General features: G+C 45.2%; 1 protein-coding gene across 1 annotated transcript; it reads right to left on the reverse strand.

Moving 5' to 3' along the window:
• Positions 1 to 250: 250 nt before the first annotated feature.
• LOC144495502 (voltage-gated potassium channel regulatory subunit KCNG2-like) lies at positions 251 to 29,762 on the reverse strand. The gene is made up of 3 exons (XM_078215517.1): positions 29,025 to 29,762; positions 9,328 to 10,052; positions 251 to 344 (listed from the first exon to the last, which is right to left on the reverse strand). Exons 1-3 carry the CDS (start codon positions 29,760 to 29,762, stop codon positions 251 to 253), a joined length of 1,557 nt encoding a protein of 518 aa, XP_078071643.1.
• Positions 29,763 to 72,089: the final 42,327 nt, after the last annotated feature.

The raw sequence follows: 72,089 nt of genomic DNA on the forward strand, positions 1-72,089 counted from the left end.
CTAATACATGTGACAATAATAAATCAAATCAAGTGTGTCCATGCACAGATAACAGGAATGAGCGTTTCTTAAATTGGCACTACAGGGATGTTTATATCACTTCCCACATGACAAATTTTCTGAAATTGGCTGTGCTGCAGCCCAAGTCCTGTTGAATCTATGGCACAGTGACTCAGAAGTAAGAGTGCAGTGATTTAGCCAAGCTGAAAGTCAACAGTGGAGCTGTTTGCTGGCGATCCTATAGTTTTGTTTAATTCACAACCCTTTCAATAATAAGGCAGTCATTCACAGTCTTCATCAAGGACTGGAGAACATCCAAACCTGGACAAATGCCATGATATGAAGCATGCCAATCAATAGTCATCTTCAACATGAAAAGGCCCAGCCTATTCCACCTGTCAACAACACTTCACTCATCGAGAAGACAATATCATGTCTTCCTCTCAAAGCTACCCTCCCTAATATAGTGAGGCATTAATTAGTAAGGACCAGGAGAGCAACTTAAAATTGGGGATCTAAGACATCGGAACAGTTTCAAGGAGGCCCATCACCACTACAGGGAAACTAGAGGTGGGTAATAAAAGTAGCCTTCTCCGCATTGCCCACACCCCAAGACCGACATTCTGAAAATAATTGAGGATCAAAATTGGGACCAAGGTACAAAAGGAATTAAATTCTCCATCCTCTTTTCATAGAATCATCGAATCTACAATGCAGAAGGAGGCCATTTGCCCCATCGAGTCTGCACCGACAACAATTTCACCCAGGCTCTACACCTGGAACCCCACATATTTACCCTGCTAATCACCTTGACACTAAGGGGCAATTTATCATAGCCACTCAACCTAACCCACACATCTTTGGAGTGTGGGAGGAAACCCACACAGGCAATGGGGAGAACATGCAAACTCCATGCAGATCAGCCAGAATCGCACCCTGGCGCTGTGAGGGAGCAGTGCTAACCACTTTACCACCATTTTTGGATTTTCCTTTCACTTGACAGTATGGTCTTGACAAAAGCAGCAATCTTCAGAGGAGCTACAGTTAAAAGCCAGGCTTTTGCAGCTGCAGAAATTACTTTGCAATTACTTTTAGTGGCTTTTTAAAAGAATGTTTCAACAATAAAGAAAACTTTTGTTTTATTCATTTGTGGTACATGGCCAGTATTTATTGCCCATCCTTCGTTGCCCTTGAGAGTCAACCACATTGCTGTGGCTTGGGAGTCACATGTAGGCCAGACCAGGTAAGGACGGCAGATTTCCTTCCCTAAAGGACATTAGTGAACCAGATGGGTTTTTCCTGACAATGGTTTCATGGTCACCAGTAGATTCTTAATTCCAGATTTTTTTTATTGAATTCAAATTCCACCATCTGCCGTGGCGGGATTCAAACCCGGGTCCCCAGAACATTAGCTGAGTTTCTGGATTAATAGCCTAGCGTTAATACCATTAGGCCATCACCTCCCCACACAAAGAAAACCGAAATCACCATAAGTTTCTGCAACAAAAAAAGTTTATTTGGACTAAAATTTCTTACATTTAATAACAGTACAATAAATATTTGGCCACGATTGTTACGTTATGCCAGGTTGTGGGCTTGGGAAACTGATTCAAATTGACACAAATTTATTCTGCTGGATGAGAGAAAAAGAAGTCTTCCATCCCATCAGTCTGGGCTGAATTCTAACTGAAGTCTCAGGGGTAAAGGGACAACAGGGTAAGTTTTCAGAGACACGCTCCTGGCACAGGCACTCATTACACTGGCACCTTTATTTTTCACTGTACCTTGCATGGTAAAATAGTTCTATAATCCAGGTTTGCTGCTGATGTAAAGTTAGGAGGCACATTGAATTTTGTGAATGGAAGGAAAAAGGCCAGTGATCGAGGACAGGGGTGGGCAGGTGGAATAGGAACAGAAAATGCTGGAAACGCTCAGCAGATCTGACAACATTTATGGAGAGAAAAATTGAGTTAATGGATAGGTTTTACACATCCCCGCTGGCGTGTTGGGAGGCAGGAGAGCTTGTAAAATCCAACATGTGGCCTTGCTGCCCCCAACCCCAACCTGTGTGAAGTTTTACAGGGGGTGGTGGTGGAGTTAGGCTGCCTGTGCCAATTAACCCGCCCCCTTTCTTACCCACAGCATGGAGGCGCACACCAAGTGGGTAACCCAACAGCTTCAGCTGTACAGGTTGGGGAGGTTTAAGGAGTGGGGGGGGGGGGGGGGGGGGGCATCTTTTGTGGATCCCCTATGCCCATTGGAGGTACAGCCTCCCAACACAACCTCCACCACGATGATACTGCCCGTTTAAGAACAAACAATAGTACAGCACAGGAGCAGGCCCTTTTGTTCACTAAGCCATTCCCTGTAGCCTCTCAAACTTGCCCCCTCACCACCCCTCCCCCCCCAGCCACCATCAGCGGGGGTTGCCATTCTGACCCCTGCAAACCAACCCCCACCGGTCACATCTCCTTACATTGGTGTCAGGCTCCAGTGACAGTCTCCATTGAGGACCACCTGTAGTCCCAGCAGTGGCCACTGCTCCTGCCTGGTGCTGTTCGCAGCTCTCGGAAGCAGGACATCCTGTCCCCGAGCGACCAGATCCTGTCATCAGCTTATTAATAGCTAATTGATTGTTAAATGGTAGCAGGGAACTGGGAGCCATGGTTCCCCACCAACCTTTTAGCCAGGATGGGGGAAGAGGGCAAATACCACAGTGCTCTGCGAAACTTAGTCCAACATTTCTGGTTGTGATCTTACCTCAGAACTCAGAGGCACAATCATTGTTGGGAACCAAGAGGACAGAATATTTTCTCAGATATGAGAGATTCAGAGCTGCAGTGGGGGGAGCAAAGATACTCAGATGCCTGTTCACACAGACCACTAAACTCTTGAAGACTGATTCAAGGAGTGATCAAAAAGGCTAGTCATCTCAAACAACAATACAGCATAGGAACAGACCCTTCGGCCCTCCAAGCCTGCACCGATCATGTGTTCCTAACTAGACCATCCGTTTGTATCCCTCTATTCCCAGTCTGTTCATGTGGCTATCTAGATAAGTCTTAAATGATCCTAGCGTGTCTGCCTCAACCACCTTGCTTGGTAGTGCATTCCAGGCCCCCACCACCCTCTGTGTAAAATACGTCCCCCGCATATCTGTATTGAACCTTGCCCCCCTTACCTTGAATTTGTGACCCCTTGTGTTTGTCATTTCTGACCTGGGAAAAAGCTTCCAACTGTTCACCCTATCTATGCCCTTCATAATTTTATAAACTTCTATTAGGTCGCCCCTCAACTTCCGTCTTTCCAGGGAGAACAACCCTAGTTTCCTCAATCTCACCTCATAGCTAATACCCTCCATACCAGGCAACATCCTGGTAAACCTTTTCTGCACTCTCTCCAAAGCCTCCACGTCCTTCTGGTAGTGTGGCGACCAGAACTGGACGCAGTATTCCAAATGTGGCCTAACCAACGTTCTATATAACTGCAACATCATATGCCAACTTTTATACTCTATGCCCCATCCAATAAAGGCAAGCATGCCATATGCCTTCTTCACCACCTTTTCCACCTGTGCTGCCACCTTTAAGGATCTGGGGACTTGCACACCCAGATCCCTCTGTGTATCTATACTCCTGATGGTTCTGCCATTTATTGTATAGCTTCCCCCTGCATTAGATCTACCAAAATGCATCACTTCGCATTTATCTGGATTAAATTCCATCTGCCATTTCTCCGCCCAATTTTCTAGCCTATCTATATCCTGCTGTATTCTCTGACAATGTTCATCACTATCCGCAACTCCCACAATCTTTGTGTCGTCCGTAAACTTACTAATCAGACCAGCTACATCTTCTTCCACATCATTTATATATATCACAAACAGCAGAGGTCCCAGTACAGAGCCCTGCGGAACACCACTAGTCACAGACCTCCAATCAGAAAAAGACCTCTCCACTGCTACCCTCTGTCTTCTATGGCCAAGCCAGTTCTGTACCCATCTAGCTAGTTCACCTTTGATCGCATGAGATTTAACCTTTTGCATCAGCCTGCCATGAGGGACCTTGTCAAATGCTTTACTAAAATCCATGTAGACGACATCCACGGCCCTTCCCTCGTCAATCATTTTTGTCACCTCCTCAAAAAACTCAACCAAATTTGAGAGACCATGTTGTCTATCGCTAATGAGACTATTCAGTTCTAAATGTGTATAGATCCTATCTTGAAGAATCTTCTCCAACAATTTCCCTACCACGGACGTCAAGCTCACTGGCCTATAGTTATCCGGGTTATCCTTGCTGCCCTTCTTAAATAACGGGACCACATTTGCTATCCTCCAATCCTCTGGGACCTCACCTGTGTCCAATGAAGAAACAAAGATTTCTGTTAGAGGCCCAGCAATTTCATCTCTTGTCTCTCTCAGTAATCTAGGACAGATGCCATCTGGCCGTGGGGATTTGTCTACCTTAATGCTTCCTAAAACACCTAACACTTCCTCCCTTGTAATTGCGATTTGTTCTAACGGGTCTACACATCCTTCAGACACTACCAATCAACGTGTCCCTCTCATTTGTGAATACTGATGCAAAGTATTCATTTAGGATCTCACCTACTTCCTTGGGTTCTAAGCATAATTCCCCTCCTTTGTTCTTGAGAGGTCCGACTCTTTCTCTGACAACCCTCTTGTTCCTAACGTATGTATAAAATGCCTTGGGTTTCTCCTTAATCCTGTCTGCCAAGGACATTTCGTGACCCCTTTTTGCCCTTTTAACTCCCCGTTTGAGTTCTTCTCTACTTTCTCTGTATTCCTCCAGTGCTTCATCTGTTTTTAGCTGCTGGACCTTATGTATCCCTCTTTTTTTCTTTTTGATTAGACCCACAATTTCTCTGGTTATCCACGGCTCTCGAATCCTACCTTTCCTGTCCTTCCTTTTTACAGACACATGCCTGTCCTGCACTCCTATCAACTGCTCCTTAAAAGACTCCCACATGCCAGATGTGGATTTACCCTCGAACAACCTCTTCTAATCAACAGCCACCAAATCCTGCCTAATCCGGCTGTAGTTAGCCTTCCCCCAATTCAGCACCTTACCCATAGGACAACACTCATCCTTTTCCATGACTACCCGAAAGTTTACAGAATTGTGGTCACTGTTCGTCACATGTTCCCCCACTGAAACTTTGATGACCTGACCGGGCTCATTCCCCAGTACTAGGTCCAGTACAGCCTCCTCTCTAGTTGGACTATCAACACATTGTTCCAAAGAACCTTCCTGGACACATTTTACAAATTCATCCCCGTCTGGACCCCCAACCCTAAGGGATTTCCAGTCTATATGAGGGAAATTAAAGTCTCCCACTACAACAACCCAATTTTTTCTACACCTGTCCAGAATCTCCTCACATATCCGTTCCTCAATTTCCCGTGGGCTGTTGGGAGGCCTGTTAGTATATCCCCAGCATAGTGACTGCGCCCTTCCTGTTTCTGAGCTCTACCCACAGTGTCTCGTTACATGATCCTTCCAAATTGTCCACCCTCTGTACCGCTGTAATATGCTCCCTAACCAGTATTGCTACTCCCCCACATCTTCTAGCCCCTCCTCTGTCTCGCCTCAAACACTTGTACCCCAGAATATTCAGCAGCCAGTCCTGTCCTTTTAACCAAGTCTCTGTCACTGCAACCACATCCAAGTTCCGCACATGCATTAATGCTCTAAATTCATCTGTCTTGCCCGTTACGCTCCTTGCATTGAAGCAGATGCACTCCAGACCCACTGAGTTCATCCTCCCCCAGATTGCTCTTCCTCTTAGGTAGCCTTGTCTTGGCCCCATGTTCGTCCCCAGTCTCTACGCTTGCTGACCTATTGTTCTGATCCCCACCCCCCTGCCACATTAGTTTAAACCCACCCGAACCGCAGTAGCAAAACTCCCAGCCAGGATATTGGTGCCCCTCCAGTTCAGGTGTAATCTGTCCTTCTTGTACAGGTTCCATCCTCCCTGGAAGACTTCCCAGTGATCCACCAATCTGAAACCCTCCCTCCTGCACCAGTTCTTTAGCCACGTGTTCAGCTGCACAATCTCCCTGTTCCTAGCCTCACTAGCACGTGGCACGGGGAGTAATCCAGAGATTGCTACCCTAGAGGTCCTGCTTTTTAGCCTTCTACCCAACTCCCTAAATTGCTCTTGCAGGACCTCCCTGCTCTTTCTGCCTACATCATTTGTACCAATGTGGACAATGACATCTGTCTGATTACCCTCCCTTTTTAGGATGCTTTCTACCTGCTCAGAGACATTCAGGACCCTGGCACCAGGGAGGCAGACTACCATCCTGGAGTCTCGTTCACGACCACAGAGCCACCTGTCTGTGCCTCTAACTATTGAGTTCCCCACTACTATTACTCTCCTATTCTCCCCCTTTCCCTTCTGAGCTACAGAGCCCGACTCTGTGCCAGAGACCTGGTCACCATGGCTCACCCCTGGAAGGCCATTCCCCCCCCCGCCGCCGACAGTATCCAAAACTGTATACTTATTTTGGAGGGGAACAACCACAGGGGATCCCTGCACTGACTGCTTCCTCCCCTCCCCTCTCCTACTGTCACCCAGCTAGCTTCGTTTTTAGGTGTTACCACTTCCCGATAACTGCTATCTATCACCCCCTCTGCTTCCCAAATGATCCGAAGTTCATCCAGTTCCAATTCCCTCAGGTGGTCTGTGAGGAGCTGGAGCTGGAGCTGGGTGCACCTCCCATAGGTGAAGTCAGCAGGGTCACTAATGGTGACCCTTACCTCCCACATCCTGCAAGAGGAGCATTGAACTGCCCTAACTGCCATCCTCTCCACCCAAACTCCCAACACGATAAGGAGAGTTAGAAAAAGAAAAACAAAAGCTTACCTGTTCTCACACCGAGTCTTTTTTTTAGGTTAGAGGAGGAGGGAGGGTGGGAGACACTACATGTGTAGTGTCTCGGGTTTCCTCACCGTTCAAATTTATTGGGTGAAACAAAATTACCCAGGTCTCCCCACGGCCGACTTCCGGTTTCCTGCTGCTCTGAAAAAAAAAATGCTCCGAAAAAGTAAGTTAAAATCAAAAACTCAGTTTACCTTCCAGCTCTTCTCTCCAAAATCGCTCCCCTCTCTGCCTGCTCCGCTGGAAGAATGAGAGGCAATGACAACTCATTAGTGAGGAAGTGATGCTTCGCTTGTACGGGCTTTGGTCTGACTCCATTGCGAGTACTGCGTAAGCTTTAGGCACCAACCCTCAGAAAATACAGAGAATAGGGGCAGCACGGTGGCATAGAGGTTAGCACTGCTGCCTAACAGAGCCAAGGATCCAGGTTCGATTCCTGGCTTGGGTCACTGTCTGTGCGGAGACTGCACATTCTCCACTTGTCTGTGCGGGTTTCCTCCGGGTGCTCCAGCTTCCTCCCACAGTCCACAAGACATGCTGGTTTGGTGCATTAGCTATGCTAAATTCTCCCTCAGTGTACCCGAACAGGCGCTGGAGTGTGGCAACCAGGAAATTTTCACAGTAACTTCATTGCATTGTTAATGTAAGCCTACTTGTTGACAAATAAATAAATACTTGATCTGAAAGGTTATGCAGCAGATTCACCAGAATACCATCAGGGCTGAAAAGGGTTAAATTATAAAAGAAAATAATACAAAAAACTTTATTCCCTTTTAGTTGATAAAGTTGAATGCTAATCTAATCAAGGTGTTGGAAATGGGGTCGACTGGTGGAGGAATCCAGAATAACAGGAATTAGTCTTACAATTAGAGCCTGGTGGATGAGGAGTGAAATTGGGAAGCTTTCTTGTGCAAGGCACGATGGAAATATGGAACGCATTCCTGCAAAAGGCCATGGACGCTGGTTTATTTGAGGGGCGGCAGATAACTATGCACTGTGGTTGGCAACTTGAGGGACCTGGAAGAAAGGGGAGTAAGTGGAATTGAGCTGCAGGTCAGCCAAAGAATAGAATCATAGAATCCATACAGTGCAAAAGGAGGCTATTCGGCCCATTGAGTCTGCTCCAACTCTCTGACAGTACCTTACCTAGGCCCTCTCCCCCACATATTTCCCATGGCTCATGGGACACAAAGGGACAATTTAACATGGCCAATCCACCTAACCTGCACATCTTTGGACTGTGGGAGGAAACCAGAGCACCCGGAGGAAACTCGTGCAAACTCCACACAGACAATCACCCAAGGCCAGAATTGAACCCAGGCCCCTGGAGTTGTGAGACAGCGGTGCTAGCCACTGTGCCACCATGATCTGACTAAACAGTGGAGCAGGCTCAAAAACCTACACCTGCCCCTATCTTCTGAGTACAGATTGGAGAACTGGATCGACAGGTCAATGTGCCTGACTCCTGGTGTTCCTGGTTACTGTAAAGATCAAATAAAATCTGGAATGCCACAAAGTCACCATATGGGTACTTGTACTTCCGACTCTCCCAATTGTGTTGGGAGTGAATCCTTTGGAAAAACTTATTCACAAGTGCTAATTTATTCCATCACTTCGAAGCCAGCTGCTCGCATTTATTAAAAGGTTGCCAAATACCCACCCCTCCCAAGCATAACTCTTACTTCTAATTGGTCTCAGTGAAGCTTTGCGCTATCTTGTTATCAAAGCTTTGAATTTCCAATTTTAACATATGTTCCTAAAATCATCAACTCAACAGCCGATTTGATCACTGTTAATTCTCAACACGTCTGTTAGATCTTTCACGTGAGGGGGCTTGGGTAGGCATTTTTGGACAACGAGTAAGGCGGCTTCAATCTGTTATTTTTTTAAATATATAAAATGGGAATTTTAATATACCATGATTTCAAAATTCATTCTCCCTTCAAATATAATGTTGGGGAGCGTCGATCCTGATGAATATAATGAGTTGCAGCATAAACAAAAGTAGAACATCAGAACATGCACTGTGCCAGCGATACAGCAGTCTATCGAGGATCATTAACTGCCAAGCACTTGAACATAATTTGATTTTCCATTTGAAACCCTATAAAAAGGAACATATAAAAATGGGTTTCTCAGTAGGGTTATTCCAAATGCAACATTACAAACGCTTAACCCTGTTCCCTTTCTCCTTATGTTTTCAATTAGATGTTAGCCCAGCCAGATTAACACATCAGTCACCAATCATAATATGGTCAGATAAATATCTGTTTCAGCGACTTTTTTGTTTGGAGCTGGTGGCCTCCCCTCCTCTTTGAAAAGAACTGGAGATCCCTTGATTAATGCTCTTCAACCCTCCTTGTGATTGGCTTCCTCTTTGTCTGAAGCGAAGGGTCTCCAAGGTCCGTTGGAAATGAGATGTCCGTTTCCTGAGAGCTGTCGCTGTTTTGCGATTTGGCGTTTCCTTTGAGCTGGGCTTTGTTGCTTGACATGCGCTGCTGCTGGTCTTTCAGTTCCATGTACGAGCGCGAGAAGGTGTGAAAGATGGACGTAACCGGGAAGGCCATGAGGAGAATGCCGCTCAGGATGCTGCTCAGAGCTACCACCTGCCCTGGGATACTGCGTGGGACCATGTCTCCGTAACCCACAGTCGTCATCGAGATCACCGCCCACCAGTAGCTGCTGGGGATGCTGGTGAAGTCGTGTTTGGCGCCCAATTCACTCTCTGCCAAAAAGACCAGGGGGGAGAAGAGTGCCATGGCCACGCAGAGGAAGAGGAGAAGGAGGCCAAATTCCCTCGTGCATCGTTGGACGGTGAGTCCCAGAGTCTGAAGCCCAAGGGAATGACGAACCAATCTCATCACATACAGAATTCTCAAAGCACGGAGCACCCGGAGGACGAGTCCTATCTTTTCCAAGTCCAGGTTTCCAGGGCCAGTTGGTTTCCCATCGATTGACAGGGCATCTATAATCAGACTGATGTAATAAGGCAAAAGGGCCATTATGTCGATGACATTCAGAGGAGTCCTCAGGAACATGCATTTGTTCTGTGCCTGGATAAATCTCAGCAGGAACTCTAATGAAAACCAAGCCACACAGACTGTTTCCAGGACAAAGATGTTGTAGCACTTCTGGGAGCATTCACCCTAGAAAAAAAAAGAAAGAAAATCAAAATAGTAATGTACGTGGCGAAAGGTGTTAAACCTTTTACTACTTAATACATATGAACAAGGAGCAGGAGTAGGCCATTCAGTCCCTCGAGCCTTCTCTGCCATTTAATAAGATCATGATGCAGAGATGCCGGTGTTGGACTGGGGTGGGCACAGTAAGAAGTCTCACAGCACCAGGTTAAAGTCCAACAGGTTTATTTGGAATCACGAGCTTTCAGAGCACTGCTTCTTCACCAGGTGAAGGAGGTAGGTTCACAAACACGGCATATATAGGCAAAGACATAACTGCAAGATAATTACAGATTGGAATGTGAAGAATGTTTGGAATGCGAGTCTTCACAGGTAATCAAGTCTTTACAGGTACAAAACAGTGTGCGTGGAGAGAGGGATAATCACAGGTTAAAGAGGTGAGTATGAAGGAAGGCATGGGGAGGGAATGCAGAAGTGTAAAAGTTCACAGCTCTTCAACCTGTGATTATCCCTCTCTACATGCACACTGTTTTGTACCTGTAAAGACTTGATTACCTGCAAAGACTTGCATTCCAACCATTCCAATCTGTAATTATCTTGCAGTTGTGTCTTTGCCGATATGTGCCGTGTTTGTGAACCTACCTCTACTCACCTGATGAAGGAGCAACACTCCGAAAGCTCATGATTCCAAATATACCTGTACTTTAACCTGGGGTTGAGAGACTTCTTAGTAAGATCACGGTTGATTAGATAGTAACCTCCAATCTGCACCCCGATAACCTTTCACCCCCTTGCTGACCAAGAATCGATCCACCTCTGCCTTAAAAATATTCAAAGACTCTGCTTTCACTGCTTTCTCAGGAAGAGAGTTCCAAAGACTCACGGCCCATTGGGTGAAAACATTTTGCCTCATCTCCATTTTAAATGTTTTCAACGGTTTTTGGTTGATGGGCTGGTAACTATACCCCTGCCCCAGTGAATGCGCCTCGTGGTATGTGGTACCAAGCCATACAGAACAAGGAAGGTCCCAAGCTTGATCAGCAATGAAGTTTGTTGATCTTGACGGAGTCAGCCATTCAATGGGGCACGATAATTTGGGGAGGGACGGGGAAGGGGAGAAATTGGCCAATCCAGTAAGCAGTGCTGGGAAGAGTCCACAATATTTGCATGGATGTCTGATGAACATAGAGTCATCCTCCGCTGTCATGCCCTTTACGACAGAGCAGAACACCCCCTGCCCAACACGGTGGCAAAGAATGCCTTCCTATTTAGCTATAATTCACGGAACCATTACAGAAAAGCTCAGTCACTTAAAAGTAAGGGGCAGAAAGAGATAGATCTGTGGGCAGCACAGTGGTTAGCACTGCTGCCTCACAGCACCAGGGACCCGGGTTCAATTCCCGGCTTGGGTCACTGTCTGTGCAGACTCTGCACATTCTCACCGTGTGTGCATGGGTTTCCTTCGGGTGCTCTTGTCTCCTCCCACAGCCCAAAGATGTGCGGGTTAGGTTAATTGGCCATGCTAAATTGACCCTAGTGTCAGGGGATTAGAGGGGTAAATATGTGAGATTAAGGGTGTGGGAACTGGGTAGGATTGTGGTCGGTGCAGACTCGATGGGCCGAGTGGCCTCCTTCTGTACTGTAGGAGTCTATGATCTATGAGATAAGACAATATGGATCCATTACAGGAGACTTGATATAGGAAGGATGTTACTAAACTGGAAAAGTGCAAAAAAGAAAGATTGACAAGCATATTAAGGGACTGAAAGATTTGAATTATAAGGAGAGGCTGGGATTTATTTCCCTGGAGTGTGGAAGGCTGAGGGGTGATCTTATAGAGGTTTATAAAATCATGAGCGTCATCGATAAGGTTTTTCCCCAGGGGAAAGCCAAGGTCTTTTCCCCAGGGTAAGGGAATCCAATACTAGAGGGCAAAGGTTTAAGATGCGAGGGGAAAGATTTAGAAGGGATCTGAAGGGCAACATTTTCACACACAGGGTGGTGCGTGTATGGAATGAGCTGCCAGAGGTGGTGATAGAGGCGGGTACAATTACAACACAAAGTACATTTGGACAGGTACATGGGTGGGAAAGGTTCAGAGGGATATGGGCCAAACACAGGCAAATGGGACTAGTTCAGTTTAGGAAACCTGGTCGGCATGGATGAGTTGGGCTGAAGGGCCTGTTTCAACTCTATGACATCTTCATTATCAATTCTTTTCCTGATTGATAGTTAAACTGGGAACTGTGCTCTCAGGTTGCTGCTCATTTACAGCTGCAGCATTCTGAGCTGCTGTTAAAATCCTTTCAGAGCTTGGAAAGGATTGCAATTGAAGGAAGTCGTGATCTTTCTGCAGATCTTTGAATACAGTGGATGCTGGTCAAATCCCCTTGCGCACATTACAGTCGTGCATCAGGCAACATAGGTTCTGAAGAAAATAATTAGCTATGACCTGATGGTTTTGATATTGGAGTGCTAAAAGGTTCATCAATCAATAGGTCAGTGTGAAATGCATGTGATAGAACGGAGAGAAATTAGGGTGATTATATGAGCATTGGAAATTTGTACGAAGCTAATAAGAAACATGGGGTATCAGAGGACTGGAAAATAGCTAATATGATTCCATACTTCAAAAGGTCAGGTCACAAGCATGTATCCAGTCATTATACATCAGTTAGGCTGACATTTACAGTGGAAATTATCTATTACAAGCACACAAAAATCTTGGCACTAAATCCGGACCAACAATAGTTTATGAAAAGTAAACTAATATTGAGCCAAGTTATTGGAATCCTTGTTTCAGGGATTCGTACAACCCATTTCCTTGGCCTCCTTCATTTCCCCATCGTGTTGACCTCAAGTTGAAGTATCTTTCACATCCATTGAATTCCTCCTCACAAGGTGTGATCCTTCATTGATGAGTCAAGAGAGAGAGAGAGAGCGAGCAAGCTCCCTGATCATATGAAGCATCACTCCCCAACCTTAACCTAACAATGGCCAGAACCATTCTCAGGGGTGCTCCTGCTCCAAAGTTATTACCTTGGCACAACGTGGCCCACACTGCACATCCGGCAGAGTAGCAGCACTGGAATGGGAGCAGGACCGAAGGAATTTCCGACCAATTTCTTTTGCAGCTAAGGCTAGAAGCAGGACCCCACAATGGAATTTCCTCTTTCTTTCACGAGTGTCAAGGCCAGTTACAATGTTGGCTGGTGTCAGCGAAATCAGGACAAACCCAAAACATTCCTAGCTCAGTTCCACATTAGAACAGCTCATTTTCCAATTCATCACAAAAGCTATCTCCAAGGAGAAGAGTCACATAGGTTTACAGCATAAAAGGAGGACATTTGGCACATTGAGCTTGTGCTGGCTGTTTATTAAAGCAATCCAAGACCAGCCACACTGCCCTGACTTCTTCTGATATTGGCACAACCATTGTCTTACTCAAATGTTTGATCCAATTTTTCCCCTTGAAATTTTTCCTTAACCTCTCTGCTTCCACTCAGTCAGGAACCAGATGTAGTTTTAAGTGATCACAAGAATGATCCCTGGAATGAAGAGCTTGTCATATGAGGAAAGGTTGAGGACTCTGGGTCTGTACTCGTTGGGGTTTAGAAGGATGGGAGCGTGGGATCTTATTGAAACTTACAGGATACTGCGAGGCCTGGATAGAGTGGACGTGGAGAGGATGTTTCCGCTAGTAGGAAAAACTAGAACCAGAGGACACAACCTCAGGCTAAAGGGACGATCCTTTAAAACAGAGATGAGGAGGAATTTCTTCAGCCAGGGAATGGTGAACCTGTGGAACTCTTTGCCGCAGAAGGCCGTGGAAGCCAGGTCATTGAGTGTCTTTAAGACAAAGATAGATAGGTTCTTGATTAATAAGGGGATCAGGGGTTATGGGGAAAAGGCAGGAGAATGGGGATGAGAAAAATATCACCCATGATTGAATGGGGGAGCAGACTCGATGGGCCGAGTGGCCTCATTCTGCTCATATGTCTTATAGCCTTATGATCTTAAGCAGCAATTCAAGGCAGAGGAATACTGAAAGGAGAGGTGGAAATCCTGGAAGTGGATCCTTGCTGAAAACAGCTGAGAGAAAGGATTGTTTGGAAGACGATCCTAAGGCAGGTCTTTTTGAGTGGAGTTTGGAAACATTTGTATAATAATCATCTGGGGGAATTTGAGGAGAAATCCACAGAAGTTTGATTGGGAGGCAATTGCCACTTGGTTTCAGAGTGGGGTGTGTCTGACCATAGTGACCTATTGGTTTATATGGACTGTATATTTACTGAGAACATTATGGTGCAAGATATATTTTGTGACTTGTGTTATTCTTAACATCTGTGTACACTTGTGAAGATATAGGTTGGATGAAGGAATATTGTATTGTAGTCAAACTTTTCTTGTTTTCTGTTGTTAAAACCTAATTGGCAGTCCTGTGATTCAATTTATTATTGTCATATATATTGGGATACAGTGAAAAGTATTGTTTCTTGCGTGTTATACAGACAAAGCAGACCATACATAGAGAAGGAAAGGAGAGGGTGCAGAATGTAAGGTTACAGTCATAGCTAGGGTGCAGAGAAAGATCTACCTACATCTCAGCAGTTCAAGGAGGCAGGCCATCACCACCTTCTCAAGAGCAATAAATGTTGGTCTAGCTAGTGCTGCCCACATCCCATAAATGAATAAAAAATATATAGAACCTTTAATCCAGTGAAACGTCCAAATGTGTTTCACAGAAGGAATTATCAAACAAAATTTGATATCAAGCCAAGTATATTAGGACAGGGGATCTAAAGCTTGGTCAAACACATAGGTTTTATTCTACTAGTAATGAAATTCTAGGTGCTGTGGACGTTTTTTGTGGCTTTAATCTACCTGCATTTGCACTTAGAGAGTTATGGTTTGCAACTCTAGAGGTGGGATTTCCTCCCCATCCCCACATCTTCTGCGGTGGCAGAGTTGCATGCCGACAGTGGGATCTTGCGGTTCCACCTATGTCAAAAGCGGTTGCCATCGGGGGACTGGAAGATCCTGCATGTGGGAAGGACTGGAAAATTTTGGTGTAGGTTTTTCTATCAACAACCTTTTCTTAGAGTGCAAACTCCAATTCCTTTGTCTGTCATCCAAGATCTATTATGTACACTCTCCATATTAAACTGCATTTGCCATCTGTCTGCCAATTCCCTTAATTTGCTTCCGCCTCCCTGGCATCTTTTAACGTCTTCCATGAGATTTGCTTTTGTGCCTTCAGCAAATTGGGAGATTGTGCTCTCCAGCCCAAACCATCCGTAGATAGCAAAACAGAAGTGAACCTAGGACTGAACCCTGGCACATGCCACTTCCAATCTGAGCAAGATCCATTAACCTCAATCCTTTGCTTCCTGTCCACCAACTTTCAATCCTTCTGAAGAATAGCGGTACAGACTCGAGACATGAACTGTTTCTCTCTCCGCAGATGTTGCCAGACCTGCTGAGGTTTTCCAGCATTCTCTGTTCTTATTTCAATCCCTGATGCTCTGTTTTACTGCTCCATACACCTACACAGGGGATTTTCACAGTAACTTCATTGAAGTGTTAATGAAAGCCTACTTGTGACACTAATAAATAAACTCAACTAAACTACATTTCGACAACAAGGCTCCTGCGAGTCAGCCAGCTGAATCATTTAGAAATCTACACATATTTAGCGACTGTCAAAGTGAATGGCAAACATTAATAATACTGAAAAAGGAAAGATAATGTAAATCAGTGCCAAGGAAGCAAATCTGACTGAACAATCATTTAAAATATTTGGGTATGCTACTTCTACAGATCCCGTCAATGCTAAATGACAATAGTTAAGGAAATTATCCGTGAAATCACATCCAGATGAGGAGGTTGATTTTTTTTTAAAGAAGGAAAGGTTATAAAATTGTGATGGTTTTGAAGAATAAGCTTGGCACCTGGAGTTATGGGTGGCACAGTGGTTAGCACTGCTGCTTCAGTGCCAGGGACATCAGGTTCTATTCCCAGCCTTGCGTCACTGTCTGTGTGGAGTCTGCACATTTTCCCCGTGTCTGCATGGGTTTCCTCCCACAGTTCGAAAGACCTGTTTGGGGGTTAGGTGGATTGGCCGTGTTAAATTGTCCCTTAGTTTAAGCGGGACTAGCTAGGGTAAATGTGTGGGGTTGCGGGGATAGGGCCTGGTGGGATCGTTGTCAGTGCAGGCTCGATGGGCCGAAAGGCCTCCTCCTGCATTGTCGTGATTCTATCCATTTTAAGGCATCAACTACAACAGGGAGCAACGAACCACCAAAAATGTTAAATGAATTTCAAAAGCAAGTAGAGAAATCTGAGCAAGTGGAAACCAGATTTGTGTGGATTAAATTTTGATCCAAATGAGAGGACAAGGCATTCCAGATTTCCTTCTCTCCATCATTGATGGCCATGTCTATAGCTGCCCAGGCCCTAAATTGTGAGATTTCCTCTTTAAGGCTCTCTGACTCTCAATCTTTTTCCTCCTTTAAGATCTGCCTTAAATCTACCTCTTTCACCATGCTTTTGGTTACCCGTTCTAATTTCTTCTTATGCGCTTGGTATCAAATTGTGGCTGGAATGCCTTACTAAGTTAAAGGCACTACACAAATTCCACCTGTTGTGAATAACTAGAATCATAGGATCCCTACAGTGCAGAAGGAGGCCATTCGGCCCATTGAGCCTGTACCGACAACAATCCCATCCAGGCCCTATACCCATAAACCCACGGATTTACCCTGCAATCCCCCGACACTAAGGGACAATAAAGCATGGCCAATCCACCTGATCCACCAGGACTGTGGGAGGAAACCGCAGCACCCGGAGGAAACCCACAAAGACACGTGGAGAGCATACAAATGCCACACAGCCAGTCAACCGAGGCCGGAATTGAACCCGGGTGTCTGGCGCCCACAAGTCTAACCTACTCAGTTATGAGTCATAGGTGCTGCAAGCTACTAATTTGATTGCAAAGATCCCTAATAATAGAGAGTGGCGCATCATGCAGCTTTGTTGAAGATTCTGCAAGATCTACTCACGGTCCATCCCAGTTTCACAGCAGAACAAATAATACAGGCGTTTACCTTAGTGCTGAAATGTCCATTTCCAAAACTGGGCTTCTCAAGGTTTTTTTTGTGGAGAGGTAGAGGCAGGGCGTGGTCAAGCAGCAAAAACAAATCGGAATATATATATGTGGCTAGTCAAGTATTGGTCAATGATGCAGGATGTCAACTGATGGAGGACTTGACACTGGTAAGACTCTTGATGGTGTTAGAATGAATGCTGATGTTAGACAACTTGAAATTGAAAATGGGAGTCCCCAACTAGCAACTTGATGAGGAAAGCGCAAGACTGCGAGGCATAGAGAACTTGCCCTTAGACAGATCATAGAATCCCTGCAGGAGGCCATTTGTCCATCAATTCTGCATCGACAATAATCCCACCCTATGTCCGATACCCCACATATTTACCCTGCTAATCCCTCTAACATACACATCCCGGGACACTAAAGGGAAATTTGGCATGGCCAATTGACCTAAACTGTACATCTTTGGACTGTGGGAGTGATGCGCGATAAATCACACGGGAGGCTGATGTACCCGGGAAATAAAGGCTTTTATTGCCAACAATAACAGCTACCATATACAATATACAATCCCAGACTAAAGGGTCACCAGGCAGAGCAGTGACCTTTATACCTCTCCCGGAAGGCGGAGCCAACTGGGGTGTACCATAGGACTATATTAACAGGTAGAACAGCCCAACCCTAACCCCAACAGTAACATATCTACAGACTCATAGTGCTGGCCAAACCATGGCTCAGCACTCCTGGTGGTAACCAACAATGGTTCACCACAGGGAGGAAACCTGAGCAGCTGGACAAAACCCACGCAGACACAGGGAGAATGTGCAAACTCCACACAGACAGTGATCCAAGCCGGGGATCGAACCCAGGTCCCTGGAGCTGTGAGGCAACAGTGCTAACCACTGTGCCACCCATAAACACTCATATAGATTACGAACGCAATACTGCAGAACCTCAAGGAAATGTGCCTACTCTCCCTCCTGTTGGATATAATCATTCCTGGGCAATTACAAGGCTCAAACATTATTTGTTACTTGCTAGACCAAGCCACCATGTTTTCTCGGTCATTCTGCATGCAAGCATGCGTTTTCAATTTCCCATTATCTGAGAATTTGCAAATGAAACAGAACATTGTGATCTTCAACAAACATACTCATTTCTGACCTTATGATGGAGGGAAGATCATTGGCGAAGTAGTTGTATATGGTTGGGTCTAGGACCCCACGCAGAATAACAACTGCAGTGATATACTGAAATGGTGGACCTCTAATAGAGTCTTGGGTGTGATTTCATGGCCTCACTCATCCTGAAACCACAAAATCCCGCCTGGAGGAAAACGGACCTTTCCATTGTCTGCCCCTCGCCCACTCCGATTCCTGTGGTGGACAGGGCATTAAAAGTCCGACAATAGAGTCATAAAATTGTACATAACAGAAAATGCCCTTCGCCGATCGAATCTGCACCAACAATAACTCCCACTAAAGTCGTCCTAATCCTATTTTCCTGCACCTTTCCCATATCCTTGAATGTTATGATGTTTCAAGTGCTCATCCAAGTATTTCATAAAGATGGATCTGACCTTGCATAGTCACAGCCAACTTTCTTTGAGCCAAGTATGACTCCACTCACCGGAGAATTTTCCCCTTGGTCTGTATTTGCAGTCAATTTCACTGGGGACCCTTAGTACTACACTCAACCAAATTCTGTTTTATTTCAAAAATTATTCACGCCATGAAAATGGGAGAAATAAGTAAGGCCAGCCACTTAGAAATATGAGAGACTGTCTATTTAATAGTACATTAACTAGCTGTAACATTTGTAAAATGAGATAACCTTATGCAGATCACATAACATTTGTGCAACCTTGTTAAAACAATTTTCAATGCAGGGCCTTTTCTGGGACTTGTACATTCACCGCACAACAGTCTTAATCAATACAACTAAATATTCATATAACTCATGTCACTAACCAGTTTGCAAATCATCAGAATGATGTAATTATTTTTCTACTGAGCAAGATTTTACTTTTATAGTCAGACAAGATTAAACATAGGTAATCATAAATAAAGGAAGTATAGTCTGACAGGTAAGGTCCATTAAGGTTTGAGAATAGAAGTGACAGATTATGCTGTCAGGAGATGATCTGACAATTGAATGATTTAATTTTCAGAGAATTCTAGTTAGCAGTCATTAACCAAGCACCATGAACAGAAACTACCGCTATGCCAGAAGAGACCTGTGTAAATCTTAACTCCTGGCTGCCTTTTATATGGGATTACAACAGAAAGGGTAAAGCCAACAGATTGGCTAAGTATTCCACACCACGTCGAACAGGAGGTAGAAGAATTCTATTGAGCAGTTAGAGGACATTTTATTTTATTCATTTATGGGACATGGGCGTCGCTGGCTGGCCAGCATTTATTGCCCATCCCTAGTTGCCCTTGATCAGAGGGCAGTTGAGAGTCAACCACATTTCTGTGGCTCTGGAGTCACATGTCGGCCAGACCAGGTAAGGATGGCAGATTTCCTTCCCTAAAAGACATTAGTGAACCAGATGGGTTTTTCTGACAATCGACAATGGTTTCATGGTCATCAGTAGATTCTTAATTCCAGGTTTTTTTATTGAATTCAAATTCCACCATCTGCCATGGCGGGATTCGAACCTGGGTCCCCAGAACATTAGCTGAGTTTCTGGATTAATAGTCTATCGATAATACCACTAGGCCATGTCTTTCAAAGACATTTTGCTGTTGTTTATTGAATGGAAATAAAGCAACCCCTTTGCAGAATCATAGATTCATAAACTGTTCAAATCTTACAAGATAAGCAGAGGACATTTGGTTTATCATGCCTTTACTAGCTATAGAACATAGAACAGTACAGCACAGAACAGGCCCTTCGGCCCACGATGTTGTGCCGAGCTTTATCTGAAACCAAGATCAAGCTATCCCACTCCCTATCATCCTGGTGTGCTCCATGTGCCTATCCAATAACCGCTTAAATGTTTCTAAAGTGTCTGACTCCACTATCACTGCAGGCAGTCCATTCCACACCCCAACCACTCTCTGCGTAAAGAACCTACCTCTGATATCCGTCCTGTATCTCCCACCACAAACCCTATAGTTATGCCCCCTTGTAATAGCTCCATCCACCCGAGGAAATAGTCTTTGAACGTTCACTCTATCTATCCCCTTCATCATTTTATACACCTCTATTAAGTCTCCCCTCAGCCTCCTCCGCTCCAGAGAGAACAGCCCTAGCTCCCTCAACCTTTCCTCATATGACCTACCCTCTTAGCAAGAGCTATCCGATTAGTCCCACTTCTCATTATCCTGCTGTTCTTCCTCTCTACAAGTATTTATCCGATTTCCTTTTGTTATTGAGCTGGATTTAATGTAGCCCATCGCACAGGAACCACGGCAACCGGGCCTATGTAGCTATAGGTGAGGCCCTGCATCAGTCTCGCAGTGGAAGCAAGATCTCTCCCAGTTAATTCAGAGGGCAGGAGAGGCTGGCGTGGGGATTCCTAGCTGCTGGTGGCGGGATCTCAATTAGGCTCATTAATGAGCCAATTCACACCATTATCTGTGTGAGGCAGTCTCAATTCAGCAGAGAGTGTTAGGTTCGCTAGCAACCTCCCAGGGTGGCAATGTTAACATGACACTCAGTGCTTGGTCAAGGGACCCAACCCAACATTGGAAAGTGGGGGGAACCCAGGCTTGGGTCACTGTCTGTGCGGAGTCTGCACGTCATCCCCGTGTCTGTGTAGGTTTCCTCTGGGTGCTCCAGTTTCCTCCCACAGTCTGAAAGACGTGCTGCTTTGGTGCATTGGCCATGCTAAATTCTCCCTCAGTGTACCCAAACAGGTGCCGGAGTGTGGCGGCTAGGGGATTTTCACAACAACTTCATTGCAGTGTTAATGTAAGCCTACTTGTGACACCAATAAAATAAACTTTAACTTTAAGATTCCCATCTCGCCTTCACTCACCCTTTGGCCTAGAGTCCCTCGGTGATTCTGGACCTCTGATGGTCGCATGGTTCCTGTTCGCTCTGACCAGCAATGGAGAGTTGCTGGCCTCTGATAGCGGACAGGACTTCTGCCACCGAGGTCCTGAATCCCAGGGGAGGCGGGACACTGGCCAAAGTGCTTGAAGGGAACTGAAATCACTGGGCCTCATGCAATCTTTGAGGGTGCCAACTAAATCCAGCCCACTGAATCTGCCTTCTTTACCATTTCAGGGAATGCATTCCAGAACACTACAACTCGCTGCAGAAAAATATTCTCCTCGTCTCTATAAGCCAAGAGACTGTGCTTTGTCACATTTGCCTTCATGTACTGTCATTGGCAGACTTAAAAATAACATTCAAATAATCAGTATTCTAACACAGATCCTTGCTTGTTAGAACTCATTGACTGAGGATGATTTTCTCTCGCCTAACTGCAAAAGAAGTTCAGATAATTAGCAAGCTTGTTTATCTTATTCTTTACCATGGGGGTGATTTTAATCAAAATGCTTTTTTTGTGAGGGCAAAATATGAGATCAGCACGATTAAACCAATTTCTACTGCTAATGAGACCAGTCAATTATTTAAATTTTAAAGATGTGTGATGAAGGAACAGTTTCAGACGAAAGGAAAGCTGGTTTCCTTTTGTAGACGTCTGAATTTCACCACCGAACAGCTTGATCCTGGAACGATGTTCCAAGACATAATCATTGTGTGTAGTTAGCAATGATCACAGTTCCAGGAATATTTAATAATGGATAACAATTACCTCCTGAAAGTATTTCACAGTCCTCACAAGATTAGTCTCATCTAACATATTTGTGCACCACAGCTACGTTTAAAATGATGAAGAGCTTCAGCAACTGCAACAGCACAGCTGCCTCACAGCGCCAGGGACCTGGGTTCGATTCCCAGCTTGGGTCACTGTCTGTGCAGAGTCTGCATGTTCTCCCCGTGTCTGCATGGGTTTCCTGCGGGTGCTCCGGTTTCCTCCCACATTCTGAAAGATGTGCTGGTTAGGTGCATTGGCCATGCTAAATTCTCCCTCAGTGTACCTGAACAGGCGCCGGAGTGTGGCAACTAGGGGAATTTCACAGTAACTTCACATTGCAGTGTTCATGTAAGCCTTACTTGTGACTAATAAATAAACGTTATTTTACAAGGCACTCCAGTCCCTGCTATGCCCAACAAACATGGAAGGCCTCAATGATATTCATGGACATTGAATGCTCCCTCTCCGGGGACACCTGGCTGTAGGTAGAGGGACAGGTAGTTGGGGTGAATGACCCTCTCAGTCACCTGCTGCCTGTGATGCTGTTGATGGGAAGTTTAGTAAGAAGTTTAACAACACCAGGTTAAAGTCCAACAGGTTTATTGGGTAGCAAAAGCCACACAGGTGTGGCTTTTGCTACCAAATAAACCTGGTGTTGTTAAACTTCTTACTGTGTTTACCCCAGTCCAACGCTGGCATCTCCACATGATGGGAAGTTTAGCTAGGCTCAAGAGGAGGATCACGAGGAGATCCGTCTCTTTTCCCCCTCCGCACTTCAGGAGGATGGGGCTAAATTCTGAGATTTTAGAAGTACAATCTAAGACACTGAACAGTCCATGGACACCACAAGAAGGGCAGCTTTCTTACCTCCATTCAGTATTCCCTTGGCTAAATTTCATGCTCCTCTGCTGGTGGGTTTGAAGGTGAGAGACTTGTTAAACCCAGCAAGGGGGGGGGAGCTGTCTGCTGCCCCCACCGCAATTAGACCCTGGTGGGGGTGACTTTAGGCAGCCCACATGCCAGTGAATCAACTGAGGCACTGATATGCATGATTAATGCCCCCTTAAGGATCTCATCATCCCTCTGCTGCTGGGAATGAACTGGAAATAGGGGAGACCTGCACCAGTTGCCCAACCCAACAGCTTTTCCTGTGCAGGTTGATGGTGGACGGGGGAGGGGTCCCTCCTTAAGAGATCCCATCGAGGACAACCCCCCCCTCCCCGCACCCTGCCCAAAAGATTTTATGCCTCTCTCCCTCTATGGCCTCTCAACCCCAATCCCCTTGCACCACCCCTCCCCCTTCGCTCAGGTCTATCGGTTCTGCATCCAGCAAGATCCCCCATACACCTACTCAAATCACAGTCCAATGCCACATGCCCCATTCCAAAGTATTAGAGAGCGGTTGTCCTCTGGCTGACATCTCTGATTTGGGGACTTCCTGTTCCTCAGAAGCACTTCAGCCAATTACCTGCAGAGCGGCCGGTGTTCCGATTAGCTGGCTCCAGCCCAGTGTTTTAGCCGGCAGAGATGGGGGAATCCAGTGGTTTGTATAATTCAGCCCCGTCTAATATTGCCAATCACCCACCATTACCCGAACTAATCTGCTGCTTAAACTTTCACCCATGTCTTTAGTTACTTCTAGACTTGACTAATGTTCAAGATTCTCATCTTGCCCTCAGTCTTTGTACACTTATCTAGATATTGACCAGTTAAGGGTACACATCTATTTAACAACACTGTGGGCGTACCTTCACTATTTGGACCGCAACAGTTCACAAAGCCTTTATGGAGGGCTGACGTTTCCAGCAATAAAAGTTTATTTTATTTACTTATTAGTCACAAGAAGGCTTACATTAACACTGCAATGAAGTTACTGTGAAAATCCCCTCGTCGCCACACTCCGGAGCCTGTTTGGGTACACGGAGGGAGAATTTAGCATGGCCAATGCCCCTAACCAGCACGTCTTTCGGACTGTAGGAGGAAACCCACGTAGACACGGGGAGAACGTGCAGACTCCACATAGACAGTGACCCAAGCCGGGAATCGAACCTGGGTCCCTGGCCCTGTGAGACAATACTGTGTACTCTGCCACAGTGCTCACATTCCATGAATGAATTTTTAAAAAGCCACCAGTTCGGTCAGCCTCTGTTTGCCTGTTTTTTTTTTCCCAGCACAGAGAATAATTATCCTAATTTTATCCAGAACAGCAACAAAATTATACAGAGATGGAGCCATTGGCTTGCCTTGTTTCAGATCCAGAGAAGATGCGTCCACTCGCTTTTATGGAGACTGGCTGAATAGGGACACAACACATTCCGGAGATGTGTTTTATTCTATGCATATGGTTAAGAAAACCATTTTATTAAACTTTGAAGTTTTAAATAACAAATTAGCACAACAATCTTTGTTTACATTTTCATGTGGAGTGTTGGATATCCCCTGCAGTTGTGTTTGATTGACTTCAGAGATCCATGTTGTACTGATGGGGAACTTTCATTAAATCAGAAAACATTTGGTAATTCCAAGATTTAAATGTATTACGATTTATACTACAGCTGCAGTCAATTTAAGTCAACAAAACGAATCTGAGAAAGAAACTAGTTAATAGCCTCATTATGAACTTTCCTGAAACTAGTTTGGTAAGAAAGTTGTGCAGAATGCTTCAAGAAGAATATTCAGAATCAGTTACCTTAGTCGATCTATTTTTTTCCAAAAATAACCTGAGTTTCCTTAATGCATGCAGCAAAGATACGGCGGGGGGGGCAATTCTCCAAAAAATTGTGTGTTGAATTCGCATGAAAACTTTTTTTTCAGTGGGAATTCAAAGTTAAAGTTTAAAGTTTATTTATTAGACACAAGTAAGGCTTACATTAACACTGCAATGAAGTCGCTATGAAATTCCCCTAGTCGCCACAGTCCAGCACCTGTTCGGGTCAATGCACCTAACCAGTACGTCTTTCAGACAGAGGAAACTGGAGCACCCGGAGGAAACCCATGCAGACATGGGGAGAATGTGCAAACTCCACACAGACAGTGACCCAAGCTAGGAATCGAACCCAGGTCCCTGGTGCTGTGAAGCAGCAGTGCTAACCACTGTGCCACCGTGCCGCCCAGAGAAGAGTCTCCCAAACTCTGTGCACTGCAGAGTGCACCAGCGTGAATCACGCAAAAAAAAAAAAATCAGGGGGCAGGACCTATTCCCGCTGGAGAGGCCGGCAGGATAGCACTGAGCGGGCCACTGTTCTTGTTGCACAGCCACCAGTTAGTTCAGCCTCTGTTTGCCTGTTTTATTTTCTCCACAGAGAATAATTATCCTAATTTTATCCAGAACAGCAACAAAAATATACGGAGTTGAAGCCATTGGCTTGCCTTGTTTCAGATCCAGAGAAGCTGTGTCCACTCGCTTTTATGGAGACTGGCTGAAGAGGGACACAACACATTCTGGAGATGTGTTTTATTCTATGCTTATAGTTAAGTAAAAAAAAGTATTAAATTTTGGGGGGCCTCGATTGTCCCCCTTCACCAGCGGGGTCAGGCCGCCAGCTCCCCATTAGTGGGGAGCTATAGTAATCCCCGCTAGGGTGCACCACTCCTGACAGGGGTGGGGGTGGGGGGGAGGAGATGCTAGTGGGCCAGGAGACTTCAGTCCCGGGCCTGCTAATTATATTTAAAATACCTCAAAATGAAACGTTGCATATATAAATGCGGCTCCACGTCTATTTCTGATGCGGAGCTGACAGCACCCAAAATCCGGCGCTGGGAGACGCGCTCAGAGTCTGGTGCCCAGCGTGAATTACGCTAATCTGGTCCCGCTGCACTAAAAATGGATGGGAGAATTGCCCCCAGGACTCCTTGGCTGGAAAATGGACTTTCTAATGGTTATGTTAAGCAACTCAAAATTATTATTATTTTTTTAATTCATTCGTGGGGCATGGGCATGGGCATCACCAGCTGGGCCAGCACTGATTGCCCATCCCTGAGTTTCACTTGGCCATTTCTGAGGGGCAGTTGAGAGGCAACCACATTGCTGTGGCTCTGGAGTCACATGTCGGCCAGACCAGGTAAAAGGTGGCAGATTTCCTTCCCGAAAGAACATTAGGGAACCAGATGAGTTTTTCCGACAATCGACAATGGTTTCATGGTCATCGGTAGATTCTTAATTCCAGATATTTTTTTATTGAATTCAAATTCTATGATTTCTTTCTATGATTTCTAAATTCCACCATCTGCTGTGACGGGATTCTGGGTCCCCAGAACATTAGCTGAGTTTCTGGATTAATAGCCTAGCGATAATACCACCGGGCCATCCCCTCCCCATAAAAACTAGGAAAGCAGCAGCGCATGTTTCCTGAACATTGTCTGTGTGGAGTTTGCACGTTCTCCCAGTGTCTGCATGGGTTTCCTCCGGGTGCTCTGGTTTCCCCCCCACAGTCTGAAAGACATGCTAGTTAAGTGCATTGACTCAAAAAGGTGCCGGAGTGTGGCGACTAGAGGAATTTCACAGTAACTTCATTGCGGTGTTAATGTAAGCCTTACTTGTGACTAATAAATGAACTTGTCGAAGATTCTTTGAGTTGGATATTTCCATTGGTTCAGTAGATCACTGACCATTCCTATAAATGTGCATTCCTCTAATTCTAGCTTCTTAATTGTTCCATCCATGGTGGCTGCGTTTTCAGCCACCAGGTCCTAAAGCTCTGGAATACCTCCCTAAACCTCGATCAAGACACTCCTTCAAACCTACCTGACCTACCCAAATATCCCATTTTGTGGCTCATCGCTAATTATTATCTGAACTTGCTCCTGTTAAGCTCTTTGGAATATTTTGCCACGTTAATGACGCTATGTAGAGGCAAGCTGTTGTTATCCTTGCACCGAGAATATATTGCTGCTTTGTGTTCCCACTGTGTTTGGTAATTGGAAGAATATAGACTCTTCCAAACCACAGCACAGACTACAACCAACAGACAAATCTATTGAATCTTAAACAGATAAATGCAAAATGCTTAATATAAATTGAGCGTTTACAGTAATTAAAATCATTACTATTCTCAAAATGTCAAAACACTTCTCCTGCGCTAATCCTTGACATTAAATTGACTGTGGAAATATTTTGTTAAGTGGCTCTACAATACCAAGGACCTTTCTGATTAGTTCTAGACCCCTTATTGCTTCAGAATGATTAATGTGCTAAGTCACAGACAACTAAGTAGAACCTTGCAACCTGTATCACTTGGCTATGGATTCACAGGTCTATGAAGAATCATGGCCCTATTCCTCGCTGGATCTGATGCAAGTCATCTATAGAGATACAGCTGACTGCCTGTGTGGAGTTTGCACATTCTCCCCATGTCTGCGTGGGTTTCCTCCCACAATCCAAAGATGTGCCGTTTGGGTTGATAGGAGCAATTTACCATGGCCATAGTGTTAGTGGGATTAGCAGGGTAAATGCGTGGGGTTACGGGGATAGGGCCTGGGTGGGATTGTGGTCAGTGCAGGCCTGATTTACCAAATGGCCTCCTTCTGCACTGTATGGATTCTATGATTCTTGTTATGTATGTTAGGGCGCAGCCCCTTTAATGGAATGTATCCTGTGACCCTGGGGCGTGGAGTGAGCTGGTTGGGAACTGCCCTGTATGGGCAATCAGTAAAGTTTATTTATTAGTCACAAGTAAGGCTTACATTAACACCGCAATGAAGTTACTGTGAAATTCCCCTAGTCGCCACACTCCGGTGCCTATTCGTGCCAATGCACCTAACCTGTATGTCTTTCAGGCTGTGGGAGGAAACCGGAGCACCCGTAGGAAACCCACGCAGACATGGGGAGAAATTCCACAGATAGGTGACCCAAGCTGGGAATCAAACCCAGGTCCCTGGCACTGAGGTAGCAGTACTAACCACAGTGGCAACATGCCACCCCAATCAACATGGATTGTGGGGCAAGTAGACTGTATAAAGATCTCTGTTGTGTGACTTTTGGCTGTGGAGTAGTTCTTCAGGAAACACCTCAGTACTAAGAGAAATAACAAATCTAATTAAATCTATTTCTTAAAAAGACTCCCAGGATGTCAATCACCCAAGGGGATAGTTTGGTGAGATGTTTTGAGCCATTTGATCAGTTGCTAAACGCTTATAAGATATACTGGCACTGGAGGGGGTGCAGAGGAGATTCACTAGGTTGATTCCAGAGTTGAGAGGGTTGGCTTGAGGACAGATTGTGTAGACTGGGGCTATACTCATTGGAATTCAGAAGAATGAGGAGGGATCTTATAGAAACATAAGATTATGAAGGGAATAGACAAGATAGAAGCAGGGAGATTGTTTCCACTGGCAGGTGAAACCAGAACTAGGGGGCATAATCTCAAAATAAGGGAGAGCAGATTTAGGACCGAGTTGAGGAGGAACTTCTTCACACAAAGGGTTGTGAATCTGTGGAATTCCCAGCCCAGTGAAGCAGTTGAGACTACCTCATTGAATGTTTTTAAGGCAAGGATAGATACATTTTTGAACAGTAAAGGAATTAAGGGTTATGGTGAGCGGGTGGGTAAGTGGAGCTGAGTCCACGAAAAGATCAGCCATGATCTTATTGAATGGCGGAGCAGGCTCGAGGGGCCAGATGGCCTACTGCTGTTTCTAGTTCTTGTAGTTCTCCATCCAGGGACAATAGCACCAAACCAACCTACATGTTACGGCAGAAGCAAATTACTGCAAATGTTGAACACTTGAAATAAAAACAGAAAATGCTGGAAATCCTCATTCTCCGTGTCTGTGTGGGTTTCCTCCCACAGTCCGAAAGAAGTGCTGGTTAGGTGCATTGGCCGTGTTATATTCTCCCTCAGTGTACCCGAACAGGCGCCGGAGTGTGGCGACTAGCGGATTTTCACAGTAACTTCATTGCAGTGTTAATGTAAGCCTACTTGTAACACTAATAAATAGACTTTAAATAATTCAGAACAGGTAATCTTGCTTAATTTCGGTTATGAAGGAACTGAATTTTTACATTATGGTCACTTGCAACATTTATAAAACACCAAGGATTCTGGAATGAGCAGTTTACTGCACCGCTAAAGCAATTTGCAACTTAGAGACTCACCCGTTCCTCCTCTTCTCTCAGATCAGGCATAGTGCTGATGCAGAGACTTACTGTGGTGATCGTCACAAAGATAACGGAAAGGCAAGCAAAGAGCTTTCCCGGGATCCCAGAATCGGGATTTTCCACCATGTCCCTGAGCTTCTTCATGCAGTGACCCAGGCGAGTCGTGTCATCAAAGGCACCCTGTGATTCATCAGTAAGTAACACTTCATAATCCCTCTTGAATTCTTCCAGATCCTCCACTTTCTGGTAGAGTTTACGGCGGCAGCACCACTCCAGGTTTTCATCCTCAATGCCCCAGTAAATCAGCTCCTCCTGGAAGGAGAGGGCACACATTTCTCTGAGGAGCCTTAGTTTCCCAGCTGTCAGAAAAGTCATAATAGTTCTGAAGGCACACGGATTGCGGTCAAAGAAAAATTCATTGCGGGTCACGTCATAATCATCGCAGATGTCCATGATTTCATCATAGCTGTGACACGTTTTCAATTTGCCCAGACGTGTTAATGGGATCTGGTCAAGGGTAATCCACGGAATCCTATACTTGATGCCTCCAACGTTGATGATGGCAGACCGAATTCTCTCATTGAGTTGGCTGATGCAACAGACATCCTCGCCTGGTTGAAGCAGTTTGACTTTGTGGTAATAAATTCCCTTCTTGGCGCAGGTCTCCGCACTCCCCACACTGCAAGTGAAGGCCTTGAGCTCCCGTTCGGGTCTGCCCTCGGCCAGCAAAGCCATCGTCATTTCAAAGACTGCTTTGTGGAACTACTCAGTCATTCCACCTCCTCACTGAGAACGATCCACTGAAATATTGTCAGATCTGTAATGAGAAAAGATTGAGTTTAAAGCTAAATATTGTGGACGGAGAAAGAATGGCTGCAACAATAATTTAACAACAACAATGGCAATAGTGGTTTTAACATGGCTATTCTGGCTGAGTGCTAAGCATGCTGGGATTTTTGGGCAACATATAGATTAAAACCAGTCGTAGAGAGGCTCTGGTCTGGGAGCTGTGATCTGAAGCTTTCCAGATAAGGGATGTTGTTTACATTAACCCAAGACACTGCGACTTTGATTTATATGGCTGCTATTTATAGAAACATAGAAAGCTACAGCACAAAACAGGCCCTTCGGCCCTACAAGTTGTGCCGAACATATCCCTACCTTTTAGGCCTACCTATAACCCTCCATCCTATTAAGTCCCATGTACTCATCCAGGAGTCTCTTAAAAGACCCTATTGAGTTTGCCTCCACCACCACTGACGGCAGCCGATTCCACTCGCCCACCACCCTCTGTGAAAAACTTCCCCCTAACATTTCCCCTGTACCTACCCCCCAGCACCTTAAACCTGTGTCCTCTCGTAGCAGCCATTTCCACCCTGGGAAAAAGCCTCTGAGAGTCCACCCGATCTATGCCTCTCAACATCTTATATACCTCTATTAGGTCTCCTCTCATCCAACGTCTCTCCAAAGAGAAAAGACCGAGCTCCCTCAGCCTATCCTCATAAGGCATGCCACTCAATCCAGGCAACATCCTTGTAAATCGCCTCTGCACCTTTTCAATCTTTTCCACATCCTTCCTGTAATGAGGCGAGCAGAACTGAGCACAGTACTCCAAGTGGGGTCTGACGAGGGTCTTATATAGCTATTATGAGACATGTCAAATGAACTAAACATGATGGCATTGTTCAAAAGTAATTTCGTTGGATCTTCGAGCCATGTGCTCGGTTTCTGATTACACTGTTGGCTGGATGACAGGGAATCTTCCAGAAGTGAGTGGAGAATTGTGGATAAAAGACACAGCAGTCCTTTGTTTGGCAGCGAAAACTTGAAGATTTATGTCCTGAAGGATGTTTCAGAGAACAAGAAGAAAGATTCTACATTAAGGATATTTCTTGGCCAAGGTTTTCCTGAACTCGGTGGTATCTATTTTAAGTTAAATAGTTGATGTTCAGTTAAAGTAAAAAGAGTTAATGATCTGCAACTGTTTATGTTCGAGTTGGTACAAGAAGTGTTAAATAAATAAATAAATAATTGAATTACTGTCCTTGTTTGTCTCATTAAACTGGAATGCTTGGAAGGTGTTTAAATTGAAGTTGTATAACAATATCTAATAACTAACTAGTCAGAAACAATTATGGTGGTGCTATGTTACAGATCACTCAAGAAGTCCAAGTTGCTAAAGCAACATGCATATTGTAGTCTGGAGTTATGGATAGTGATAATAAAGACTCCAACATTCTTCCCAATCACACAGCTGACCAGGAATCTCTCCCGCTCTTCCCGCCTCTTGGATGGATTTGCAGGTCGGTACTCAACCTGTGTAGCTGCATTGGCCGTTCTGGGATGGGACTCAAACCCAAAGCTTCAGGCTCAGAGACAGGGACACTGTCCACTGCATCACAAGACTTGCTTGGGGCAGGGGGGAGGGAGAAATACAGACAAGGCAAAAAGTGGGGGACTGTATCTGTTACACGGGAGATGTACTATGAAAACAAAAATACTGCAGATGCTGGAAATCAGAAAGAAAATCACAAAAATACTGGAAAAACTCAGCAGGTCTGGCAGCATCTGTGGAGAAAGAAAGAGTTAATGTTTCAAGTCTGTACAACTCCTCTTAAGATTAATGTATTCTCTTTCATTTGGTTTTTTGACATTTCTTCTGTTCTTTTTGAAACTTGTTTGTTGATTTGAGGAGAAAATCTTTGAGCAGGGATTGGAAACAATAGGTTCTGATGGAGGTAGAACTACCCCTGTTTTCGTAATGAAATTTCTTTGGCTTGAAGTACTTTGTGTTAGGAAAATTGGAAACATCACCTATACCTTACAATGTGGAGAACGAAATGAGGTTGAAGAGCAAAAAGATCAAGGGATATAAAGTTTATTTATTAGTGTCACAAGTAGGCTGACATTAACACTGCGATGAAGTTAATGTGAAAATCCCCTAGTCACCACACTCCGGCGCCTGTTCGGGTACACGGAGGGAGAATTTAGCATGGCCAATGTATCTAACCAGTGCGTCTTTCAGACTGTGGGAGGAAACCGGAGCACCCGGAGGAAACCCATGCAGACATGGGGAGAACGTGCAGACTCCACACAGACAGTGACCCAAGCTGGGAATCGAACCCAGGTCCCTGGCACTGCGAGGCAGCAGTGCTAACCACTGTGCCACCCCAGGTGAAGAAATCACTAAAAACAGCATTCGGAATCAGCAAAGCAATTTAAAATGCTGACAAATCACTGTCATTTATTTCTAGGATTATGGAATTTAAAAGTAGTGGGGTTATGCACAGGACAGTGGTCAGGCCACATACAGTCCACAGTTCTGCTCTCCATACTAGAAAGAGAGCACAAAGCAATGGAGAAAGTTCAAAGCAGATTTACAAAGGATGGTTCCAGAACTGGGAGATTATCACTATGGGGAAATAGTGCAGCTTTATATTTTAGTAAAGAGAACAGTTTGAGGAGATTGGTTAAATTATGAATGGGTTAAACAGGGTAGGTATGGAGGAAAGAATCCAAAACCAGGGGCCATAAATTCAGAGATTTCTTAAGAGAATGGCTAGACTGTGGAACTTGTTACCACAGGAAGTATTTAAGGCAAATAGTTTTAGATGGTTTCAAGAGGGAACTAGATGAGTGTCTGAGAGAAAAGTGAATAGAAAGGTATGTTAGACCATAAGACATAGGAGCAGAATTCGGCCACACGGCCCATCAAGTCTGCTCTGCCATTCAATCGTGGCTGATATTTTTCTCATCCCCATTCTCCTGCCTTTTCCCCATAACCCCCGATCCCCTTATTAATCAAGAACCTAAATCTATGTTAAAGACACTCAATGACCTGGTCTCCACAGCCTTCTGCGGCAAAGGGTTCCACAGATTCACCACTCTCTGGCTGAAGAAATTCCTCCTCATCTCTGTTTTAAAGGATCGTCCCTTTAGTCTGAGGTTGTGCCCTCTGGTTCTTGTTTTTCCTCATAGTGGAAACATCCTCTCCACACCCACTATCCAGGCCTCGCAGTATCTTGTAAGTTTCAATAAGATCCTCGTCATCCTTCTAAGCTCCAATTCAGAGTCCTTAACCGTTCCTCATACAACAAGCTCTTCATTCCAGGGATCATCCTTGTGAACCTGCTCTGGACCCTTTCCAAGGCCAGCACATCCTTCCTCAGATATGGGGCCCAAAACTGCTCACATTACTCCAAATGGGGTCTGACCAGAGCCTTATTCAGCCTCAGAAGTACATCCCTGCTCTTGTATTCTAGCCCTCTCAACATGAATGCTAACATTGCATTTGCCTTCCTAACTGCCGACTGAACCTGCACGTTAACTTTAAGAGAATCTTGAACAATGACTCCCAAGTCCCTTTGTGTTTCTGATTTCCTAAGCATTTCCCCATTTAGAAAATAGTCTATGCCTCCATTCCTCCTTCCAAAGTGCATAACCTCACACTTTTCCACATTGTATTCCATCTGCCACCTCTTTGCCCACTCTCCTAACCTTCTGCAGCCCCCCTGCTTCCTCAATACTACCTGTCCCTCTACATATTTTTGTATTATCTGCAAACTTAGCAACAGTGCCTTCAGTTCCTTCCTCCAAATCATTAATGTATATTGTGAAAAGTTGTGATCCCAGCACCGACCCCTGAAACACATCACTAGTCACCGGCTGCCATCCTGAAAAAGATCCCTTCTCCCTACTCTTGCCTTCTACCAGTCAGCCAATCCTGTATCCATGCCAGGATAACACCATGGGCACTTAAATTATTTAACAGTCTCCTATGCAGCACCTAGTCAAAGGCCTTCTGGAATGACTGAGATGAGGGAGATAGAATGGGGAGTATAGACAACCGCAGAGACTAGGTGAGCCAAATGGCCTGTTTCTGTGCTCTATATTCTAACCAATTAAGTTTCTGATAAACAGACTGAGTCTCCATTCAATCTGTACCCTAATACATGCCATGCAATCTTACTGTGGTCTAGTAAATCTATAGGTTGCAAGATTATAAATCTTACAACCTTTAAAAAAGTATTTGGATGAGCACTTGAAACATCATAACATTCAAGGATATGGGACAAGTGCTAGAAAATGGGATTAGCTCGACTTTTGTGGTAGTTGTCAGTGCAGACTTGATGGGCCGAAGGGCCTGTACTATGATGTATGATTCTATTGTATTTCAGTCTACATTGAAAGGACACAGTTATTAATTAGTATCAGGCATTTATACTAACTCTAAGATTAACAGTTATTTTTATTTAAAAGTAATCACAAAGGCTAAAAAAATGAATTAGTTATACACGATTCGAATACTTAGAAAAGAAATTATTCCACAAAGGCTTGAGATATCTTCTTAAATGAGTATATTTGTTGCACAGTCCAATATTCTGTGAAACGTTTGGAGGAAACAGTCTTTCATAGACATCTCAATGTGTTGTTTATGTGTGGGTGGAGTGATATTCCCAAACTTCAATACAAGCAATAAAGCTGAAACTCAACACTCAATGTGAACAATGAACTAAAGATACCAAAATAAGTATATATCCCTCAACATGTCAATCAGTTAAATTCAAAGATTCCATGATTGAGGTGTATAAGAATATGAGGGTGAATAGGAAGCAGTTGTTCCCCTTGGATGAAGGGTCAATCATCAGGGGCCATAGTTTTAGGGTGAGGGGCAGAAGATTCAGAGGGGATTTGAGAATTTTATTTCCACTCTGAAGGGTGGTGGGAATCTGGAATGCACTGCCTGGGAAGGTAGTGGAGGCTGGAAACCTTACAGCCTTCAAAAAGTATTTGGATGAGCGCTCGAAATATCATAACATTCAAGGATATAGGACAATTGCTGGAAAATGGGATTCGTGTGACTTTAGTGGTAGTTATTGTCGGTGCAGACTCAATGGGCTGAAGAGTCTTTTCTCCATCGCACAATTCTATGGTACAAACTGTGTACAGAATTACGTAAGGATCAGCAGTGCACACCTTGGCTGAGTTCATGTCCTGTTGATGATTTGAACAAATGAAACTCGATTATCATTCTGGATTATCTACAGACCAAAGAATCTACCTGTGTTTTTACAGGCTCTGGACTCCATCTTGGAATAAGGGACATACGTTTATTCTTGTGTTTCTAAGATCATATGAACATACGCATTAGGAGCAGGGGTAGGCCACTCGGTCCCTCGAGCCTGCTCTGCCATTCAATAAGATCATGGCTGATCTGATGTAACCTCAACCCCACATCCCTGCCTACCCCCGAATAACCTTCCACCCCATTGTTAATCAAGAGTTTATCTAGCTATGCCTTAAATATTCAAAGACTCTTCTTCCACTGCCTTCTGAGGACAAGAGTTCGAGACTCTCGACCCTCTGAGAGAAAACATTTCTCCTTATCTCTGTCTTAAATGAGCAAATCCTTTATTTTTAAACAGTGACCCCCCTGGTTCTAGATTATCCAACAAGAGGAAACATGTGCTCCACACCCACCCTGTCAAGATCCCCCAGGATCTTAAGTGTATCGATCAAGTCGCCTCTTATTCTTCTAAACTCTAGTGGATATAAACCTAACCTCTCCAACCTTTCCTCTTAAGACAACTCATCCATTCCTGGTATTAGTCTAGTAAACCTTCACTGGACTGCTTCTAACTTATTTATGTCTTTGATTAAATAAGGAGACCAGCACTGTACACAATACTCCAGATGTGGTCTCGTCAATGCACTGTAAAGCACAACCTCCCTACTTTTGTAATCAATTCCCTCAAAATATTCTATTAGCTTTCCTAATTACTTGCTGTACCTGTAGACTAGCCTTTTGTGATTCATGCACCATGACACCCAGATCCCTCTGCAACCTCTCACCATTTAGATAATGAGCTTCTTTTTTATTCTGGATAAAAACACATTACTGCGGCTGCTGGAATCTGAAACTAAAAGAGAAAATGCTGGACAATCTCAGCAGGTCTGGCAGCATCTGTAAGGAGAGAAAAGAGCTGACATTTTGAGTCCAGGCGACCCTTTGTCAAAGGTCTTTTGGTTATTTTTTATTCTTCCTGCCAAAATGGAGAATTTCACATTTCCACATTATACTTCATTTGCCAGATTTTTGCCCACTCACTTAACCTATGTCCCTTTGTAGCCTCCTTACGTACACTTCACAATTTACTTTGCTACCTATCTTTGTGGCATCAGCAAATTTAGCAACAAGTCCCTTCATCCAAGTCACTTCCATATTTTTTAATTCATTCGTGGGGCATGGGTGTCACTGGCAGGCCAGCAATTATTGCCCATCCGTGGTTGTCCTTGTTCAGAGGGCAGTTGAGAATTAACCACATTGCTGTGGCTCTCGAGGCACAAGTAGGCCAGACTGGGTAAGGATGGCAAATTTCCTTCCCTAAAGGACATAAGTGAACCAGATGGGTTTTTGGGGTGGCACCTCACCAAATGCCTCATGGAAGACTAAGTACAGTACATCCACTGATTTCCCTTTATCCACAGCACATCCACAGATAAAAATGATGGGGCAGGGAGATTGTGTGCGGGTGTGGGCTAGAGAGCCTGTTTTCATTATAACTTGGGTGAAGTCCCACAGCACCAAGGTGGGCTTTGTCAACTACCCAGTTCTGCAGCTGGCAGCCTCTGTTTCTGGCTCGAAACCTTTTCCGGATTCAAACCAGCCCACCGGTACCCTCTCCCCACCCAACTTCCACAGTGAAAATTCCATCCGAGGCAGCACTTCCTCCCAAGGTGGGAATATTCCCAACTCCCACTACTGACTCGGGGATGAAAGTCCAGTTCCAAGTCAGGATGGTGTACGGCTTAGAGGGGAGCTTACAAGTGGTGGTGTTCCCATGCATTTGCTGCCCTTGCATGTGGTAGAGGTTTAGAAATTCCTGTCATAGGCGTTTTGTCGAGTTGCTGCAGTGCATCTGGTAGATCATACACACTGCAGCCAATGTGTGCTCGTTGTGGAGGGAGTGAATGGTTAAGATGGTGGTTGGGTATCAAACAAGCGTGCTGCACTCTCTTACATAATGTTGTACTGGAGTGTCGTTAGAGCCGACTCATCCAGGCAAGTGAGAATATTCTATCACTTTGCACTTGTGCCTTGAAATTGCTGGTCAAGCTTTAGGGAGTCAGGAGCTGAGTTACTCACTGCAGAATTCCTAGCCTCTGACCTGCTCTTGTAGTCACAGTATTTATACTACCTCTCCAGTTCAGTTACTGGTCAATGGTAACCTCCAGAATGGGGTGGGTTTAGTGATGGTAACACTGTTGAATATCACAGAGAAATGGTTCAATCCTCTCTCTTGTTGGAGATGGTCATTGGCGCCATGTATTTACTTGTTAAGAATTGTCAATGTAAGCAAGCTACTATTCACCCAAGAACATAACTACAATCTTCAGATCAAACGACAGGGATAGGTTTTCCACAGTGGGGAAGTCAGTCAGTATGAAACAGACAGATGAAAGAGAGAAGCAATGCAGACTTCGGTGTCCAATAAACCAAGTGCCGTACACTGGATCAAAAAGGAATTGAAGAAAGGCATTTCTGAAATATTGGCACAGGACACTTTTGGAATACTGACAACTGAAAAAGAACACTTCACTGATAATAAAATACTCAGAGCAGAATAACAATGGCGATGAATGTTAATGTCATGGAATGTTACAAACTGCACTCTGTATGAGAATTCCAATGACAAGCTGGTCCCAGAAACAGGAACGGAATTAAGACAAAGTTTTTACCAGAATCATAGAATCCTTCAGTGCAGAAGGAGGCCATTTGGTCCACCGAGTCTGCACTAACTACAATCCCACCCAGGCTCTATCCCCATAACCCCATGCATTTACCCTAGCTAGTCCCCCAGACACTAAGGGGCAACTTAGCATGGCCAATCCACCTAATCCGCACATCTTTGGACTGTGGGAGGAAACCGGAGCACCCAGAGGAAACCCACGCAGACACGGGGAGAATATGCAGACTCTACACAGGCAGTGACCCAAGCCGGGAATCGGGCCCAGGTCCCTGGCGCTGTGAGGCAGCAGTGCTAACCACTGTGCCACCGTGCTGCCCAAAGATGAACAAGGTCATAGTCATACAGCACAAACAGGCCCACCATGTTTATGCCAACCATTGTGATGATATTGTGCTATTAATATATTACCGCTTCTATTTATTATATTCTGCTTTAAGAGGTAGTGTTTTTCTGCAGAGAGTCGGTTTGTCTGGGAAGGAATGCAGCAGATGCTGTAAAAGCAGGTTACTCACTCATTTTGGCCATGCAGTATTTATTTAGCAGAAGGCCTAATGCGATTTTTGTTCATTTTTATTTTTAGCTATTAAAGATAAATTGGGTTAATGGGAGGAGCTAGGCTTATAGCAGTGAACCGGTTTCATTTTCCTGTTAAACAAAGGGCAGTTGCTGCCTGGAGCTGGTAGAAAGGAGAGGCTCTCTTCAGAAGTTTTCTCAAAACTCCAAGACTGTTTACAAAGGTTAAAGCAAGTATGCCTGGATTTTAAGTCGATAAGAGAAATATTGCTTGGTTGGAACTGATATAATGATAAGTTAGAATTTGGAATTGTTTTCTTTCATTTTAAGAAGTTGTTCAACTGTTAAAGGTTAATAAATTAATTAGCTTATAGTTAAACTGTGTTATTAAATAAAGTTTTTATAAAAGCTCCTTAGTTTGTCAGTAGAATCACACCTGGAGTGAAACATCCTATCATCACATTTATACCAAAATAGAGAAAAAATGTTGGGGTCTGGTCTGGCTTCATAATATACCTTGGGGTTCTGATCTGGCACCCCAACACCTTTGAATACCAATCTACACAAATCACCAAGGCATAGTAGGCCATGGTCCAAGTGCTGGTAAATGGGATTAAAGTGTTTCTCCAGATGTTTCTTAAATTGTTGCGAGTGTACCGGCCTCCACCATCCTCGCAGGCAGCACATTCCACATTTCCACCATTCTGGGTGAAAAAACCTTTTGTCAGATCCCCTCTAAACCATTTACTCCTCACCTTAAAACTATGCCCTCTGGTCTTAGACACCTCTGCCATGGAGAAAAGATCCTTACGATCCACCCTATCTATGCCCCCCCTCAATCTCCTCTGGTCCAGGGAAATAAAATCCAGTCTATCCAGTCTCTCTTCATAGCTGAAACATTCAATCCCAGGCAACATCCTGGTGAATCTCCTCTGCAATGCAATCCCGTCCTTCAATACCTGTGGCTGCAAGAACTGCACACAATATTCCATCTGTGGCCTAACCAATGTTTTATAAATTTGTACCAAGACCTCCCTTCTCCTATACTCTATGCCCTGGCTAATGAAGGCATGCATTCCATAGGCCTTCTTCACCACCCTATCTACTTGTGCTGCCACCTTCAGTGATCTACGGACTTGGACATCAAGGTCCCTTTGTTCCTCAATATTCCCTAGGGACCAACCATTCATTAGACCTTTCAAAATGCATCACCTCACACTTAGCAGGGTTAAATTCCATCTGTCATTGCTCTGCTCAACTTACCAGGTGATCAGTATCAGTCTGCAGTCTAAGATTATCCTCCTCACTATCAACACCAATTTTCATGTCATCTGCAAACTTATTAATTATACCTTCTACATTCACAACCAGGTTGTTAATGTACATAACATTCAGCAAGGGTCCCAGCACTGATCCCTGTGGTGCAGAAGTTTGAAATCAGGAAATTTATCCCACATTTATATTTATTCTTTCATGGGATGTCTCTCTGACTAGGCCAGTATTTATTGCCCATCCCTAAATTGCTCCCAAGAAGGTGGTGGTGAGCTGCATTCTTAAATCACTGCAGTCCATGTGGTGTAGGTACACCCATAGTGCTGTCAGGGAAGGAGTTCCAGAATTTTGATCCAGTGACAGTGAAGGAGCATCAATATATTTCAAAGTCAATATGGTGTCTGATTTGGAAGGAAACTTCCAGGTGGTGGTGTTCCCATTTGTCCGCAGCTCTTATCCTTCTGAATGGGAGAGGTCATGGGTTTGGAAGGTGCTGCTTAAGGAGCCTTGGTGAGTTGTTGCAGTGCATCTTATCGATAATACATGGTAACCACTGTGCATCGATAGTGGAGCGAGTGAATGTTTGTGGATGGGGTGCCAATCAAGTAGGATGCTTTGACCTGGATGGTGTTGAGCTTCTGAGTGTCATTGGAACTGCATTTGTCCAGGCATGTGAAGAACGTTTCATCACACCCCCGACTTGTGCCTTGCAGATGGTGGACAGGCTTTGGGGAGTCAGCAAATGAGATACTTACCACAGGATTCCCAGCCTCTGACCTGCTCTCATAGCCACAGTATTTATGTGATTGCTCCAGTTCAGTTTTTGGTCAATGGTAACCCCCAGGATGTTAATAATGGTGGATTCAGTGATGGTAATGCCATTGAATGTCGGGGTGTGACGGTTAGATTCTGTCTTGTTGGTGATGGTCATTGCCTGGCACTTGTGTGGCATGAATGTTACTTGCCACCAATGAGCCCAAGGCTGGATATTGTCCAGGTACTGCTGCATTTTGTCATGGACTGCTTCAGTATCTGAGGAGTCACGAATGGTGCTGAACATTGTGCAGTTAACAACGAACATCCCCACTTCTGACCTTGTGATGGAGGGAAGGTAATTGATGAAGCATCTGAAAATGATTGGACCTAGGATCTGAGGACCTCCTGCAGTGATGCCCTGGAACTGAGATGATTGACCTCCAACAGCCATAACCATCTTCCACTGTGTTCGGTATGACTCCAGAGTTTTCCCTCTTATTCCCATTGACTCCAACTTTGCTCGGGCTCCTTGATGCCACACTCAGTCAAATACTGCCCTGATATCAAGGGCAGTCTCTCCCACCTTACCTGTTCAGATCAATGCTTTCGTCCATGTTTGGATCAAGGCTGAAATGAGGTCAGGAGCGGAGTGATCCTGGCAAAACCCAAATTGACCGTCAGCGAGCAGGTTATTGCTAAGTAAGTGCTGTTTGACAGTACTGCCGACGACATTTTCCATAACTTTGCTTAATGATCAAGAGTAGACTGATGGGTTGGTATTTGGCATAGTTGGATTTGTCCTGCTTGGTGTGGACAGGACACCAGTGTTGTAGCTGTACTGGAAAAGCTTGGCTATGGCATATAGTCTTCAGTAGTGTGAGGTACGATTCTCTGAGCAAGACCGTATCAAGCTGTTGTTTGAGTAGTTCGTTGGACAGCCCTCAAACCCCCTGAACTCTGTATTCCTCCATTCTTCCCTTCAAACCACCATTCATAGTGGTGCCTTCAACTACAGCGGCAGAGTGGCTAGCACTGCTGCCTCATAGCGCCAGAGGCCCAGGTTTGATTCCCAGCTTGTGTCACTGTCCGTGCGGAGTTTGCACGTTCTCTCCGTGTCTGCATGGGTTTCCTCCGGGCGCTCCGGTTTCCTCCCATAGTCCGAAAGACGTACTGGTTAGGTACATTGGCCATGCTAAATTCTCCCTCAGTGTACCTGAACAGGCGCTGGAGAGTGGCGACGAGGGGATTTGCACAGTAACTTCATTGCAGTGTTAATGTCAGCCTACTTGTGACAATAATGAATAAACTTTAACTCCTAAACATCTCCACTTCCTGCTTCTCCTTTAAGCTCCTAATGATGACCCTTCCTAACATTCCCTTCTTTGGCTGAACATTTGTTTTTTTCCCCCATTATTATGCCTCTGGGAAGCTCCTCGAGATGCTGACATCTGTTAAAAGGTACCATGTAGATACAAGTTACTACTATAGACAGTCATTTTTCAAAATATTAAAAAAATGTTATTGGAGCAAAAGAAACCTTTCCACATCAAACATCAGATTAATAATAAAAACTTAATTTTGTTTGGGGTTTTTCTCCAGCCTCTGGAGATACTCGTCAGCCAATATTATAGATGAGAAACATTAAAAAGTCCTCTTGTGTAATGTTACAGTTCTATTATTGTAAGCATCTAAACACAAATGAATATCCAGCAACCAGACAAAGATTATTAAGAATTTTAAATGTAACTACATCTTTGTGAGAATGTGCATTGTGCTTACAATCAAAAAGGGACAGGAGAAGATTAGGAATTACTGAGGATTAAGAAAAATTATTATTTTTGACTCTCTTTTGTATCCTGATCTAATGGGAATTGTCAATGGGTTGCCAGCAGGAAACTAATGATTTTAGTTATATTCAGGTCTACGGAAGAACAAACCATAGATGGTTACCACTATGGGTACTGAACCATAGATGGTTATCACTATGGGTACTTGTACATATGTTACTCTTGTTACTGTTGGGGTTAGGGTTGGAGTGTTCCACCTGTTAGCATTGTTCTGTGGTACACTCCGTTTGGCTCCGCCTTCTTATAGGAGTATAAAAAGGTCACTGCCACTTCCTAGTGACCCTTAGTCTGGGATAGTATTGTTGAGCAGTATGCTCTATTCTTGTTGCGAATAAAAGCCTTTATTTCCCGAGTACGATCTAGCCTCTCGAGTGAATTAATCGCGCATCAATTTTATTCGCAACAAATTTTGTTCAAAACAAAAATGGAGCAGATGCTTAAACCCGATCGGCTAACCTTGGATCCGCGTGCCGCGGGAGCGTCGAACACTTTTGACCATTGGTTGAAGTGTTTCCAGGATTACATCGACGCCTCGACAGCAGTCCAGACCGCGCCGACAGATTGCGGGTCCTCCACGCAAGGGTGAGCGACACTGTGTATGCAACAATCCGTGATTCCCAAGATTACAAAGAGGCCATCGAATTACTCAAGAAGCTGTATCATAAACCGCCAAACGAAATCCATGCTCGTCACCTATTAGCCACTCGACGGCGGCAGCCCGGCGAAACGACGGCACAGTACCTGCGCAAACTTCAGCAGCTAGCCAGAGCCTGCAATTGCAAACCGGTGTCGGCTACTCAATACACCAACGATCTGATCCGAGATGCGTTCGTGGCGGGAATCGGCTCATCCTATATTCGCCTGCGGCTGCTAGAGCAAGGTAACTTGGACCTGGCCAAGACGGTAGAATTGGCCGATGCGATGGAAACGGCCTCCAGACGTCTTGAAACTTACCCCACCGACCACGTGGGAACATCGTGGCAAGTACAGCCACCGACTCAACTGTACCCGGCGGCTCCTCGGAACTGCGCGATCATGCTCTCAACGTCAGACCTGACGGCTGCGGCAGCTCCAGGAGGCCCACGGTGCTTTTTCTGTGGATTGGCGAAGCACCCTCGTCAGAGATGTCCGGCCAGGACGGTATTTTGCTCCGCTTGTGGGAAGAAAGGGCATTATGCAAAAGTGTGCCGAGCAAAGCCCCCTTCCAAGCCAAGTAGTGCTGCGTGTGACTCCCCAGGATCCATCTCCTCGTCTCCGGCCTCGTCGATGTCTTCCACCACGTGCGATTCACGGGCGCTGCCATCTCGGATGACAACGACGCAAGACACGTGCGACCTGCGGGTGCCGCCGTTTTCAACGCCATCGACCACGTGCGATCCGTGGGCGCAGCCATTTTGGTCGACACCGGCCGCAGAAGACCAGCAGGGGTCCTCGTCGTCGACTATCTCAGCTGCCTGCAGTTACACTCGGGATCCAACAGTGGCGTCAATCATCCAGGACCAGGCCAAGCCTCACAGACTCGACAAGTCCATGATGGACATAGAGGTAAACGGGTGCCTGACACATTGTCTGTTTGACAGTGGGAGCAAGGAGAGTTTCATCAATCCGGATACAGTGAAACGGTGCGCTCTCCGCGTGCAAACTGTCAGGCAGACAATCTCTATGGCGTCGAGGTCCCGATCTGTTATTGTTCTTGGGAGCTGTGTGGTAACCTTAACGGTGCGGGGCACAGTTTACGAGAACTTCAGGCTCCTCGTGTTACCGCACCTTTGCGCTCCGGTACTCCTGGGGCTAGACTTTATGGTCCACCTGAAGAGTGTGACCCTGCAGTATGATGGGCCACTCCCTCCACTTTCAGTGGGAGAACAGCAGCCTCCAAATTGTCCAGCGCGCTCCACATGCAGTCTCGTGACACTCAGAATTACCCCGCCTTCCTTATTTGAAAATCTCATGCCAAGCTGCAAGCCCATCGCGACTAAGAGCAGGCGTTACAGCGCTGAGGATCGGATCTTTATTCGATCTGAGGTTCAGCGGCTCCTCAGGGAAGGGGTCATTCAACCTAGCACTAGCCCATGGAGAGCACAAGTCGTGGTGGTCAAGACTGGAGACAAGCCCCGGATGGTCATAGTCTATAGTCAGACCATTAATTAGGTACACGCAGCTGGACGCGTATCCTCTCCCGCGCATATCTGTCATGGTCAACCAGATGGTGGAGAACACCTGGTACTGCACAATCGACTTGAAGTCAGCCTACCACCAGCTCCCCATTCGCCCAGAGGACCGAAAATACACGGCCTTTGAGGCGGATGGACGTCTCTACCACTTAGAGTCCCTTTTGGCATCACTAATGGGGTCTCGGTCTTCCAGCGTGAGATGGACCGAATGGTGGACCAAAACGGGCTACAGGCTACCTGCCCGTACCTGGACAATGCCACTATCTGCGGCCATGACCAGCAGGACCACGACGCCAACCTCCAGATGTTTTTACGCACTGCGTCTCTCCTGAACCTGACCTATAACAGGGAGAAGTGCGTATTCAGCAAGCACCGCCTAGCAATCCTCGGATACGTGGTGGAAAACGGGGTCACCACCCCCAATCCAGACCGTATGCGTCCCCTCCTTGAACTTCCCCTACCCACTAGCATCAAAAGCACTGAGAAGATGCTTAGGCTTCTTCTCGTATTATGCACAGTGGGTTCCCAATTACGCGGACAAAGCCCGTCCGCTCATAAAGTCTACCTCTTTTCCCCTGACAGCAGAGGCTCGCTTAGCCTTTGAAGGGATAAAAGCCGACATCGCGAAAGCCACAATGCACGCTGTCGATGAGTCCATCCCCTTCCAGGTGGAGAGTGATGCATCTGATTTCGCCCTGGCCGCCACACTTAACCAGGTGGGCAGGCCCGTCGCCTTTTTCTCTCGCACCCTCCAAGGCCCTGAAATTCGGTACTCCTCTGTGGAAAAAGAGGCTCAGGCCATTGTGGAGGCCGTACGCCATTGGCGCCATTATTTGGCTGGAAAACGATTTACCCTGCTCATGGACCAGCGGTCCGTGGCCTTTATGTTCAACAACACGTTAAGGAGAAAAATTATGAATGATAAAATCTTGAGGTGGAGAATCGAACTCTCCACCTACAACTATGATATCATGTACCGTCCGGGGAAGCTCAATGAGCCCTCAGATACCCTGTCGCATGGAACATGTGCCAGTGTGCAGGAGGACCGGCTACAGGCCCTCCACAATGATCTCTGCCATCCGGGATCACTTGGCTCTTCCATTTTGTAAAGGCCCGGAATCTGCCCTACTCCGTAGAAGATGTCAGGTCGATAACTCGGAGCTGCCAGGTATGTGCAGAGTGCAAGCCGCACTTCTACCGGCCTGACAGGGCACACCTCATTAAGGCCACTAGCCCTTTTGAACGACTGAGTGTTGATTTCAAGGGCCCCCTTCCTTCGACAGATCGGAATGTGTATTTCCTCAACGTGGTTGACGAGTACTCCCGATTCCCCTTTGCCATTCCCTGTTCAGACATATCCACTGCCACGGTAATCAAAGCCCTGCGGGGTCTCTTTACCCTGTTCGGCTACCCCAGTTATATCCACAGTGATAGGGGTTCGTCGTTTATGAGCGACGACTTGAGGCAATACCTGCTCTCTAAAGGAATTGCCTCAAGTAGGACTACGAGTTACAACCCCAGGGGTAACGGGCAGGTCGAAAGAGAAAACGCTACAGTCTGGAAGGCTGTCTTACTGGCGTTAAGGTCTAGGGATCTTCCAGTCTCCCGTTGGCAAGAGGCACTTTCTGATGCGCTCCATTCAATCCGGTCCCTCCTGGGTACGGCAACCAATGCTACCCCACATGAGCGGATGTTTACCTTCCCTAGGAAGTCTTCCTCTGGGACCTCACTGCCGTCTTGGTTGACGTACTCAGGACCTGTCCTCCTGCGGCGGCATGTTAGGGCCCGCAAGTCCGACCCTTTGGTTGAACAGGTCCATCTCCTTCACGCCAACCCTCAATATGCCTATGTGGCATATCCTGACGGGCAAGAGGACACGGTCTCTATCAGAGATCTGGCGCCTGCAGGGGACCTGGAAACCCCCGTCACTCCCGCACCCCTGGTTAGGATTCCCTTGCCCATTCTCTCCCCTCCTGACACGGCGCGGGCAGCATCGGGGCCTCCACTTAATCCTCTTACTCCCGTGTACAGCTTGCCTGATTCCAGGAGATTGTCGCCACCTTGAGGTCCACAGGTGCGTGAGGAACTGGAGCAGTCACTGGACACCACCTTGGAGAGAGGGACACCACGGTCACCAGAACCGGCACTGGCGCCAGTGCTGCGGAGGTCGCAGAGACGGTGCGGACCTCCGATACGACTGAACTTGTGAACATATGGACAGTTCGTATTGTTTTTTTTACCCCACCGGCCTTTGTTTTTAAAGGAGGGGTGAATGTGATGAACCATAGATGGTTACCACTATGGGTACTGAACCATAGATGGTTATCACTATGGGTACTTGTACATGTTACTCTTGTTACTGTTGGGGTTAGGGTCGGGGTGTTCCACCTCTTAGCATTGTTCTGTGGTACACTCCGTTTGACTCCGCCTTCTTATAGGAGTATAAAGGTCACTGCCACTTCCTAGTGACCCTCAGTCTGGGATTGTATTGTTAAGCAGTATGCTCCATTCTTGTTGCGAATAAAAGCCTTTATTTCCCGAGTACGATCTAGCCTCTCGAGTGAATTAATCGTGCATCACATAGTTATCCCTTTTGCCTCAGTAACTTAGGGCGACACGATGCTTAGCACTGCTGCCTCATCCGGGTTCGATTCTCAGCTTGGGTCAGTGTGTGTGGAGTCTGAACATTCTCCCCGTGGGATTCCTCCGGGTGCTCCAGTTTCCTCCCACAGTCTGAAAGATGTGCTGGTTAGGTGCATTGGCCATGCTAAATTCTCCCTCAGTGTACTCGAACAGGCGCCAGTGTGGGGCGACTCGGGGATTTTCACAGTAACTTCATTGCCGTGTTAATGTAAGCCTACTTGTGACACCAACACTTGAACTTCATGCCAACCCATTTTCTTCCCATCCCAGGTAGGAAGTCGGCAGAGAGAAGCTGCCAGTTTGTAGGAGATTGGGCAGCCATTGGCCGTTCATTAACATTCAATTAGATAAGTGATCTGGAATTTTGGGGAGTAACGTGGTACCGAAGAGGAGAGGCAAGTGGAGAAGAGCTTTCATGGGCCGAGATAGCATACCAATTCCACATGGCCCTACCAAGTAAAATACATGTCAGCTAGTGGCATTATTGTAGCTTATTCAGATACAGTAAGTAGTCTCACAACACCAGGTTAAAGTCCGACAAGTTTATTTGTTAGTATGAGCTTTCAGAGCACTGCTCCTTCATCAGGTGAGTGCCAATTCAGATAGTTGTAGATTCAAGTCCCACTCTAAAGAATTGAGCACACAAAATTGAGGCTGATATGTGGCATCTTCTTAACCAGCAAGATTTAAGAATTGAGTAACATGCAGAGAAAGGATGGAGAAGGTGGGTGAATTAGAATGGATGATCCATTGTCAAATCAGGAATTCAAAGAGAAATGAAGAGAAGGAAAAAGAGAGGGGGAAAAAATTGTTGCGGAAAGGGAGGGCAAATGTGGTATAGTGGACTAGTCATCTAGACACCCAAGCTATTGCTCTGGGGACATGCCCACCATGGTAGCTAAATTCAATCACAATCCAATTAATAAATCTAGAATATAAAGCTAATCTCAATGATGGTGACCATGACAACTATCATCGATTAATGTAAAAACCCATCTGGTTCACTAATGCCCTTTAGCGAAGGGAAGTCTGTCCTTCCCAATCCTTACCTGTTCTGGCCTACATGTGACTCCAGACCCATAGCCAAGCTGTTGATTCTTAACTGCTCTCTGATATGGTCTAGCAAGCCACTCAGGCAATTAGGGATGGACAATCAATGCTGGTCTTGCCAGCGATGCCCCCATCTTGTGAAATAAAACAAATTGTTTACTTTCTGGGCCAGAGAAGTTGACTGACAGTCATTAGCAATGTCATTAATAGTACTTATGTGGATAATTACTAGACTTAACGTTCTGAGGTAATGGACAATTAATGTGAAAATATGGCAATGCAACAAAAACTGTGATGCTATTAAATGGCAAGATTTCCACAAAACTAATGGAGGAGTGGCATTAATCATCCAGCATCTTGTGACATTTTGCAATGAATGAAGTGTCTCTCCCTCAACAAGTTGTCGTCACCTCTTCCTCATTACCTCTTGCTATGGCTTACCTTTGGGTGGATAAAGACAGAGGTTAGAATAGTTTCATGAGGAATGTAGTCCACAGCATCACTCTCAGGAGTGACATGGGGGGGTTCCATGATATGGTTCACTGACAGATAGTGAAGGATACAACAGAAGGAGAATGGCCATAATTAATGTCAAAGTGAGCACATCCTGCTACACCCATCTCCAATATTCTCAATGGCCTCGCTCCCTCAGATGCGCAAAGCTTCCTCTTTCTCAGGAATTAGTGGTCAGGACTTAGGGAGGATTACTAAAGGAAACTAAAACTAGCCTTCAGTTACCATGATACCGAGTAACAACCAAGTGTCACATGAAACCTGTATCAGGATCTGATGCATTTCAACATTTGAAGAGAAGTGATTGTAATAGGGCAAGTATTTGTAGCATTGGGTATTCTTGGAAGATGTGGCTGACTTCTGTCACCTTGCTTCAACTAATAAGGTCATTGAATTTCAACCTGCACCAAGAGGCAATGCTTAGCGGGAACTTCATGAAAGTTGCATTGACTGCTTTGGTTACGTCCCTCCACTGGGTCTGAGCTGCCCTCCTTTGCCCCCTGATGGCCTGTTCCATAAAACAGTACATCCTGTTGCTAATTTCCTGCATAATCCTAACTCTTGGCCTTTCTACATTTGTTCATTAAATCTGGGAGTAAACTCATGTTCCACAATAAATATTTGAGACATTGTTTGAATCAAATTCTTGTTGTGGGGTAGTGGTGTGTTACAGTTCATTCAGAGTCCAAGTTCTTGTGGTAACGTGCACTATTTAATGCATCGATGCTCCATTTTTCTTTCCATCACATAGCTGGCCACTCTCTCCCCCCCTCACACTTCCCGCCTGTCATTGGCATGTGTGTTGGAAGGATTGCAGGTTGAACATCAACTTGTTTGTCCATCTTATGAATGCACCTTCCTTGGCCATCGAAAGATGTGCCAGTTAGGTGGATTGGCCATGGTAAATGACGCCTTAATATCCCAAGATATATAGGTCAGGGGGATTAGCCATAGTAAATGTGTGGGATTACAGGAATAGGGTGAGAGAGGGCCTGGATAAGATACTCTGTCAGAGAGTCAGTGCAGACTTGATGGGCTGAATGGCCTCCTGCTGCACTGTACGGATACTGTGAAATCAAATCTTGAGGTGGGACTCTAGTCCAGATCTTCTGGCTCAGAGGCAGGGACGCTACCCACTGCGCCACAGAACTTCCATACTCGTTCTTGATGGCAAGAGATCTTTGGGTAATGCTTGCACTTTTCACATAAGCAGCATGCTTTTTCCTGCCCTCAAGTGAGAAAGCTTCCAATCAGAAGCTGCTCCAACACATCATGCTTGCTGACATTGTCCAAACTAGAGAGTGATCCCAGGATGTGATAGTGGAATCAGTGCTCAACATGTTGGGTGCGTAAAAATGCCATCCCATCATACTTTTGGTCATGATTACAGAACATCCAAGCTCATGTTTGAAAATACAGGGTGTGATTTTCCAGCTGCCCTCACCTCAAGACTGAGGTCAACGGACCTTTGCATGGTCCACCCTCCACCCACTATGATTCCCATTGTGCGTGGGATGGGAAAATTCTGCCCACAGTGTCCAGTTTACCTCCACTAGAATAACAAATGACTGGAATAAGGATATGGTCGCACAGAGGAAAGACTGGATAAACTAGCGTTAGCTTCCTTGGGAGAGAGGTGGCGAACAGGAAGTTTAATATATGGTGTAAAATTAGGATGGGCCTGGATTTAGTGGATTGCAAAGGGACCAATAAGCAGAGAACATAGAGGGATTGGTAAAGGGATTAGAGGGAAGTTGAGAAGAATTGCTTTTCACCCAGTGTGTAGTCAGGATCTGGAACTCATTCCTTGATAAAGGAAGAAATGCTCAACACATTTGATAAATACTTGGATATACACTTGAAGTGTTGTAATCTACAGGGATATTGACCAAGACCTAGAATGTTTAGATTAGGCTGGATTGCTCCTTTTCTATCAAAGGGTGAAGATTCTTCCTTCTGTTCCATATATTTTCTAACATTAACAAAACTGTAAGTTGTACATTGAACATGAAGGTCGAGTTACTGAGCTTAATTTGAGCCTTGCTAAGCACTAGAGCACATTTCCATAACTTTGAAACAAAAATCTGTACTAATAGAGAATTGCCTTTGGCGCTGCCCATGGCTAGTTGATGAAACCAAGTTTGGTTTTCCCCACTGTAACTTCAGTAAGAGTGCATTCCACTTAAAGGAAGTCAACTCTTAAAGCAAAACTGGTGCTGCGAGAAAAGTCCGCTTGTGATGGATAGTTTTCAGAAATTGGTCAAACACGGCCTCCCAGCATTCCATGGGACGTTGAACATCTGACATACACACACCATGACTTTTTCAATATCCCCGTTTAGAAACAGCTAACAAAGCCATCGGACTGCATACTTGAGTATGTGCCTACAAACTGTTAGAACTACAAATAATGGCTAAAGATTTGGAGAAGTCCTGTCTGATTATGACCCCACATTGCTTGCAAATGATAATCCCAGAAAAGTTTCTTTTCTTAGAGGAAAAACAACTGGTCCTTGGATAAGATTCCCCCAAATTTGTTAACTTGGGCAAGATCCCTCAGTTTGTTACTGTCCAACTGTGATACCCCCAAATTGTTCTCCCCTGGGTGAGGAGGGATGAATTGCCTCCCTGTCTTTATTGTATCCCATTCTCTGCTGGTCGCAACAAGAAATCTAAAAGGGTCCCTCCCTTTGTGCATGCATTTTCCCAGCCCCAATATTTATGTTTTGAAAGGAGCCAATTTAACTAGGTTTTCTTGAGCTAAAGATAGAGTGAGTTTATTAACTACCAGCGGCAAGAAAATGATAAAACACATGCATATATATTCATACAGATTAGAAGTGAGAATTGAGTCCAAAAATAAGTAAGAATAAAAAGGCTATATTTAACAGTCCTTGACTCATGAGGGGTAAATGATCGAGTACTGAGGCCATTGCAATTGAATTCCAGTCGGGCTGACTTCAACAGGTGAATAGTCAGTTTTGAGATTCCAGTGTTCTGCAGGTTGGTGGAGAAGCTTCCCTGTTTCCTTTGCAGCTGTGGTCTTTGCTACCTTGGATTACTGCAACAGTCAGAGATATAAAAACTTGCAAAAGGCTTTTGCAAGGGTTTGGCTGCTGGCTGGCTTCTTCATCACTGACACCCCAGCACTGGTTCACATACACATTCTTGAGACAGATGTTCAGCTGGCTTTCATCCCTTGCTTTTTATACTCCTGGAAGATGAAATCCACAAATCTGTCTGAGCATTACATGTGGAGATGCCGGCCGTTGGACTGGGGTAAACAAAGTAAGAAGTTTAACAACACCAGGTTAAAGTCCAACAGGTTTATTTGGTAGCAAAAGCCACACAAGCTTTCGGAGCCCCAAGCCCCTTCTTCAAGTTAGTGGGAATTCTGTTCACAAACAGGGCATATAAAGACACAAACTCAATTTACATGAATAATGGTTGGAATGCGAATACTTACAGCTAATCAATTCTTTAAGATGCAAACAATGTGAGTGGAGAGAGCATCAAGACAGGCTAAAGAGATGTGTATTGTCTTCAGACAGGACAGCCAGTGAAACTCTGCAGGTCCAGGCAGGCTGTGGGGATTACAAAGAGTGTGACATGAACCCAAGATCCCGGTTTAGGCCGTCCTCATGTGTGCGGAACTTGGCTATCAGTTTCTGCTCAGCGACTCTGCGCCGTCGTGTGTCGTGAAGGCCGCCTTGGAGAACACTTACCCGAATATCAGAGGCCGAATGCCCATGACCACTGAAGTGCTCCCCAACAGGAAGAGAACAGTCTTGCCTGGTGATTGTCGAGCAGTGTTCATTCATCCGTTGTCGCAGCGTCTGCATGGTTTCCCCAATGTACCATGCCTCGGGACATGCTTTCCTGCAGCATATCAGGTAGACAACGTTGGCCGAGTTTCAAGAGTATGTACCTGCTAACATTACATACACAGAATACCTCTTGACAAGATGATACTCATCTCCCACTGTCTCCACTGGAGATGGCAATTAGTTTCTGTATGCTTTAGAAGTATCTTTGACTGGGAACAGGGTGTGATTCCATTGTCTCTCAGAGTATCACCCACCAGCAATCCAGCCAGTAGCTGACTTTACATCCCTCAGCCACATTTGGCTTGTATGTCCATTTTTTTAAAAACTCACAGGTCTTAGTTAAAGTTCAATGTTTTTCCTTCAATGTTATGACACTATCCGGAACTTCCCCATCGAAACCACCTTCATATTATAACTAGTTATTCATAAACCAGAGAACTTTTCGATTAAAATTAAACTGACCTGATATAACCTGGAGCTCCCCATTGAAACAGCTTTTGCATGTTAATAGGCTATTCTATAGAACAATAGAATCAATACAGTGCAGGAAAGGGCCATTTGGCCCATCCATACTGACTCTCAGAAAGAACATCGCACCCTGGCCCTTCCCTCCACCCGATCCCCGTAACCCCTGTTGCAAACATCAGGAAGTAAGGCTCGTGGACAGCAAGAAAGATTTTACTTTATGTAATGTTTTTATTAATTTAATACAAAAATGTTGCATTATTTAAGTCTGAAACACACATTAAATAAAGATTAATTTCATTGATTAAAGAGGAAATAAACTTGCACTTCCACCAGACAGTCGTGTTTCTGGCTTTGATGTTACCATTTGGGAAAAGGAAACACATTTAATCTCGATTTTACTACTTTAAAATATCAGCGGTTGATTACAATCCATTACAAAAATCACTTACCAAAAAAAAAGCATATTAAAGAAATGTGCGAGATTATTGCACTTCTCCTGAGAATTCAAGCATAAATATTAACATGCAAATCAATTCTAACCCAACAGTTAATAGGTGGGATTAACAACTCTATTTTAAACTTCCTGGATCAGATATCATCAATTTGCAATTAGTAGAAACCAGCAGTCATAAATGCAAAGTCAATGGGAATGTCACTAACATGTAGGTAATTTCAATAAATCCAGTGCAATCCACAAAGCTGGGTTTTGGTTTATATTGTGAATGGAACCCTGAATTTCTTTATGCATTAAGCATATCAACCAGTTGGCTCAATGTAACAAGCATCGGAGGGGGCCGGGGGTCATTTGATGAAAAATCCACAGAAGTTGTTTTGAGTGGCATTTGTCACTTTGTTTCAGAGTGTGGTGTGTCTGGCCACATTTCACCTGTTGGTTTACATGGACTGTGTACTTGCTGAGAGCATTAAGAGCATCAGATTTTGTAACTTGCACTATCCTTCTAAATCTGTAACATATATGTGTAAAGGTATAACTGGGGTGAAGGAGTAGGGCACTATAGTTAATATTTTCTTGTTTGACAAACATTTTATTCTTTTGTTAAAAGTTAATCATCAGTCCTGTGACTCTGTTCATCCACATCTCTAAACAAGTAGTATCTATTGAGCCAGGTTCCAGTCTGGGACCTGTCAGTGGTAACATCAGCTGGGATCTTAACCGTAGACAAGTGAAAATCATAAAAACCCTTTTAAAGAATTGAAAAATGTGGATTTCTTTTTATTGTAGTGGAGAAATTTGACAAATCTGAAAATAGGTTTGTAGGCCAACGAGGCTGTTGAGCAGTAATTATTAAGTTAATACTCTGAAATACCCAAATACGCCTTATTCATCATGGTGTTAAATTAGATATAGCTCTTGGGGCCAAAGGGATTTGGGGGTGGGGGAAGGCAGGATCAGCCATGATCAAAATGAATGGTGGAACAGGCTCGAAGGGCTCAACGGCCTACTCCTGCTTCCAGTATCGCTGTATGCGGTGGCACTGTTATGCCCAACTAAAAGGGAGATGATTGAATGGTTCCCGTGTCAATCACTTCTGGGAGCTGCATTGCTGCAAGTGACTTGTATTGATTTTACATACTTAATTTGCACGATGGGACCATCCTCCCACTCACTGTATTTTCATAGAATCATAGAAACCCTACAGTACAGAAAGAGGCCATTCAGCCCATCGAGTCTGCACCGACCACAATCCCACCCAGGCCCTACCCCCATATTCCTACATATTTTACCCACTAATCCCTCTAACCTATGCATCTCAGGACACTAAGGGCAATTTCAGCATGGCCAATCAACCTAACCCGCACATCTTTGGACTGTGGGAGGAAACCGGAGCACCCAGAGGAAACCCACGCAGACACAAGGAGAATGTGCAAACTCCACACAGATAGTGACCCAAGCCGGGAATCGAACCCAGGTCCCTGGAGCTGTGAAGCAGCAGTGCTAAACACTGTGCTACCGTGCCGTGCCACATTTTGATGCAGAAATTGTCAGTTGGTATATTGCTACTATCCTCCTTTGCTGGCAAGGTACATCTACTATATCGTTCAAATAAATGTTAAGCTGTGGGCAACAGCAGTTAGATTCTGATCCACTTCCTAATCTGCTGTCCACAGATTACTTCCAGCAGCAATCACTGGCTGACAGTTACAACCAGGTGATGTTCTTCGTCCTTTGCCCAGAAAATCAAGGCTGTTGTTGCATCCCTTCTTGCCATCCCAGCTAACCTAGTAGCCCAGGGACAGAATATTGAACAGTCCTAAACTTAATGGCTTGGTATCAAATTACTTTGGATTGCTTATTGACACCACTGGAGGACATACACCAGGATTGGTAAAAAGTGTATTTACGCAACAAACAGCAAGACATGCAAACTCTATTTACTGGACAATATCCAGGCTTGGGCTGATTAGTGGCAAGTAACATTTGCGCCACACAAGTGCCAGGCAATGACCATATGCAAGTAGACAAAATCTAACCATCCCCTCTTGATATTTATTCAATAATATTTCCATTGATTAATCCCCTACTGTAAACACCCTAGGGGTTACCATGGACCAGAGACAGAACTGGACCAGCCATATAAATACTGTGTCAACCAGAGCAGGACAGGGGCCGAACATTCTGCAGAGAATAACTCACCCCCTTATTCCCCAAACTTTGTCCACCACCTATAAGGCTCAAGTGATGAAACGCTCTCTACTTACCTGGATGAGTGCAGCTCCAACAACACTGTAGCAGTTTAGCAGCATCCATGACTGATACGCGATTAAATCACTCGGGAGGCTGGATCGTACCCAGGAAATAAAGGCTTTTATTACTAACAAGAATGGAGCAGACTATATACAATACAATCCCAGACTAAAGGGTCACCAGGCAGTGCAGTGACCTTTATACTCCTCCAGGTAGGCGGAGCCAACTGGAGTGTACCACAGAACAATATCAACAGGTAGAACAGACGAACCCTAACCCCAACAGTGACAACAGTAACATATCTACAAGTATCCATAGTGCTGACCATCTATGGTTCAGTACTCATTGTGGTAACCAACTATGGTTCACCACAATGACAAAGCAGCCAACTCAAATCCACCACCTCCATCATCCACTTCCTCCACCAACGCACATTGGCAGCAGTGTGTGCCATGTACAAGATACATTGCAGCAATGCAACAAGGCTCCTTTGACAGCATCCTCTACCACCTGGAAGTACAAGGTTAGCAGATGCATGGGACCGCCATTCGCCACATGCAGGTTCCCTTCGAAGTCACTCACCATCCTGACTTGGAACTATTATGGTTCCTTCAGTATTGCTCGATCAACATTCTGGAACTCCCTCCCTTAATAGCACTGTGGGTGTAGCTACACCACATGGACTGCAGCGGGTCAAGGAGGCAACTCACCACCACTTTCTCAAGAGCAATTAGGAATGGGCAATAAATGTTGACCCAGCCATGCCCACATCCTGTGAAAGGATTTTAAGCAACAGGAACCAGAACACGCAACCAAAAAAAAGCCACCTCCCAATAAAACATGGTAACCTCTTGAGCAAAGTGGAGCGAGCGGAGGTTGGTTACATAATACAGCTCGGTTATTACATATCGGTGTTTGTGTTGCACTTTCAGCAAACGAGGACAAAGGGAAACATGAAAAATATATAGCATTGCATTTCCTTCACAAGATAAAAAGCTTAGACAAAAAGAGAAGTAAAATAAATTCCAATGATTGAATGGAGCTCAACACCCACAGTTACTTTATCTTCTAACATCACTATAACGTTGAAAAAAGATCACCCCTTGCTCCCCATAAATAAATACTGTCCAGCAGTATGCTTTTCCATGTATGGAAACAGCAAGCAAAGCCACTTGGTTTGTGCTTCAGAAATCACATAAGAATCCTGGAACACCCAACATATACAAAAATCACCATCTGACACCAGTGATTACAATGAATACATGGAAAAGATGATAAAATTCTGAGACAGGGAAATTTGATACAATATTAACTTGTTACATCGAGATCCAGATTTGATGCAATGTGCTTGGATTTGATTTATTGTCACATGTATTAGTATGCAGTGAAAAGTATTGTTTCTTGTGCGCTATACAGACAAAGCATACCGTTCATAGAGAAGGAAAGGATAGGGTGCAGAATGTAGTGTTACAATCATAGCTAGGGTGTAGAGAAAGTTCAACTTAATGCAAGGAAAGTCCATTCAAGTCTGATGGCAGCAGGGAAGAAGCTATTTGGAGTTAGTTGGTACGTGATCTCAGGCTTTTGTATCTTTTTCCCCCAATGGAAGAGAGAATGTCCGGGGTGCGTGGGGTCCTTAATTATGCTGGCTGCTTTTCTGAGGCAGCGGGAAGTGTAAACAAAGTCAATGGATGCGCTGGTTTGAGCTGTGGACTGAGCTTCATTCATGCCTCTTTTGTAGTTTCTTGCGGTCTTGGGAAGAGCTGGAACCATACCAAGCTGTGATGTAACCAGAAAGAATGCTTTCTATGGTGCATCCGTAAATGTTGATGAGAGTTGTACTCATGCCAAATTCCCTTAGTCTTCTGAGAAAGTAGAGGCGTAGGTGGGCTTTCTTAACTCAACATGGGGGGACCAGGACAGGTTGTTGGTGATCTGGACACCTAATAACCTGAAGCTCTTGACCATTTCTACTTCGTCCCCATTCATGTAGACATTGACGTAACTGCTGTGTTAAAGCTAATCTGCTGCTATGCTAGCATAGAGAGGGATTGAGAAGCAGCATTGGACAGAAACACATGGTTATCTTCAATCTTCTCTGCAGTCTGAATGTGACAGTCTCAGTGATGGCAGGTGCTGCAAACTATGCTCCCCAGAAGGGTTCAAGAGATGCTGGAGTGCCTGACCTCTGGGAGCCCACTCTCTGGCCTGTTTGCACAATCACCAGTATTGCTCGTTCTATCCAGACCTTCTTGGAGACTATTCCAGCAGCCACTTTAGCCTGAGTGTGCCTCCCCTTTAAGAGCAGCAAGCTGCCTTTAAGCAGTGCAGGATAGCTGTATATCATGCTAGCCACACACGCTACTGGGCCCCCCTGCTGAGTGTGTAGCCACCCAGAGGAGCACATTGCACACTGGGCAGCACTAATTATACATGCTGCCATCCTTAAGGGAACTGGAGCACAGGATAATTGCTTATCGTGATTCCTGCTCCCCAAGACAAGCCTTATCGGATTTTCCCCGACTTAATCACCACCAATGGAGAGAATACATATGGATAGAAGCTGGGAGTAGTTTTGGATTTGGTGATGCTACTTCCTATGAACATATAACATGCTGTGGTGAAGATTGATTGCCTGACCGATACCAGAATATTATTCCCACGAAACTCATCCGAGTTTGGATCCTGAACTTCCTAACTCACAGATCACAATCAGGAAGGATAGGCAACAACACCTCCACCATAATCATCCTCAACACCAGTGCCCCTCAAGGCTGTGTTCTCAGCCCCCTACTATACTCCTTATACACCTATGAACGTGCGACCAAATTCCCCTCAGGTTCGATTTTCAAGTTTGCTGACGACACCACCATAGTGGGTTGGATCTCAAACAATGATGAGATGGAGCACAGGAATGAGATAGAGAATCTGGTGAACTGGTGTGGCAACAATATTCTCTCACTCAATGTCAACAAAACTAAGGAGATTTTCATCGACTTCAGGAAGCGTAAAGGAGAACATGCCCCTGTCTACATCAATGGGGACGAAGTATAAAGGGTCGAGAGCTTCAAGTTTTTAGGTGTCCAGATCACCAACAACCTGTCCTGGTCCCCCGATGCCAACACTATAGTTAAGAAAGCCCACCAACACTTCTACTTTCACAGAAGACTAAGGAAATTTGGCATGACAGCTACGACTCTCACCAACTTTTACAGATGCACCATAGAAAGCATTCTTTCTGGTTGTATCACAGCTTGGTATGGCTCCTGCTCTGCCCAAGACCGCAAGGAACTAGAAAATGTTGTGAATGTAGCCCAATCCATCACGCAAACCAGCCTCCCATCCATTGACTCTGTCTACACTTCCCACTGCCTCGGCAAAGCAGCCAGCATAATTAAGGACCCAACTCACCCCAGACATTTTCTCTTCCACCTTTTTCTTTCGGAAAAAAGATACAAAAGTCTGAAGTCACGCACCAACCGACTCAAGAACAGCTTCTTCCCTGCTGCCATCAGACTTTTGAATGGACTTACCTTGCATTAAGTTGATCTTTCTCTACACCTTAGCGATGACTGTAACACTATATTCTGCACTCTCTCGTTTCCATCTCTATGAACGGTATGTTTTGTCTGTATAGCATACTTTTCACTGTATGTTAATACATGTGACAATAATAAACCAAATCAAAGAGGATGACCAGTGGGTATAAACAGGGAACCCGGCAAGATGCCAGGGACAGACTTGACCATTTCTCTAGAAACATGGAGGTCAGGATGCTAATCAAGGGAGTTAGAAGCAGGAATACATCCCTTTTTCCTCCATGGAATCCACCTACACAGTGACCTAGTCCTGGGTACCCTCACTGTGGCTATCCCGGAAAACAAAAATTCTGCAATTTCTGGGAATGTGTCATTTCTACCGAAAGTTTGTCCCAAACTTTAGAACCTTAGCCACCCCACTTAATTACTAAAAAAAGATATGGAGATGTCAGCGTTGGACTGGGGTAGGCACAGTAAGAAGTCTCATAACACCAGGTTAAAGTCCAACAGGTTTATTTGGTAGCACGAGCTTTTGGAGCGCTGCCCCTTCATCAGGTGAGTGGGAGTTGGGTTCACAAACAGGGCATATATAGACACAGACTCAATTACAAGATAATGGTTGGAATGCTGGTCTTAACAGGTAATCAAGTCTTGACAGGTGCAGACAATGCGAGTGGAGAGAGGGTTAAGCACAGATTAAAGAGGTGTGAATTGTCTCCAGCAAGGACAGTTAGTGAAATTTTGCAAGCCCAGGCAAGTCATGGGGGATACAGATAGTGTGACATGAACCCAAGATCCCAGTTGAGGCCGTCCTCATGTGTGCGGAACTTGGCTATCAGTTTCTGCTCGGCGATTCTGCGTTGTTGTGTGTCTTGAATGCCACCTTGGAGAACGCTTACCCGAAGATCGGAGGCCGAATGCCCTTGACTGCTGAAGTATTCCAACAGGTAGGGAACACTCCTGTCTGGTGATTGTCGAGCGGTGTTCATTCATCTGTTGTCGTAGCGTCTGCATGGTCCCGCCAATGTACCATGCCTCAGGACATCCTTTCCTGCAGCCTATCAGGCAGATAACATTGGCCGAGTCATAAGAGTATGTGCCATGTACCTGGTGGATGGTGTTGTCATGTGAGATGATGGCATCTGTGTCGATGATCCGGCATGTCTTGCAGAGGTTGCTGTGGCAGGATTGTGTGCTGTTATGGTCGCTGTTCTCCTGAAGGCTGGGTAGTTTTGCTGTGGACAATGGTCTGTTTGAGGTTGCGCGGTTGTTTGGAGGCAAATACTGGGGGTGTGGAGATGGCCTTGGTGAGATGTTCATCTTCATCAATAATATGTTGAAGGCTCTGTAGAAGATGTTGTCACCTCTTTGCTCCGGGGAAGTACAGGATGATGAAGGGTACTCTGTCCGCTGTGTCCTGTGTTTGTCTTGAGGAGATTGGTGCAGTTTTTCGCTGTGGCGCGTTGGAACTGTCGATTGATGAGTCGAGCATCATATCCTGTCCTTACAAGGGCGTCTTTAGCGATCCTCCTCATCTGAGCAGATCCTATGTATATGGAAGGCTTTTGTCGCGACACTACGGACTTCCGACAGAAACTCAGCACACATGGAGCAGTTGAACCAGGAGCACTCCTCGTCACAATGGATGTCTCAGCACTCTACACCAGCATCCCCCACGATGATGGCATTGCTGCAACTGCCTCGGTACTCAATGCCGACAACTACCAATCTCCAGATGCAATTTTACAACTCATCCGCTTCATCCTGGACCACAATGTCTTCACCTTCAACAACCAGTTCTTCATCCAGACACACGGAACAGCCATGGGGACCAAATTCGCACCTCAATATGCCAACATCTTCATGCACAGGTTCGAACAAGACCTCTTCACCGCACAGGACCTTCAACCGATGCTATACACTAGACACATCGATGACATTTTCTTCCTTTGGACTCATGGTGAACAATCACTGAAACAACTATATGACGACATCAACAAGTTCCATCCCACCATCAGACTCACCATGGACTACTCTCCGGAATCGGTTGAATTCTTGGACACACGCATCTCCATTAAGGACGGTCACCTCAGCACCTCACTGTACCGCAAGCCCACGGATAACCTCACGATGCTCCACTTCTCTAGCTTCCACGTTAAAGAACCCATTCCCTATGGACAAGCCCTCCGTATACACAGGATCTGCTCGGAGGAGGAGGATCGCAACAGACACCTCCAGACCCTGAACGATGCCCTCATAAGAACAGGATATGGCGCTCGACTCATCAATCGATAGTTCCGACGCGCCACAGCGAAAGACCGCACCGACCTCCTCAGAAGACAAACATGGGACACGATGGACAGAGTACCCTTCGTCGTCCAGTACTTCCCCAGAGCGGCGAAGCTACGACATCTCCTCTGGAGCCTTCAGCATGACATTGATGAAGACGAACATCTCGCCAAGGCCATCCCCACACCCCCACTTCTTGCCTTCAAACAACCGCACAACCTCAAACAGACCATTGTCCGCAGCAAACTACCCAGCCTTCAGGAGAACAGTGACCACGACACCACACAACCCTGCCACAGCAACCTCTGCAAGACGTACCGGATCATCAACACGGATGCCATCATCTCACGTGAGAACACCATCCATCAGATACATGGTACATACTCTTGCAACTCAACCAACGTTGTCTACCTGATACGCTGCAGGAAAGGATGCCCCAAGGCATGGTACATTGGGGAGACCATGCAGACGTTACGACAATGGATGAATGAACACCGCTCAACAATCACCAGGCAAGAGTGTTCTCTTCCTGTTGGGGAACACTTCAGCGGTCATGGGCATCCGGCCTCTGATCTTCGGGTAAGCGTTCTCCAAGGCGGCCTTCACAACACACGACAGCGCAGAGTCGCTGAGCAGAGACTGATAGCCAAGTTTCGCACACGAGGACAGCCTCAACCGGGATCTTGGGTTAGAACCATAGAAAATTACAGCTCAGAAACAGGCCTTTTGGCCCTTCTTGTCTGTGCCGAACCATTTTTTGCCTAGTCCCACTGACCTGCACTTGGACCATATCCCTCCACACCCCTCTCATCCATGAACCCGTCCAAGTTTTTCTTAAATGTTAAAAGTGACCCCGCATTTACCACTTTATCCGGCAGCTCATTCCACACTCCCACCATTCTGCGTGAAGAAGCCCCCCCCTAATATTCCCTTTAAACTTTTCTCCTTTCACCCTTAACCCATGCCCTCCGGTTTTTTTCTCCCCTAGCCTCAGCAGAAAAAGCCTGCTTGCATTCACTCTATCTATACCCATCAAAATCTTATACACCTCTATCAAATCTCCCCTCAATCTTCTACGCTCCAGGGAATAAAATCCCAACCTATTCAATCTCTCTCTATAACTCAGCTTCTCAAGTCCCGGCAACATCCTCGTGAACCTTCTCTGCACTCTTTCAACATTATTTACATCCTTCCTGTAACTAGGTGACCAAAACTGTACTCCAAATTCGGCCTCACCAATGCCTTATATAACCTTACCATAACACTCCAACTTTTATACTCGATACTCCGATTTATAAAGGCCAATGTACCAAAGGCACTCTTTACGACCCTATCCACCTGTGATGTCACTTTTAGGGAATTCTGTACCTGTATTCCCAGATCCCTCTGTTCAACTGCACTCTTCAGAGTCCTACCATTTACCCTGTACGTTCTACTTTGGTTTGTCCTTCCAATGTGCAATATCTCACACTTGTCTGCGTTAAATTCCATTTGCCATTTTTCTAGTTGGTCCAAATCCCTCTGCAAGCTTTGAAAACCTTCCTCACGGTCCACTACACCTCCAATCTTTGCATCATCAGCAAACTTGCTGATCCAATTTACCACATCATCATCCAGATCATTGATATTAGGTGACAAACAACAATGGACCCAACACCGATCCATGCGGCACACCACAATTCACAGGCCTCCACTCAGAGAAGCAATCCTCCACAACCACTCTCTGGCTTCTTCCATTGAGCCAGTGTCTAATCCAATTTACTACCTCCCCATGTATACCTAGCGACTGAACCTTCCTAACTAACCTCCCATGAGGGACCTTGTCAAAGGCCTTGCTGAAATCCAGGTAGACAACATCCACCGCCTTCCCTTCATCCACTTTCCTGGTAACCTCCTCGAAAAACTCTAATAGATTGGTCAAACATGACCTACCACACACAAAGCCATGTTGACTCTCCCTAATAAGTCCCTGTCTATCCAAATATTTGTAGATCCTATCCCTTATCACACCTTCCAATAACTTGCCCACCATCGACGTCAAACTTACTGGCCTATAATTTCCCGGATTTCTTTTGGAACCTTTTTTAAACAACGGAACAACATGAGCCACCCTCCAATCATCCGGCACCTCCCCCGTGAATACTGACATTTTAAATATGTCTGCCAGGGCCCCTGCAAGTTCAACACTAGCTTCCCTCAAGGTCCGTGGGAATACCCTGTCTGGTCCTGGGGATTTACCCACTGATTTGCCTCAAGACAGCGAGCACCTCCTCCCCTTTAATCTGTAAAGGTTCCATGACCTCCCTACCTGTTTGCCCTATTTCCGTAGACTCCATGCCCGTTTCCTCAGTAAACACGGATGCAAAAAAACCATTTAGTATCTCCCCCATCTCTTTTGGTTCCATCCACAGTCTGCCACTCTGGTCTTCAAGAGGACCAATTTTATCCCTCACTATCCTTTTGCTCCTAACATACCTATAGAAGCTCTTTGGATTTTCCTTCACTCTGTCTGCCAAAGCAACCTCATGTCTTCGTTTAGCCCTCCTGATTTCCCTCTTAGGTAGCTTCTTGCACTTTTTATACTCTGAGCATCTGATCTGTTCCTTGCTGCCTGTACATTTCATACAACTCTCTCTTCCTCTTAATCAGTGTTACAAGCTCCCTCGAGAACCAAGGTTCCTTATTCCTATTTACTTTGCCTTTAATCCTGACAGGAACATACAAACTCTGCACTCTCAAAATTTCTCCTTTGAAGGCCTCCCACTTTCCATTTACATCCTTACCAGAGAACAGCCTGTGCCAATCCACACTTCCCAGATCCCTTCTCATTTCATCAAATTTGGCCTTTTTCCAGTTCAGAACTTCAACCCGAGGACCAGATCTATCCTTACCCATGATCAGGTTGAAACTAATGGCATTATGATCACTGGATCCAAAGTGTTCCCTCACACTCACATCCATCACCTGCCCTAACTCATTTCCCAATAGGAGATCCAATATCGCATCCTCTCTAGTTGGCACCTCTATATACTGATGTAGAAAATTCTCCTGAACACATTTTACAAACTCTACCCCGTCTAAACCTTTAACTGTATGCGAGTCCCAACCTATATGTGGAAAATTAAAATCCCCTACTATCACAACTTTGTGTTTCTTGCAGATGTCAGCTATCTCTCCGCTGATTTGCTCCTCCAATTCTCGCTGACTATTGGGTGGTCTATAATACAACCCCATCAATGTGGTCATACCTTTCCTGTTTCTCAGCTCCACCCATAGGGCCTCTGTAGACAAGCTCAAGGTTCATGTCACACTATCTGTAACCCCCACGACTTGCAAAATCTCACTAACTGTCCTGTCTGGAGACAATACACATCTCTTTAACCTGTGCTTAATGCTCGCTCCACTCACATTGTCTGTACCTTTAAGACTTGATTAGCTGTAAAGACTCGCATTCCAATCATTATTCTGTAAATTGAGTTTGTGTCTTTATATGCCCTGTTTGCTGTTTGTCAACAGATCTCCCACTCACCTGACGAAGGAGCAGCGCTCCGAAAGCTAGTGGCGTTTGCTACCAAATAAACCTGTTGGACTTTAACCTGGTGTTGGGAGACTTCTTACTATGGAAGGCTTGTCCGTAGGGGATGGCTTCTTTAACGTGTTTAGGGTGGAAGCTGGAGAAGTGGAGCATCATGAGGTTATCTGTGGGTTTGCGATACAGTGAAGTGCTGAGGTGATCATCTTTGATGGAGATGCGTGTCCAAGAATGCAAGTGATTCTGGAGAGTAGTCCATGGCAAGTCTGATGACAGGATGGTACTTGATGTTATCATGTAGCTGTTTCAGTGATTGTTCGCTGTGAGTCCAAAGGAAGAAAATGTCATCGATGTATCTAGTGTATAGCATCGGTTGAAGGTCCTGTGGGGTGAAGAGATCTTGTTCAAACCTGTGCATGAAGATGTTGGCATATTGAGGTGCGAATTTGGTCCCCATGGTTGTTCCATGTGTCTGGATGAAAACTGGTTGTTGAAAGTGAAGACACTGTGGTCCAGGATGAAGCGAATGAGTTGTAGAATTGCATCTGGAGATTGGCAATTGTTGGCGTTGAGTACTAAGGCAGTTGAAGCAATGCTGTTGTGGGGAATGCTGGTGTAGAGTGCCGAGGAGTGTTCCTGGTTCAACTGCTCCACGAGTGCTGAGTTTCTATAAGAAGTCCGTAGTGTCGTGACAGAAGCTGGCGGTTCTTTGTACAATGGGTTTCAGGATGCCCTCGACGTAGCCGGAGAGGTTCTCACACAGGGTCCCATTGCCTGATACGATGGGATGGCCAGGTGTGTTGGCCTTGTGTATCTTCGGGAGGCAGTAGAGACCTCCAATGCAAGGAGAACGTGGGATGGAGGGTGCTCTGAAGGTCCGGATCAAAGGTCTTGATCAGTCTGTTGAGTTGACGGGTGTTCTTTGGTTGGATCTGCGGGCAACGGTCTGTAGTGTTCCTCGTTGTTCAGTTGTCAGTACACCTCTGCAGTAATTCAGGATGACGATGGCCCCTCCTTTGTCTGCTGGTTTGATGACAATGTTACGGATGGCGTCGCATTGTGCTTGGGTGACATTCAGGGCTGTCTTGCGAGTGCGGCTGATGAATCTGGCATTGACGCACTTCCTGATGGCTTGGACATACATGTCAAGTCGAGGGCAGCGGCCTTCTGGAGGAGTCCAATTCGACTCGTTCCTCTTCGGTTGCTGCACTGCGGATCTCCGTCAGCTGTTCCTGTTCATTGGATTCACTGTTGGCCTCTTGGGGTTTGTGGAAGAACTCCTGCAGTCTCATTCGCCTGATGAATTCCTGTGTCCGCTGCGAGGCTCACAGCGTCGCAGCGGACACAAGATCACCAAGATAGTGAGTCACAGGTGTCCAAAATACTTTTGAGAAATTAAAAGCCATCCTGACAAACAAACGCGTATTATCCACCCCAAATTTCAGTAAATCGTTTAGAGTACCTGTCGACGTCAGAACAGCCCTCCTCTAGGAAGTGGACTTCAGAATTGAACTTCCGATTGACTATTTTATAACAAAGTTAAAGTCGTATCCTGCTTTTCATCACTCCCATCCCCAACTTTTCTGGAATTAAACAATCCTCTTTGAAATTCCTGGGATCCAAAAGGAGTTGATGATTCTCTGCTGACAGTGGGAGCTTGATTCCATAGCATCCCATTTATGGTGCTCTCCCTTCATTCATCTCCACCACCATTACCCTTCCATGGCCAAATAGTTGCAGAGTCGGCAAGTCAAAAGGGTTTTTCCTGTAAAATTCTGCTCTGCCCATTCCATCCTTAAAGTCTACATGATTTCTTTCATGATCTGAAGTCAGTTCAACTTAAAGGGAATTAGTTATTGTAGCAGGGTATGCCGAAACCCCCGCTTATTAAGGGGCTTTTAAAACAAAGTAGGCTGGTAACAAAGTAGAGGCAGCACGGTGGCACAGTGGTGAGCACTGCTGCCTTACAGCACCAGGGACCCAGGTTCGATTGCAGACTTGAGTCACCGTCTGCATGGAGTTTGCACGTTCTCCCCATGTCTGCGTGGGCTTTCTCCGGGTGCTCCGGTTTCCTCCCACACTCCAAAGATGTGTGACTCAGGTTGATTAGCCATGCTAAATTGCCCTTAGTGTCAGGGGACTTGCTAGGGTAAATGCATGGGGTTATGGGGATAGGGTCTGGGTAGGATTGCGGTCGGTGCAGACTCGATGGGCCGAATGACCTCCTTTGACACTGTAGGGACACTATGATTCTAGTCTAAAATAGGGACCATGATGTGCCTTATATATACCATCGGTATCATGATGTGCCTCCTAGATATATTATACGAAGGTATTGCCTGAAAACACAATATAAATCAATAATAATGGATTTTTAACAAGAATTGTAACTTTGAAATGTTGTTTTAAAGGTGTTTGGGAGCCCAACGGCATAATGGAGAAAAAGCAGAACTGGACAGGCCACATTCAAATGGAACAAAGAAGTATAGAACTTAATCAGTGAGAGACTTGGAAAGATCTTGCAGCTGTGAAGTACTCGATAATGGAATGAATAGAAGGATTCAACTGCTAATTAAAATGAATAGGAGTATTCCGTCCTCACGTGGCCTGATAAGGTAAAGCCAGTAAGATAGGGTGACTCCCTTGGTTCTCAGTATGCAGGTGGCGAGAACGGGCCTTGAACCTGTCAGACTTGCATAAGCAGGTTGCTAAGCAATGGAGGAAAGACTTTTGGGCTCAATTAGCCAATTAATTCCTAATTATGCCAGGGGGTAGAATGCTGTTGGTCAAGGTGAATAATGTGTATTAATGTAATTGGACCATCTGGTTTGTATGATAGATTGGGCAGGGAATATGAATCTTCGAAAATAGTATATCAGATGATGCATTCAGGTGATGTAATTTCAGAGGGAAGTTAGAATCCATCCGGCATCTCTCTCCCAATGCGTATTGGTCAAATAAAGAACAACTTTGACTGCATACGGTCTCTCGCAAGTTTTGTATTAGCTGAATTCAGCTCAATGCAGGACCCCCAGAGGGAAGTCCCCAGAAAATTCCCCTAACAGTTATCTGCCCAACAGATCTACTCACTGGAATGAGAGCATAAAAACAAGTACGTACATTTTCAATTGGGACCTTAGGCCTCTTCTCTGTTGTTGGAATGATGATTCATGGTGGCTGTCACTGAGTACCCTTAGCAAGTGTGAAGTCACAAACCCAACCATACAAATGGGGCAGTCCTTATGATTTGGGTTGAGGTTTGTATTTATAGATGTGGGCAGACAAATGATCCATTCTGCGATACATCTACTGGCAGAAGGAAGCCCCAGACACTGCAGAGACTATTTGCCTTTTATTCTGGGAGAGGGACATGCATGCAAACATCAACTCACGTTCAGGATTGGGAAGAACCTCCAAGCCATTGAAAATTTGAAGAAAAGTTTGGTCTTTTAAGATACCAAAGAGCTTGTGGAGGTTTGATGAAGACTCACTCAAGTAGACCTGCTTTACTTTTTGAAATATTCACTCATGGGATGCGGGCATCACTGACAAGACCAGCTTTTCCACCCCTAGTTGTCCTTGAGAAAGAGGTGGTAAGCCACCTTCCTGAAGCACTGCAGTCTATCTAGCGCAGGTACACCCTCAGTGCTGTTAAGGGGGTTCCCGATTTCAACGCAGTGACAGTGAAGGAATGACAATATAGTTCCAAGTCAGGACAGTGAGTGGTTTGGAGGCGAAATTGTAGGTGGTGTTCCATGTGCCTGCTGACCTTGTCCTTCTAGGTGGTAGAGATCCCGGGTTTGGAAGATGTTGTCGAAGGAGACTTGGTGAGAGATGGCACACATGGCTCCCACTGTGCACTAAGTGGTGGAGGAACGGAATTGACAAGGTGATGGATGGGGTGCCAAGCAAGTGGACTGCTTTGTCTTGCAGTGTTGATCTTCTTGCATGTTGTTGGAGCTGCACTCATCCAGGCAAGTGGAGAGAATTCCATCACACTCCTGACATGCTACTTACTGCTAATTCTAATTGAAGGCTACCTCCTCGAAACATATATTTTCTCCTTCTACTGCTCTTCCAAGCCAACACTAACCACAGCCAAGAGGGGAAGGTGTCATACCACTTCCAAACCTGGTTGCCAAGAGATCCATAAGAATGGACTAGGGTGACTATCCCTCCGATATTCCATCTTCCCAATGGAGAAATAGCTCCACATCTCGCTACACTGGCGAGCTATATTTTCTGAGGCTGTTTAAACAGATTAAAACAAAGCGGGTGCAAGTAATGAGGGCGAGCTGAGATCATCATGCTAACTAGTTCAGTTCTAAAATATTGAAATACAGACCAGAATGTATACAAATATTATGTAGGTTTTATTACTTTGTGTGGGTGCGGGAAAAGCAATCATTAGCTACTCCATGGACATATCCAGAACACTTTGGTGTTTATCCCCCAGGCAGGGATTCCATAATCAGCCAACAGCAATCAGAAGATGCGAGCCACGAAGGGGACTTCACATATGAGCCATTACTTAAGAAGGTATAGCGTGGGCTGAGACTTGAAGCAGTCACTTGGGGATTAAACAAGGCAGAGGAAATAATGCAGACTGGTTTGCAATTTTATTTATTTGGCAGTTTTATTAAGCTACTCGTCACCTTTTGAAAAGATCCTCCGTCAATTAATTTTAACTTCCTTTCAAATATATCTAAAACAGCTGACAATCTATATGAAGGAAAATGACTCAGTTCCTTCTCAATGGGGGTTAACATTTTGTCCTAACAAACTTAACATGTTTGAAACATTGAAACTAGAAGCAGAAGTAGGCCATTTGGCCCTTCGAGCCTCTCCACCATTCATTTTGATCATGGCTGGTCATCAAATTCAATATCCTGATCCCCCCCCCTGATCCCCCCCCACCGGAGCTACATCTAATTTTTGCTTGACATCAGACAATGTTTTGGCCTCAACTATTTTGTGGTAGTGAATTGCACACATGGCTTCAATCATCTTTGGATCATGAAAAAAAAATCAATGGTATAATGAAATTATTCATCGGGCGACTGTCTATCCCTTACCTCCCAAGTTCATTTGCTGTCTCCATCATTCTTCTGACCTTGACAGCACTGGAGCTTTTTCAGATTCTTGTCCATCAAAGTTAAGTAGCTAAACTCTTAGGCCGGAATCTTACCGGCACGCCTGCCCCGATTCTTGGGGCGGCCGAGGCTTGGAGAACAGCATTCTCTGTTGGTCTCGGGCGGACATACCGATAAAATTCTGCCCTTAATATTCCATCTCCTAAAGTCACTATTCCTGGTGACATCAGTGTCCACTATCAGCATTAGTTCTGCTTTTCTTCTACTGGCAAAGCTGAAATTCTTTGTTGTGGTCTGTAAAGTCATTCAGAATAGCGATCAACACTGGTCGTTCCAGGTATTCAGTTAATCTGAGACCTCACTTCCAACCCTAATCCTTACACTCTATCTGTATTTCCTGAGCTTCTCTAACCATTGTCCTATCATCGCCTCAGAATATTCTGAGAGAAATCACATTTGCAAAACAATTTAAAGACTTTTAAACAAGTTCCCACGATATGATCTTCTACTAAAGCTAGATTTGTGGCCAGTAATTTCCTCTTCGTCTGTCCCAACAATCATTTCATGCCTTTCTCGATGTTAATGTTACGATAATCAGTGCACTCCTGAACTTTAAAAAATCATTCGAGAGACATTAGGTGTCACCGGCTGGCCAGCATTTATTGCCCATCCCTAGTTGCCCTTAGAGGGCAGTTGTCACATTGCTGTGGCTCTGGAGTCACATGTAGGCCAGACCAGGTAATGATGGCAGATTTCCTCCCCAAAAGGACATTAGTGAACCGGATGGGTTTTTATAACAATCGACAATGGTTTCATGATCATCAGTAGATTCTTCATTCCAGATTTTTAAAAATGGAATTCAAATTCCACCATCTGCCATGGCGGGATTCAAACATGGGTCCCCCGAACATTAGCTGTGTTTCAGGATTAATGGTCTAGAATCATAGAATCCTACAATGCAGTCAGAGTCTGCACCGATCACAATCCCACCTGAGCCCTATCCCCCCCAACCCCATGCATTTACCCTAGCTCGTCCTCCTGACACTAAGGGGCAATTTAGCATGACCAATACACCTAACGCACACATCTTTGGAGTGTGGGAGAAAACCGGAACACCCGGGAGGAAGCCCACACAGACAGTGGCCCAAGCCAGGAATCGAACCGGAGTCCCTGGTGCTGTGAGGCAGCAGTGCTAACCACTGTGCCACCCCAGTTCAATGACACTTATGGAATATAGAGGCACGAAAAGCAGAGGAAGGGACTGCTTGGAGATTGTTAATTGCAGCAACTTAGTATTATAATAAATAATGAGACAGTTCTATTGATACACGACGACACAGTGGTTAGCACTGCTGCCTCAAAGCTTCAGGGACCCGGGTTCAATTCCCAGCTCGGGTCACTGTCTGTGTGGAGTTTGCACTTTCTCCCTGTGTCTGCGTGGATTTCCTCCGGGTGCTCCGGTTTCCTCCCACACTCCAAAGATGTGCGGGTTAGATGAATTCGCCATGCTAAATTGCCCCTTAGTGTCCCAGGGATGCATGGGTTAGAGGGATCAGCGGGGTAAATACGAAGGATTACGGGGAGAGGGCCTGTGTGGGATTGTTGTTAGTGTAGACTCAATGGGCCGAATGGCCTCCTTCTGCACTGTAAGGATTCTATGACTACGAAGGGAAAATGACAGGAAAGGTGTTATGACCTCAGCTAAATAGAGAGATATTGGCTGCAAAGTAAAAGCCAAAAAAAGTAAACGGAAAGAAAAGTTTGAATTTTTGATATCAGGGGAACTAATTAAAACTAGCACTGCTCCTGGAGAAACCATCATTTTGTCAACTGCATACTGAACTTAAAAAAACACAAGAATAGTTAAATGATCATACTGGAACTTATCATCTTGCCAACAAGTAAGTGTGGCCTGAAGCAAGAATTAATTGAATTTGTTACACCAACAGAATTATACTTAATGTAATATGGGGAAGGGAGAGGAGGGAGAGAGAAGAGACCCAACTGCTTACTGCCAGCTACTGATCTGAACCAACTTTGTATTTTTTTTAAAACCATCTCCTTCAGTTCCGCTGCTCTTAGTTTGGCA

This window comes from Mustelus asterias, chromosome 7 (genome assembly GCF_964213995.1).
Source record: "Mustelus asterias chromosome 7, sMusAst1.hap1.1, whole genome shotgun sequence".
NCBI classification, from domain to species: domain Eukaryota; kingdom Metazoa; phylum Chordata; class Chondrichthyes; order Carcharhiniformes; family Triakidae; genus Mustelus; species Mustelus asterias.

Coding starts and splice junctions, on each gene's coding strand:
- LOC144495502 (XM_078215517.1), bottom strand. CDS start 29,762: ATGGCTTTGCTGGCCGAGGGCAGACCCGAACGGGAGCTCAAGGCCTTC. Junction 10,053..29,024: donor TGAGAGAAGAGGAGGAACGG/GTGAGTCTCTAA, acceptor TTTTTTTTCTAG/GGTGAATGCTCCCAGAAGTG. Junction 345..9,327: donor GACAGCTCTCAGGAAACGGA/CATCTCATTTCC, acceptor TGATTGGCATGC/TTCATATCATGGCATTTGTC.